Source organism: Condylostylus longicornis, unplaced genomic scaffold (genome assembly GCF_029603195.1).
Source record: "Condylostylus longicornis isolate FDR11 unplaced genomic scaffold, ASM2960319v2 ptg000160l, whole genome shotgun sequence".
NCBI lineage: Eukaryota > Metazoa > Arthropoda > Insecta > Diptera > Dolichopodidae > Condylostylus > Condylostylus longicornis.
This window is the reverse complement of record NW_026578128.1, coordinates 28736-100824: the sequence shown is the minus strand read 5'-3', so window position 1 is coordinate 100824 and position 72089 is coordinate 28736. Positions and strand designations below refer to the sequence as shown.

Genomic DNA, 72089 nt, shown 5'->3' with positions numbered 1-72089 from the left:
TAGAATTTATATTTGTCGTACATACAGCTGACGTACATACATACAATTTATTACAGAAATATGATTTAATAATAAAGTTATAGACTTACATTGGATATTTTAGAAAATTTTGATAAAATTTTTGTCACTTGCATTCTTTGTCATATTCACACATTTTAATGTCAGTTTTAAAATAATGTTATTTTTTAAAGGATTTTTTTTTTGTATTATTATTATAGGACTATTCACATATAATCACAGTTCTTACATACAAAAAACATATTTTTATAAATCAATTTCTATATATTTTTAATCCTTATAGGATTATGTTACTGAAGGATATATGAAATTTGCAATTTGATACACTTAAGTCCAGTTTATATTCTAAATTTATTTTTTGAGTTTTTTTTTCTCCGAAAAATTTTAAATCAAATTACCGATGATGAAGCATTTATTATTAAATGGCATTTAATTAAAAAAAAGTTCTTGATTTATAAAATTACAATTATATTTTTAGTGAAGATTCTAGCTTAACTCAAATTTAAATTGTGTGGGAATTCAACGAAAGCTTGGATAACTTAAATTTTTGACTAATTTTAGTTAATAATGGAAATAAAGTGCAAACTATTGAATCTGTATTCTATCAAAACCAAGAGGTTGAAGTGCTACTATTGATGGCATAATATGAAAGACTCTTGTTCAAAATTTTTAAATTGAGATACTAAAAAAGTGGAAATTTCGCTTATATCATATTTTAGGAGATTTCCAGCAAATTATAATCAAATACTGCCGGTTATTATTACAAATAAACTATGGGCAAATTCCGGTTGTTTCCAATTTAATTACCATCAATAAAAATACATCATGAAATTTTAAATAAAACCCGGAATCGGTTTCTTCGTTGGAACATGAAAATTTAACCGTCTTGGTTAGATCTTACAAAGCAACTCATTTGCCACTGCTGAAGTGTAACTACTTGAGAATAAGAGGGCAAGAATCACCAGACCTAGAGGGTTTTGAACTTGTTTAAAAGCAGCTCTATGACGGAACATTCTTAGATTTAGATCTGTCTCGACCTTATTATTGTTTCTGAATCTTCTAGATGAACTTGTGAATGGCAGCATCCACCTACATTTCGAGTTGATCGATCGTACTCAGTTTCCTCACCATGACAAGATGGAGTTCCCCAAAGGAAGTATTATCGATTATTTAATGAAATTTTTAGATTATTATTATATGGATATGTAAATTTCGAAAAATTTGGCTTAACTTCAATATAGAAATGCGTATTTGATTTTAATGAAATTAAAGCTTTTTAACTCAAATAAACCGGGCCATTATTACAAATAGACCTTAAGTATGTTTTAATACAAGCGATAGTTTGTAATATAATCAATATCTACTATATCCGGACATTGACCAATATTCTGTTGGTTTTGATTCTTTTATTTTGTATAATCAAATGTAAAATTTTTATATTCCTTGTTCAACTTTCATTATTTATGTATGTATATAAATTTGTATATGGTTGGAAAATTGAAAATATTAGACAATAAAAAATTGTGTAAAATTCAAAAGAAATATCCCTAGTCTAAATTTTCAATCCAATTTTCACATATTTTCCATCATATACATATGTAATATGAATAGACGTATATACTGTACTTATATGCACTAGTGTGTGCTTATCCATCATAATCCCCTTGTGCGATAGAACTTAATAATTCTTTTACATAAATTTTTGGAAAAGCTAAAAATATGACATTGACAGGAGTATATAACAATAATGGAGAAGGCATATAAATTTCATGTGATTAAAATAGTCATAAAAAAAAAAGAAAGAAAAATTGAGGATTTCTAAAATTGATTTGAATTTTTCCTATTGCATTGCAGCTACGCATAGTTATTGTTTCTTATTTAGTCGATTTTGAATTCGATATTGAGTATAAGTATAATGAATTATGTTAATCCTTGATTGTGTGAAAAAAACATATTTTCTAGCGAAAAGTAGACAAATTTTCTATTTTACATAACAGTTTTGATCAGTTTGTTGTAATTCCGTTCCTTCAAATTTTCGCTCGGAAATCTCGGATATTTAAGAAAATTGAAAAAAAATTCAAATATGACTGTGCCACTATAATTTTTACTGGGATTGAAAACAACATTTCATATTCGTATTGAATAAGCTAAGAGGACCATGACCCACATAATTTTTTGCCCAATATTTTTTTTTTGAAAAACTCAAATGACATTCAATAAATAACGTTTTTGTTTCGGAAAAATATTGTACTATAAAGTTTTAATCGGAAAATTTTTATTTGTCAAGTTGAAGTTTCACTTTTCAAATGCACAAAAATTCTTGTAATACTTTCAATTCCTAAAATATTTTTTGTTTCATTTAAAATAAGAACGAACGCCTGCTTGTCTCTACATGACTTTTATTGCAAAAAAATCGTATCTTAAATTATCGATTATGCACACCAAAAATTAGGTCGAAATATTTAGTTGGCAATTGAATGTATTCTTCCGCACAAAAACTTTACACGTTCACTATAAAAACTTGATATTTTCCGGCAAAAACCTTGCAATTTTTTTCAAATTTTTTACTAGGGGGAAGTTATAAAAGCTGATAAGTAGAAAACATGTCTTAAAATTTTTTAAATATATAAAAAAATTGAAAATATGGCTGATATTAACTACTTGATCAATTGCCAGATTCTGTCAATATAGAAAGAATTACGATATAAATTTAATAAGTTCACTTTTTTAAAATATAAAACATTGAAATTGCATAATGGAAGTAGTTTTATAAAAAAAAAAATTTGTTATAAATATAAAATCATAAATTTTAGAAATTCGAAATCTTTAAATCCTAATAATGTGTAAAATATCCTTTTAAATTTAAAGGACATTATATTTAACCTTTAAACTTAATATACAGCAATTTTACCCCTAAATCTTTTATATAATTTCATCGAGAATATATAAGATATTAAATATCGTCTTTGATATACTTAAACTTAAAATCTTGTCATCGTCTTGATTAATGACCAAATAGAAGACTTCCTATTGTTCTTCAATATAAATCATTTTATGATTGATTATTTCGATTTTGAACTTTTATGTTTTATAATATGACAATATGACAGTCAAAAATTCTATACATACTATATTGAATGTACTATAGCTTCTTAATGCTCTTATAAAATAAACATAAAGTTAATAATCTTAAAAGGAAATTTATATATATATATGACTTAGAGTTCTTTTCGTCTTTAGTTAAAATTCTCAAAACATATATTAGGGTTCAATCATGATTTTCTAGTAAGAAATGCTCGGTTTTTTTTGATTAAACATAGTAATTATTATAAAAACTATTTATAAAGTTTTCTAAAATCTTAAAAAAATTTTGGGGTGAATATACTTTGAAAGCTAAATATAAAATATTTTTGAATTGAATGATGCCTATCATGACTTGTAACCTACATTTAATAAAGCATATTTAAAATATTGCAATTCTGAAAAACCTGATTATTCATTGATGACAATTCATTCAAAATTTTTGGGAAATATAATGTGTTTTTATTGAATCTTTTTCAAAAACTTGTGGCTAAAAATATTCTAAATCGACCAGCCTTAATAACTTAGTAATTTTATAAATCTTATCAGTAATGATAGTTCTATATCAGGAGCCAATTTTCAGCAATATTATTGTTTGCCTAAAAATTTTCTTTCCGTTTTACCATTCGTTTCCGTAAATGTTTACTGTACAATTCACGGGGAGAGATGTGAGTTGATATTTTTGAATTTTGTTACATTGTTGTACTATTTTGGTCACATTGCTATCGAACATCAGTTTGTTGAATGAATGATCTTTTTATTAAGTTTTGTAATAAAATTTAATACCAAAATGTCAATAAAAGTTGTCGTTTTCGCTATAATGTAACTGCCTTGCAGAAATATTGTTTTTGTATGTAGTTCACAATCATACATGTACGATAAGAAGAAAGCAAACAACAAAACATGTTTAAAAGCAAGATAGCAAGATATTAAAGCTTAGGCACACATGCAATTTTCAATTTTGCAATTACTGCTTGATTGTAAAATCGTTTCGCGCGATTACAATCAGTTTGTTTAAAATTATGATCTATTTGTTTGCTACCTACATTGCATGCTATCATACAGTTGCATGTATGCGCCCTTGAATGTAAACGTACGGAAAAAAATAAGCAATCAAACAGTTCCAAAACTGCTAAAAAAATTCTTCTAGTCAAATCATTTGAGGTAATAAGATATTATGCAGAAGTATTTTGGTTTTCGGCGTAGATCTAATATGTAAATGTAATAACTCATCAGGTCAAGTGGATTAACGGGAAATGGTTGAAAATATTCTCGTTCTTTACGTATGTCTTAAATTGCACATAATATGAAAATATTTGATTAAAATTTCAAAAAACCATATTTGAGAAAAAAAAATGCCAAATTCTGATTACATAAACAGGATTTTCATTTAGAAATTATATAACTTTAATATTATAACAGTTATATGACAACATAATAGAAATATGCCAAAAAATTTAACAAAATAATTTCCTCGAAAATTTTTATTTCTATTATAACAAAACCATAAAACATAACTTTAATATTATTATTATTTAATATAACAAAAACACAAAATTATAATAATAAATAATAATAACAAAACTATTATATTATAAAAAAACAAACCTGTATACAAGGTGATTAAAGTTTTATGAGTTTTGATATTGTAATTATGTTCAAAAAGTTTTACATTTGAATTTATTATCGCGTGAAACACGTCGTAACATAATTAAAAACTTTTCTTAGAGAGATTGACTTTCAAACTTTAATAAATATACCTACTTTTATATACGATATCCTACTATACTATTATATAAAAACATAAGGAAACTTAAATGAAAATAAAAAAAAAGTGGCAAGAAAATAGTGGCCGGAAAGAAAGTCTATAGAAAATAGTGTAAAAAAAAAGGGGGGGGGGGGGGAGGAATTATAACGGAATTGTTCTATTTTCGTTATAAACAAATAAGTTATTTCATCAATTTTCTTCCTTCTTGTTTTATTCCTTATACTCTTATAAACTTCTTATATAATAATTATACCGAAAGGAAAATTTTTATATTATTTTAGCCCTTCAGAAAATTGTAAAAATTATCAAAATAATAGAAAATCTAAATTTATGAAATGGAGAGAAAATCATGAATAATTACAACAGGAACAAAAAATTTAAGGAAATTTGAATTCTAATCAGTTGTTTTCAAAGCTCACTTAACCGTAAAAGTGTATAACAAAAAAAAAAAAACAAAAAGCGAAAGAAGAAATGAGAACAACATAAAATAAGTATGAAAATTATAACTTTATTTTGATTTAAATCTTATTTACAGGTGTAAATGTACACCTATTTGTACAAGATGTCCCGTGCTCTAAAAAAATTTGGAGCTCCAATTCCGAATTTGACTCAAGTTTTTATTTCAAATTTTAATTTATGCTCTGGACTTCTATTTCTGTTATACAAAATTTAAATGAAATATATACATATGTATGTATTTTTTACCCGGGCTTTTACTATTCCGTACCTAACACACCAATTGCAGACAAGTAAAAATGAAATTGAATAGGGTCGTTATTCCATAGGGTCAAACATTATATTTTCAAATTAAAATTAAATTACATTTTCAAATACGAAAATTTAAATTTAAATAATAATATAATTTCTGTGTATAATTATTTTTTTCAGTGTTCAATTTAAATTGCACTGTGTAATTGACTGCAAAATAGCTTTAATATAACAAATAACATTAACAAATAGCTTTGTGAATTGCACATATACGTTAGTACAAAAAATTTATTAAATTAGAAAGCAGAAATTTCAAGCAAAGCTAAGTTGCTCTAACAAAGAGTACAAATTATTTTCTCTAATAGTAAAATTAATAAAAACACCATGAGTTTTCAAAACGCTTCTAGATGCACTTGTATAATTCACTATTAACAGCATTATTTATTTTTTAATTTCTTATATTTTAGTACAGTTATAGCATAATTTTAGTGTTATACAGCCATTAGTTTTGATACACTCTATTCTTATATGAAATTTTTAATAAGTTTCAAATTTTTTGCAACATTTAAAACATAAACTATAGCTCTGTCGGTCATTTTTTGTTTGCTTAACTTAACTTTTGGTATATTCTATGTATATATATATATGTGTATATTATATGTATATTATAAGTATATGTGATGTGTATACTCAATATATAGATTTAGTGCAGACGGTCTTGATAAGAGCAGTTAAAGGAAAACTTTTGCCATAAAATTGTCACGAATATTTTATTGCTGGGCAACAAAATTACTTGAAAGTTTTTCTTTAAGTTTTATTATAGTTTTTTTTTTAATCGTTTTTTATTTCCTGAAATATGTTTTTTTTTTTAATAACAAAGTTTTACAAATTATTAACAATGCTGAAATTATTTACTATACATAGGTGGTAGGTGGTATATAAAAAAAAACAATCATTTATTTTGAGTGCTTCTAAATTTTGCACTATTTCAAAAATAATGGCAAAAGTCTAGGAATTGGTAAAATAGTTTGCAACAAGAAAAAATTATTTTATTTTTGACTGCGATCGTATGTCGTTATATTTGGCTACATATCTGGAATTTATTATAAAATTGTCCGATCTAATTCTGATTCTTAAAAAGTATACAAGAGATCCTCCAGAATCTCTACAAGAGATAGATGAGAAAATCTAAATCAAATATTGTAATATATTCTAAAATACATAAATTTTTTAATGAGGCATGGATATATAAATAATGGTATAGGTACCAGAATTGCTACTCCATTACATTTCGGAAAATTGTGACAGTGAACGGCACAAGTATTTAAATGTTGTATGTACTTCAAATTTACTTAATTGTCCAGCATATACGAGTACATACTTGTTCTTCTAGCTACTAATTTCACTTGTGCACTTCAATTAAGTACACAAACCCCATCTCGTTCTAAAATTAAGTTGATAATTATTCAAAATATTTAATATATTTCAAATAATGTTAAGAGTAGCTTGGCCACAATCAAAACTATAATTTCTACATATTATTTCAATTATATTTCTCTTGTATTCATACAATAATAATAATAATATTTTGCATGACACAATTAATTTTATCATAAAGTTATTTAGAGCGTATAACATTATTATTATTATCGTATAATTATTTTTAATCTCGCACATTCCCAAAATAACTTTAAAATGTTTAACGAGTCGTAAATTTTCTTTTTAATCGTACAAAAAAAAAATATATAGAATTTTGATTTATTGAAATTCAAGTATAACATAATTATTAATATTCATTTATTATTCTAAATTTAGGACTTTTCTGATTTAATTTTTAGGTGTTATATTATATACGAATATTATTATGGAAAAATTATTACGATAATTATTTAACAATCGCTAAATATAAATTTCTACCGAAATATATAATGAATATTATGAAGGATAATATGGTAACAATGTTATTATTTTTGACTACTTAAATACATACTACTACTGAAATAATATTGTACTAAATATTATTAAATAGTAATACATATTTACTACTGAAATACTATATTTAATACGTTTATTAGATTTGAATATTAAGGCAAATCCGAAATTGTATTAAAATGTTAATATTTTTCATAATAATATTTTTGCATATATTTAGGCGAAATGTTTTCACGTAAATGTTGAACAACATTAAAATATGGCATAAACATTAGGCTAATTATTGCTTATTGCGGTTAAAAGTTTTTATGTATGAACTTCTATTTGTATGATGCTGTAAAAGACGATGTTCCAAGTGATATAGACCAAATTAAGCTCTAATATTGTTGCTGTAACGAACTTAAACTTTTATGATTGAAATCAAAAATTATTGTTTAAATATGTTGAATTTATTATTGAGAGGAAAAATTTTGTTGAAAATATTGAATTCAAATTTTAAGTAGCGCACTACTCAGCTAAATTATACGCTAAATTATGCTGAGTCTGAGTATTTTTCATTGTAGATTAGAGATAAGGCGATGTTATGGCTTTATAATATTAAAAATGGTAGCAAAAAATTGACTATACTCTTAAAATTTATTAAATTTTTAATAAATATTTATTTTTATTTCTAAATTAAATTTATATTTTGTATTTATATACATATATATGAATGTATGTACATACTTATATACTAAAAATATTTTATTATTCCAGTCTATGGAGAAGCTTTTTTAAATCCCATAATTAAACATTTATGTTAAATTTTTGATTCATTGATTATAAACTTAAGTACCTATACCAAAATATTAAAAAAAAAATTTTTTTTTGAAATAATTTTATTTTTAATCTAAATTTCATTATAAACTTTATTTAAATGGGGGAAAAAAAAATGAAAAGTTTCTAATCTGACTACAAAAATATTTTATTTACCCATTAAGGGATTAAAAACTTTTTAATGTAAATTAGAAAAATTTAAAAAATTTTGTTTTTTTTTTTTTTTTTTAATGCACTTATAAAAGTTTTCCTTATATATAGGATGAATTCATTTCAGGGCTAAAATTTTAAGTCAGAATCAACAGATATTTCAGTTTTATGTAGAATTAGTATATAAAAATTTAGTAACTATTATTAAAATTTATAGATTTTATTCTATATTTTCTTCTTTATATATAAAGAGGCTATTTAAATAATTGGATATAATCTGATTCTATCACACTGAATTAAGGTTTATTTTTGTATACACCTAAAATAATAATGATAAAGTTCGATTTCCAAAATTGTATATTGGGTTTGATACTATAAAATCTTGTTAATGTTTTGAAATGCAGTGCATCCTATTTAAAGATGAGGCGATTTTGTTACCAAATATTATTCAATTTATTGAAAGACATGGCATACTTTTCAGTAACTTTAATAATAACGAGAAAAAATAAAGTTGACCTTGTCAATTCTGTGATACCCGTACGAATTTGTTATGTGCGAATAAATATGCCATAACAGTAATATGGAACAGACTATGACTTTAAGCTACCGTATTACCATATTAATTTATGCAAAATTTTAGTACTGTGTTTTTCAAAATATTGTGTGTGCCAAACTACCGTTGAAGTTTTACGACAGCTACCAGAAGGAGCCAAGCAATTTCAACGTCTTTTATGAGACACATTGGTCCTAGTAATATATTCGCTTGTGTGAAATTTTAATAGCATAGCTTTTATAGTTTCTGATGAGATATAGCCAAATAAATTTTGAAGTTGTATGTCCAATTTAAATAGGGTTCTGGCACTTATTACAATAAATCATTTGTAAAAATTTGGTGAACTTAGCTCAATTAGTTTTTGAGTTATCGCTGGGACGGACAGACAAAGCTAAATCAACTCAGAATTTGACGCTGATCAAAAACATACACTTGAGTCTATATCTAAGATCGTTATTTCTTAGCGTTATAAACGGTAAGGCAAATTTAGTATATCATTCGAACATACATTTGTACGGTTATAAAAATTATTACCAACTTATTAGAAATGAGAGTAATAAATGCGAAAATTTTTATTTAAACGTCAAAAAATTTCTTAAAAAAAATATTATTTTGTGTTTTTGAGTTCTATAGTCTTTTGTCTAATAATTTGTGATTGTTTGCCGTCTATATAACAATGAAAGAGCATGAAATATCTCAAATGGGTTGTGGAATAAGAGTTAATTTAACGTTCTGTTTTATTTGAAATCCGTATTGTTAAAATACACGAATGAAAAGGCGGGATGAAATATTAAACTGGAATTTGTACGGAGCAACAATTCGATATGCCGTCCTTACAGTTTGCACATACACAACAATCGAATATGAACTAAAATTTTTTTCGGCCAATATCGCATAGTGAAAAATTGACATGAAATTTTCAATAAATTCAATGATAATTTCCTCCGTGTCCTCTTAATATTGCACCCAATCTAATTTATCGATCTCTATGATGATAAAAAAATTTTTTACACTACTTATATATCGGAAAAAAGTTTTATTGCAAAGTGTCACTAAAAAAAAAACTGAGTTCATTTAAAGTTTTTCATTTTTTTTTTTACTCATTCATGTTTTTAAAATTTGGCGGCCAATTTTGACACCGTTAACTATCATCACATGTATTATATGATAACTTTGATCGTTAAAAACTTTTAATTTTTTTAATATTTCTATTTCCTTTTCTAAAAATTTTCTATAACTACACATACAAAACTATTCAACTCATAAAAATTATTAACCTTCATATAACATAATCGTTGAATATACTCACATACATACACTCTCATATTAAAGTTCTCATCATTTAGCATCAGTTGTTAAAAAAAAAAACGGGGAAAAAAAAATTTAAAGTGTAAGAAAACGGAAATGAAAAAAAAATTGCAAGTTTTCACTAACGAGGACACATACAACTTTTATATATACATATAACAATTTTGTAAAATATTTTTTCAATATTAGTGTAGTATACACATACATTAAATGTATATTAAAATAATATACACTTGAAGGCGACATACATCTCTAGAGCTTTATTTTTTTTCGAAAGACATGTGTTCCAAAAATATACATACAATTCTATTATATAATATTAAAGTAACCAAAATTGCTACATAGTATATCGAAATGTCATTGGAAATGCTCCAAATTTCACTGCGATTTCTTTAATATCAAAAATTTCCACATCTTCGTTTCTTATTCAATCACTCCACACAATATTATGTAATGAACATAATTGTTATAGTTACATGTATGATATTATTGCAAGAGTATTACGAGTTGCGATGCAACGAACAATAACAAGTTCTATTTAAAATTTTTTCTTTTTGCTTAAATAAGAAAGAAAGAAAACAAATTCAGGTCACATTGCAGCAGCAGCAGCACAATATATTATAAATTCCATATAGATAGACGTGAATTACATGGAATATGTAAGTGGTTTACATTGCGAATGAATGGAGGAAAAATTGACTTCTGTATATGTTTTTACTTTGATTTTTTTTCATTGCATTGCATTATTATCCTTGCATTTTTGAGAAAAAAAAATAATCATTTTTTTCAAATATGTAATAAAATATATAAGGCTATTGAGAAGAAGAAGAAAGAAAAAAAAAATGCATGTATAACAATTTTCCACATATACTACGCACACACAAATACACACTTAATGCAGTTTAATTGGAGTACTCATACCACATTCAAACACATACTTTTTCATATTGAACGAAATAATATGTAGATACTCATACTCTTAGAATACTCTTAAAAATGTGGAGAGAAAATTTTATGTTATGAGCGTGTATAACAGTGGAAGTAGTTAGTAGGAAAGTAATGATGAGAAAAGTTTAATTTTTTATATTTTTATTGTTACTGTTCATACCGGGTTTTTATTTTATTTTTTTCTTTATTTTTTTATTATTTTCATTTCTCGTTGTTATTGTCATTTATTGAAACTAGTAATAAAAATGAATATCAAAATTATAACGGGAATTACAGTTATTTAAGCATATAGGTATAATATATTATACATATTTCAAAATACAGTGAAACTTATGTATATGGGAAGGCTTATACAGCAAATTTTTGGTGGGTTTCTTTCTGGTCAATTATGTTTTAATAATTAAATAAACATGTGCTCCATATAACTATGTGTATAACACTTGTAACTACCACAACTCATAATAATCGTATATGCTTAACGACGGTAATGGTAGCAATACAACATTTGTGTTAATTGGAGTGTGATGTATCTGCTCTACTGGTCGAGTCAACCAACCAACACCTCATGATAAAGTAACTCCTTATAGAATAGTTGACTTTATATCTTAATCCATATTATTATCATTTATGATATTTAAAAGTATAGGTTAAATTTTATCTTTATATAACAGTATACAACACAATTACAACTACGTATAAGAGAATCTTCATTCGGAAGAGTGTTAAATTCTAACAAAATTCTAACAATATCTCTCAAATTAGCTTTTTCTATAAATGAAACGCGAAAACTATCAGATAAATTTTTCAGAAACTTATAAATTTTAGGGATTAACAATTCTACACTCTTTTATAGAGTAAGAAATACTCTTTTATTGATTAAGATATTCTCTACTCTTGAGTTCTAATAAAAACATATAAATATATGTCACGTAAATTTGAGTTGCACTGTTCAATTCGTAAATAATATACGCATATGAATATGTCAATATATTATAACATATGTTATAAACTGTTATACTAAGAGCTTTTTCAATATACTCACGTATTTGTATATTCTCTTCACTACAATTGAAAGTTAACATTTTTATTACACCCAATAGATATGACTAGTAACAGCCCAGTCTTCCCAAAGGATAATAAACATTTTTCATTATTATAAATGATGAAGGTAGAATAATGGTATTGAAAAATAAAAATCATAATAAAAAAAAGGACCATGTATTATATGAAATATCTACATATACACGTATGAAAACCCACATATGTACATGAATGTACGACGCTTATATTTACGTCGTTGTCGATTTCAGGCTTATTTTTTCTCTCAATATTTTATGTGGAATGCAATCAACTTCCAAAAAAGTATTAAATTAAAGTAGAATAAAATGACGCATGCAAAAAATAATAAATATTTTTTTTTTCATATTTATTTTTTAACTTACATTGTTAAGATGAAATTTTTTAGGTATGTACACACGTATAATATTTTATTAAAGCCTAATCTACTTCACAGTTAATAAAGCAATGTTTTTAAAAAAAAAAAAGAGAATATTTGTTAAGCTATTTTAAAAAATAATTTATTAATTTAATTTATAGAGGTTTAGAATTTACAGCTGAATCAGTTTTCTATTGAATTATACAATACAAAATATTTATGATAATTATAAATTTATAGTTTTAAGACAGAAAAAAGATTTTCAAAAATTATAAAATGAAAATTATTTGCGACTTCCCTTATATATGGAAGTCAAGTACCAATTATTAAAGAAAATGTTTGAAAAATACTTAAAATTTCGTTGAAGATTAAGGTAAGCAAACTTAATGTTCTTTGCACAAATTATGTAGTTTCAACCTAAAATAGGGTAAACAGTTCAAATATATTAATCAAGGAAACATTTAAGGGTCGGCGAAGTGCATTTTTCAATTAATTGTTCTTAATTTGCCGACTAGGCAAATGAATTAGGATTCTTCGCCGAATGATGGAGAATACGTACCCTTATGATTTTATATTAATCATATTGGCCTCATTAATATTCCATAATTGCTATATACATGCGATTGTATTAAAAATTATTTTTCAAAATTTAATGATTCTTTTTTTGTTTTATCAGAATTTTTAAGATTATATTACGAAAGCTCGAGAATTCTTTAAGGTCCATTACTTTGAGATTGCAGCAAAACTTTATTACTTGCCTAAATATTTTCGGATTCTCTATTTTATTTAATTTTTTAAAGATACCGCCTTCTACTATCTAGACTATGCCATTTAAAATACACTGTTCTATAAGAAATCTATACAACAATTAACGCACTTATATAAATATGTCAAATTATTTATACAAAATACACTAAGTTCTCGAGATACGATATCTTCTAATACGACATTTTGAGTTACGACATGACATAAATTTGGATCATTTTTATTCGGCTTGCGACATTAATCCTGATACGACATTAAAAATTTAAAAATCCTTTTTTTTTTTGTTTTTGACAGATTTTACTGTTTTTTGAATAAAAATCTATACCGAATTTAATTATAAGACAAGCTTAAAGCACATACTTCTGTATTGAACTCTTTCTAGTTAAAAATTCTAGTCAGTAATTAAAAATACGAATTGAAGTGATTAATATCAACTTAATCAGATTTTATTTTATTTATTTTTGTTACAACATTACAAAAAAAATAGGTCAATTATATTATTATAAAATAGTTTGTCTAATTCATTTTTTGTTTCCATGGATTTTTTTTTCCTTCACAAACGACAATTCGAGTTACGACATATATTTCTGGAACTAAAAATCTCGAGGACTTAATGCATTGTATAACACTACTGTAATTTTGAACTTAATCAAATTTCTATTCCAATTTCATAAATCGTGTCACTTACACGATTTGTATCTTAAGTATCTTTCTACCCACATTCCAATTTCAAATCATTTTGTCATTAACATAATAAGTACCAAATTAAGGATAATTGTTCATTGCTCTCTATTTAGGAAAAATTTGTCGTACCTACATGTTTTCAATATTAATCTTATGAAATTTCTCTTTCAAAATCAAAATTGTAATCGTACAATTGATATTGAATTACTATCGATTTTTTTTTTGTCCTAGGATACAACAATTTCCTTCATGTGCCTATAATGGCAATAAAAAAAACAAAATTCTTTGTTTTGTTTTACTTATTTTTCAATATCTCAGTATATAATTTTGAGATGTCACTTATGCTTTCATATCAAAAGATTTCACCTATAATATTGAATTGATATAAAATATCATTTTGTATATGATGATAAGGTTAAAGAACTTTCATAATCAGTTCCTTTTTTTTTGTTTTTTTTTTATTATTGTAAAGTTCTTCACAAGTATACTCTATTGCTACATTATAGCCCTCTTTTTATAGTTGCTTACGAAAAATTTTTCTTTTCCATAGAATTGAATACTTTAAATAACATCTATACGGAATTCTCAATGATAATTCAATGTGTCATGAAACATGGTGTCATACTTTCATCATAAGGACATTATTATTTCCTTTGTTTTTTTGTTTCTGTTTGAGTTCAAATAGAAAAATTTATTTGATATTTTATAATATTGTATTGATCAAAGAGAGTAAGTATCAAATAGTAAAGGCATGTATGTATGTATATATAAAAAGTGTTATTATTGAAATAATTGAAAATTGAAATTTTAAATATTAATCTATATGTAAAATAGAAAATCCTTTGAATATTATCAAGCTTTTAAGTAATAGTATTGAATTTTATTATGAATATTGTCAATATTCAGAGAGTAAATCTATATGATTCAAATTAGCTATTACTTAACTTGAAATATTTATTAATAGGAATTTTGAAATTGGATCTTGTAAATGAAAGGGAATTTTGAATGATGTTTCGAATATTTATAGTCAAAAATGGTATTGTTGGTAAAACAAGCATGTAATGGTTTTGGATGTCAAGCTCAGATGAAACGAACATGTAAAGAAGAAAAAAATTGAATTTTAAAACAAATATAGAGAAAACTATTACGACGTATAGGCTCCTAGGTCGTATAGGTCTAGATAAGCAATATACATCAAGGTGTAGATATTTTTATAACTAAATAATAAAGTCTTTGGGGTTGTGCCAAGCAAATACACTTCAAACAAATGCAAAATTTCCAGAACAAGGTCCTTCGTAATATGGTGGGTGCTCCCTGATTATGAGGTGTTGAGTTTCTTCCAAGTAAATAAGAAAATAAGGAATTGTTCCATGAAACATAGGGCGGTTTTTGAAACAGCATCCAAATTTACAGGGAAGAAAATTAGAACAAAAAGAGTGAAGCGAACGAAAACTCTCGATTTAGTTTAAAGTGCTGAGACAGTACTTGCGTGTCTTCTTTCACGGAATGTGGACATAAAAATATGATAGAACAAAACTAATAATTAGTCAATTTGAATAGTTTTGGGAGTTTATGACCATCCAGGTGCGTTTTAATTTGGATCCTATACTCTTGATTAATCTGTCGACAGTTTGAGTCTTCCATTTTTAACTCTCAATAATTTTCAACATATGCACTGAAAGAAAATAATTTATCAAGGTGACGCACATATATTCTTTATTGTAACGTCAACAACGCTGGTAAGAGCCGATGAAGCTGTAAATATATAACGCATTACTTTTCTTAGGAGTGAAAGGTTTACAATTTCCCAATAGTTATATTGAGAGTTTCACTACATTATTGAAAACATTTACAAAAACCGTCGTTTATTATGAAGGTAATCATAATTGTTAATGTTCTCTCACTTGGGTATAATCCGACAAGGCATCGTTGATGGTTTCTACCAAATCTTTCCCAATCCAATAGTTTTTTTTTTTACTTTTCTAGTCATAATTAGCCCGAAAACTCTGGTCATAATTAGATTGAGAATCAGTTTGTCGAGGTCTTAAGATCATACTGCATTTTCATACTGCACTATTGAAATTCAAATTTCATACTTGCTTAATCTTGCCGCTAGATCCAAAAGAAGCAAAATTTAAAGCAAAATTTTCTCAAAAAAAAAAAAGAAACATTTATATTTTATTTCTTATTTCCTAGAAATTGTAATTAATTTGCTAATTAATATAAATAATGACGAAACTTTATAAACTGAATAGAAAAACTGATAAAGGACAATCAGTGTAATATAGCGACTAGGTTTATAATGAAAAAGCGTTGTATTTTAATTAGAAAAATTCTAAAATAAATGATTTTGTGATTTCTAAAATCTAATAACAAAACAATCCCAATTTATATTATTCTTTTATCATAAAACTTTAATAAAAACATTTAATGGACTGAATCCAAAGAGAAACACAAAGAAAAGAAGCTCTAAAAGCGGAAAAACGGGGTACAGAATTTAAAATTTATAAAACTTTTCGAATCATTTAGTAAACGTATTTTTTCTCTATTCAACTTTTTAATTCGGAAATAAGAAAAAATATTTTAATAATTTCCTTTTTCTCCTTTTGAAATAAAAAAACAAATTTAAAGTTAAACAAACTTGTAATAGGATTCTTTACTTAAATGTAATCAATTCAAGATGATTAGAAATTGGAAACGATTTATTATAAGACATTTTGGGTTAAGGAGTTCATTCTATATTTAAATTCTGTCATTAATTATTTAAATTTTTATCGTTTCGTTAATTTCTATTTCATTCAAATGTTGTGATTTTAATATTTGCAACAAGGATACAGTAGCACCGACCTGTCTATCTACGAATTGTGGCATGAATGGGAATGAAAACGAGGCGAAGAACAAAGCTGTACTAAGTTGGTGCAGGAATACGCTCCAAATCACTTAAGAACGTAAAAGAAATCTCTCGACGGGGATAGATGACTTGCAGTGCATTTATAAAGTAAAAAGACGAGCACTTCCTTCAATATCTTCTATAGTAAATATTAAATAATCGGAGCATAAGTAATTAAAATTGAACTTGCAGATAACAACATTTTATAGAAATTGTTTGGTCTCAAGCCATTTCAAAAAATCTGTTGTGTCACTATCCGGAACATACCGATTAGCAGGGAAGAGGTTCTTGACACATTAATATTAACATTAAACTATACAAACAGGATGCAATACTCACACTATATACGTACCGCAATTTGCCTCTTAGACTACATTATGAGAATTGCCATTACTATTACCCATCTATTACTATTAGCTATCGAATTTACTTGTGGTCTATGAGAACTAATGTTATGGAGTTCATGACGGAGTTGATGATATTTGTTCTTGTCATATTAAGAACTTAAATTAAAAATTTGGCCCTCTTTATAATTTTAAATTACTTTTTCCGCAGAAATTGCATTTTATTAGAACGGGGGCGGGGGAAAGGCAGAATATAATGATAATTTAAAGGTATCTTAGGTATCATTTTATGCGATTTTAATAGATCTAAAGTGGAAATAAAAAAAAGGTAATCGTATTGGGTTCGATAGTCTACAATAATAATTTTTTTTTTGTCATTTTATTAAAAATAATAATAATTATATGTATTTACTCTCATTAAAACGCACAAACATTTTACGAATATATATAGGAATTCAAATAAAGCCTAGACGATAATAAGATTGAATTCCATGACTTCACTTTCATTCATCGTATCAATATTTTTCATCCTTTTTTAAAGTTGAACTTTTTTGTGTGTGTTTGTGACAAAAATGAATTCTGCTGCCTTCCTTATTACCTTTTTTACTTTTATATCTTGGGTGCTTTTGCCCATCTTGTCTCTCCTTCTTCCCCGCTTCCTTCATCTTCCCATCTCGTAATATCAAAAATGAACTTAATGATGTTGAAGTAATTGTATTTCGATATTTTTCTCATCCCTATTCCGTACTATATTATAATTTTAGGACTCTTAAGAATAAAAAATGAAAAAAAAAAAAATTATTTTTATAAGCGTTTGATGGCGAAAGGAACATTTTTAGTAATACAAGAATAAAATAACAAAAAAGGAAAAAAAAACAAGGAAAATTTCTTTATTAAAATCAAGGAAGAAAAAAAAAATATAAAAATGCAATGTAGTAGACCCCATAATAGAGTAATAAATATATTTTAAGAATTATTTTGCCTTTAAAATCCAAGAAAAAAAATATGGGAACAAAAACTCCTGAATTTGTTTTTTCTTATTTTTTTTCATACACTGACATTGTAGAACAATGAAATCATAAAATCTCATAAAATTTTTTATACAATTTACGAAAAATAATAAATATAAATATATAAATATCTGATTTGTATTTTACGATGGCAATGACGATGACGATAAATGCGACGACGATGACGACAACAAAAAAAATAAACGAACAACAAAAAAATTGGAAATGGAAATATAAATTTACTTCCGGCGGATTTGAACAAAAAAAAAACATTAAAAATAAATTGAGAGGGATAAGAAAACAAAAAATTAAGCAAGGACACGACTGACACATTATACAATTTTCTCGACAAGTTATAAATTTTCTTCTTATAATTCAAGTTAATTTCCATATTCATTCACTTGTTCCTCATTAATTCTCTCACTATTCTCTCAGTTCTTTTATTATTACTCTCAAATTCCTGCTCTGAAATCTTAACTGTAAAAGCAGAACCAAAGCGGTGAACGGCAACGGCAGTTGATTTTCGTTATTTTTCCAGAATAAGAACGGAACGACAGAATCAGCTGCACAATATTTTGCATATAATGTTACAAACGCATGGAAATAAATAATGTAAAAAAAAACCGCCAGCGGTAAAATAGAGGTTAAATAGGCTATTTAAATTCGCGGTGGTAATTTCGCTTAGTTCTGGGCAATTCCGTTTAAATATGTGTATTCTATATGAATTTTGACATTTCACTGCAGAAAGTTGCTTTTGTTCTGTTTTCAACTTAATTTTTCAATTTTGTCATTTTTGTCATTTGGAAGCGAGAGCATTCTGTCAAATCCAGCCCGTATTTAATTCTCTTATTAATTTAATTTACTTTTTTTTTATGGCTTAGTGTTCTCATTTCATTCTGCAATCATAACTATTAATTTAAATTCTATAATAAAGTTAAGGCTTTTAAGTCTAATTGATCGGAAAAATATTATTTCTGTTTCGATTCTTTCTTGCACTGGCCGGGAATCTAAAGAAAAATTAAAACACAACTTCTTTTTTGTCCTTGTTTCTGTTTCTCTTATTTTTCGAAATTCATTTCATATTAAGGAAAATTTGCTAACAGCTAACAAAAGCCAACAGCTTGAAGACCAATCAACCATCAAGTTTTGGTATATCAATAGTGGAAAAAGGCATTCAATCAAAACATATTTTTCTTTTTTAATTTTTTTTTATTGGAAGGTCCTTTTTTTTGGTATAGAAAACAACAATAAGTTTAGTAGAAAATATTGATGGCCAAATTTATTTTATTGAACAATAAAAATATTGTACGTATTTTTTATATAAGAAAAAAAAAAAAATGAGAATTAAGTAAAGAAATTTTTCGTCCTTTTTGTTTCTTAACAAAGTTGAAAATTTTATGGAAGGGCTTTTATAATAAGCATAATTGAAATAGACAAAAAAGGAAAAGAAAAGGAGTTTTTTATTCTCTCTCCTTTTTTTTCAGTACCCTCTTTTTAAATTGAGGGGCGATTGCGATTAAATCTTTAAGAATGAGTGTGTGTGTGTTGGTATTTTCAATTGTTTACATAAAAATGGATTTTTTTTTTGTTTTGGGGTCAGATCCTAAAACTTAATTTTATGGTAAAATAATTTTTAAGTATATAAAATGTCTGGCAAAGTGCATTTTTATTAAAAGATATTAAAAAGCTAAGAAGTAGAAAAAAAAAATTGTAACAATAATATTTGTTGCTTTTTTTTTTCGCTACAAGCGTTATTAATTTTTTGCGTAATGTTATAGAAAGGATAATGCTATGGAATATTATTTAAAGAATGTAATCAACATAAAGATACTAAAATAAGATAACGAACAAAGTATTAAATATGAAATTAATTTAAAAATTTAATGAGAAGAACAGCTGTGTGTAAAATGAAATCGAAATTTGAATTTTTTACAATTCGAATTGGTTATAGATGATATGAAGAGACCGGAAACATATTCTTCATTTATTTTGTAATAATGATCTTTCATTTCCGGTATTTGGATACTGAATTTAATATTCATACTTTAGCGGTACTCTTAGTTATAACATAAACTGTACGATTAATCTTAATTATATTTGTTACTTAAGACAATCTATGAAATCAAAATATTTAAGGTGTCACCCGATATCGGAAATATTCACAAAATTTTAAAATGTTTAATTGTAATTAAATTTTGTTGCCAATATGTGAATTCAAAAAAGAAATTACAATTATTGGAATTTAACCGAGCAATTATAAAACTTTATTAAAGAAAAGTATTTGGTGACTTAGAAATTTTTAGGTTGTTTAGAACAATAAAAATTGTTATTTTTATTGTTCTTTGCTATGGATTGCTCGTGGGTCGCTCAATGCTTCTTCTCTCACTTTAATACCTGTGTTACAATTGTTTCAGGTTGTCGTTGCAATGTGTGGCCTTTCAATCCCTTTCTAATTAGGCTCTTGGTGTGTTAAAGTCAAGAGGACTGTGTAAATTATTCGTCTGGGCCAGAATACTTGGCAGATGATTTTTAGACTTCTAGTGTACTTTTATTTTGTTTATGTATTCAATTTTGGTTTGCCATGTTTTGGAGCCATGTAGCAGGACTAATTTCATAAATGTGTTGAATATTCTTAATTTTGTATTTCTGAAAAAGTGTGAAGATTTCCAGCTGGTATGCCAAATAGCGCTTTAGCCAGACTTTAACCTATTTTTTATATCTTATTTGACCACTCCAATTGTCGACATTATACTGCCGAAATAATTGAATTTTTCGATCTGAATAATTGAATTGGTCTGAATTTATGACGAAATGCGAAGTGTTTGCTGTGTTTAATCAGAGTGATTTGGTTGGTCTTGTATTAATTTTCAAAACGATTTCAGCTACCATTATATGCAGCTCATTCGGCTTTGCCTGCATATCTAGATGCGTGTGGACTAACAGAGCTATGTCATCTACGAATTCCAAATCTTGGAATTTACGAATTGGAATCAATTACGAATTTGGAATCAATTGGAATTCCAAATCCAAATCTCTAGGCAGCTTGTTGAGATCCATTGTATGCCTCTTGCAGTGGTTATTAATTTCCGCATTGTTTCGTCTATGGTTATATTGGGCAACTGCGGGGAGTCTGGGGCACGCCTGCTTTACACCATTTTCGATGCGTAGTGATTCCCTCAGCCTAACTTTAGCATCTTTGTATAAATTCTTGAATGAGCTTCGTTAATTTTTGTGCTGTTGCTCCATTATTTAGTGCCCTCAATAAGACTTCGCGTTTTACTGTGTCGAACGCTCTTGCAAAGTCGGTCTATATGTATCATCTTTGTTTTCTGATTCCGGCTTGTTCTTCTCTCATTGTAAATCTATTTTTAAATAAAAGCAACTTTTCTATTTAAATTCTATTAGATTCAATTTTCTTACAGATGCTCTTAAAGAAACCATCTTTTTACCAACACCTCACACCAGTTCCATTTAAATTGAATATTTGTACAAAAATAAATGAATTTCTCCTTAGTTTTATTTTAAAGGATTAAAACTATAAAAACAAAAATTATTTAAATCCTTTCCGCCTTTTTTTAATTGAAATTATTTTTATTTTTTTTAAATTTTCATCTCAATAAAACCAAAAAGTTAAAATTTCAAATAAAATAAAAAATAGAAAATTTTTACGAAAAAAAAACATTTTTATATTGGATTTTCTCTTCAAAATCTATAATGAGTGAATGGAATTTATTTCCAGGTGATTTCATTATTTAAAAAAAAAAAAACAAAAAAGAAAACAATCAAAAATCAATTTTCAGATCCTTCTTTCGAAGCCCCAACTGTATAGAATGTAGGAAAAATAACAAAACAAATTATTGAAAAAAAAAAAATATAAAAAATAAAAAATTAATCAAAATTATTCCTTTGTTCGTTTTCCTTTTTCTTCTTTATTTTCTTTATTTTATCCTTTTATTGTAATTCTGATCAGAAATTCATCTAGAATTTCAAAATTAAAGCAACAAAATTCAGTGAAAATTGAATGCTACCATGTACATACATTGAAGTCCACACAACAAAAAAATATTTTCCTTCCGGTCCAAATGCTTTTTATTTGACTGCATTTAATTTCTCTCTAGCATAACAAAGCAGATCATCCTTTAATGCCATCACCACGAGTCACCACCACCATCCACCACCAACCAAATAACCATCGACCACCAACCATCAATATCAACAGCGACGACTAAAATAAACAACGATTGCAAAAACAATAGAAAAACAAAAATATAAAAAGTAAAGCTGTTGTTTCTCATTTTGGAAAAATAGTATGGAAACGGTCAGTCCTCAGTAAAGAAACTTGAACTGAAATACAAAAATTGAAAATAACAAAGGAATTCTTCTTTTTTGTTTTACCGCACACTAGTAGAAGTAAAAAAAACCCTGAAGAGTGAAGAGTAAAATATGTAATCAAATAGGTTTTTTTTCGATCTATTTTTTTTGTGGAAAATTTTTTATTCTATATATTATTTGACGTTTAAAGATTTTGTACAGAAAATAGATTTGATTTTCCACTGAGATTTAGATTTTTTCCTTATTCTACTTTTTTTTTTAATTTTGGTCTTACTACAAATTAGAAAGAAATCAAAATGCAACTCCTATAATATTTTTTAACCCTTTCTCTCTATATTCTATATCAATTAGAATTTAAGGCCAATAAAAAGTAAGAGAATATTCAATTGATCCTAGGTACATTCTTCGTTTACTCTATTATAGGATATCTAGATTACTTAAGACTTTGTTGTCATAAGGTGGAAATTGTGAGAACAATACAGTAAGTAACAATAAATATTTGTCAGAAAATTTTGAAAAATTTTTCCGAGTATGTTCGTGTTCCTAGTATCCGGGGAAATTTCCATTTGAAATTCCACATATTGGGTGCATTGGCACAAAAATCTATAGTTTTTTATGGAAAATTTTGTTAGTCAAAAAAGTTGTAAAATAAACTTTAAAGATCATAGGTTAAGAAATCAAAATAGGTTCTTGCTCTACATTTTCCAGGAGAATATAGGAAATATATTTATGAATTTAAATAGATTCGACTTAAATATAAAAACTTCAAAATCTAAATCGGAACTCATGTATCTATGTAAAGGGCTTAAAAACATCATAACCAGTAACCAAAGATTTTGAAAACAACTTTGGTTGGTAGTTTTCAACGTCTCGGCACCAACTTAATAATGGCAGTATTAAAAATATTAGAGTAATTTGCTTTTGCTCACGGCATTAACTGCAACATAAGTAAAATACTCCGTGATTTGGAACCATACTAAATGTATATTATGAGTCTCGAAATGGTGTTTTTTTGATTTGTTTCAATATATTTTGGAATCAAAAGGCAAAAAAAATCTTCAATTCTGGGATACCTTACATTATCCATACAGTTTTCCTGTGTACACAAAATTTTTTACATATAAATCGTGTCGTAACTTTGATTTCTTACTATATGGGGAATCCATCTCTTACCTTCTTCACTTGTACGAAAATTTTATAGAAGAAAGGATTTTTAATTTTTTTTTTGTTACGGTTTAACTTTGGGAAAAAAAATTTCTTGAAAAAAAGTGGTTTTGGAAGATACCATTTGGTTTTTTTCTTTTCACATTTCCTATATCAGACATTTCCCATGTCCTCGTACCAATAGATTAGTTACAGATCAGTAACTTTGAAAACCAATTTATACTGTCAGAGAAAAAAATGTACGTGCAACCATCGCAAAATTTATTTCATCTTGTTGTTTTATCCCTGTTTCCTTTCATTATGTGAACTCCACTGAAATCTTATAATCTCGATATGCTGAATAAGCGTATGAATTATAAAAAAAAAAAAAAACAACAAACTTTTGCATTTTCTAAATTCATTGATAGAGAGACAAAAAAAAAAAAGTCTTTTCTTTTTGTTTTTATTCTTTTTTCGGTATAAAACGGAATAGAGTTATCAATGTATGTAAAGTAGATAATGTACACATACAATTAAAGTAATCGACAGTTACAATCAAATTAGTTTTGTTATTTTTATGATAATTTCATTAACTTATTGTTTCCTCGTTTTCTACAAAATTTGTAGTGTATGATACGAAAAATATACGAGTTTGAATGTGCCTGTATGATAGTCTGTGTATTATAGTATTTTAGTCAATAAAATTAATTGTATGATAGGATCACTCCAAAACTTTTGACTAAGAAGTAAAATATCAGTGTCGAGCAGTGTCGAGTAAAATATGATCTAAAAAGGCTTGGAAAATAGGATTCCCTCTTATGCATATATTCCTTCATATTCTGTATAAGGACAGTGAAAAAAACCATAATACACATCTTTTCCAGCTTCCCTTTGTTGGCTGTTCGGCGTCGCAATTGTTTCAAATAGTGTATTTCTCAGTATTCGGGAACTACCATCGAATTCTTTTGGGGATATTTCCAGTTTTATACTTAAACAGGGTTACTATAAACATGAACATTGAAGGCTGCAATAAATTGCGAATGGCTGCGGTGACCCAGATGTCTTTTTGCCACTATTCGATTCCCAATTGAAATTTGCAATTTACCTGGCAACCAACTACTTTATCTATCTCTAGAAAGTGGAATTTTAATTTGTCAACAGAACTACACAAAATAGCCGATTTTTGTAATACGATCCAGAATTGAATGAAGGAATAATAAGGAATAATATATTTTTTTTTTGCAAATTGCAATTAGCTAATGTTCAAGCTCTCTGCGTTTGAGCTGTGAGTGGTTATTCCCTGTCGTACATAATCATTAAACTGTGTTAGCAATAATTTCTATAATTAAATTATATTGGACCTGTTATTTTATTTCTTAGATGTCTGCTACTAATATAAGCTCAGATTCATTTGAAAACTCATATTCAAAAATTGTTTCATGTTAAAAGGTTCGGAATATTACATTGCATTTGAAATCTCTATTGTATAATTTTATACAAATAATTAGTAATTCTTCTATTATTGTATATACAATTTATCTTAATTCAAATTCATTATTTAAAACTATATTCTTGAAATAATAAGAAAATAGAGAATTTTAAAATTCACTTAAAAAATAATAAAATATTCAAAACAATTTTCAATTCAACTTTCTTTTGTATATATATACATACAATTTAATGACCCATTTAGTTTTTTAATATTATTTTTTAACAAAAAAATATTTAGTATGCAAAAAATATGCAAATTTTCCAGGATAATATAATTTTATTTTAAAAATTTCTGAACTAGAAATTATTACAATAACGTAATCTTCCCTTAAATCACAATTTCATTTTCTATGCTTGTCCTTTTACATAAATATTATTTTGTTGTTGTTTTGCTTTTTACTTCTTACACAGGACACATCATCATCTTGATTTATTTTAAGTGAGAAAATATAGAAAATGGAAAAGTATATATTCCCTTAAAAAAAAACAAAGTTCTCTAGAACTTACCTTAAGTACCAAAAATAAAAAAAACAAAAAAAAGAAATGAAAAATAAAACAGTCAAAATTCATTTAAATTTATGCCTCTCCGGCTAAAAGAAATAAAAGTCCATTCTGTCAGGGCCCCAAAAATTATATTTACAAGTATATACATAAGCTAAAAGCAAAAAAAAAACTGAAAATAATATACAAGAACTTAAGTTTATAGGTTCTTATGTACATTTTATTCATGTGCGTATATGCGTAACTTTATGGGACTCTATAGAGTTTCTTTTAATAAAGAACAATCCATAAAGTATATTGTATTTTTATAGCTTTACTTTATATTATCTATATCATTTGTATATTTTTCAAAGTTTTACATTCCCGATCATATAAATGATAATATAAAATTTAGAGAGCAAACACTCTTTTCGTATGAGAAGAGTTTTGTATGAAAACTTTGTATTGAAAGGTTTCATACAAGCTATTAAGAAACATAAAAAGAGAAGGCGAATTAAATATTAAAGCAGCTATTTCGCGAAAGGAATGGTCTTAAAGTTCTTAAATCACCATGACTTTTCTTCTGCACCTTCTTATCTCTGGACGTTTCAAACATTTTAAAAATTTTTCAATTCAAACATTGTTGCATATACTTTTGTTTGATGAAAATTTTGAGAATCAAACACGTATTTACTAACAAGTTTCTGTGGAATTCACGTTTCATTAAGGAAAATCTGAGCAAATAAGAAAAATCTTAATATTTTCGACTTAATAAACACTAAAGACTAACTGGATAAGTTACGCAACATAGTTATTGGTTGTTTTAATACAAGTATAAGCAACAATTTTATATTAAAAGTCCATTTAGAACTTAGACATGCTTAACATCTTCTATTCTGTTCATTCAGTTTTTTTCTCTCTTTCTTATGATATTCTTGTTTTTTATTCTTTTTCACTTTAGTGGAACGAAATAAATTCGGACAGAATTTCTAAAAAGTTGAATTGAAAAAAAAAGTTTTTGTTTTTATTTTTTTAATATTCTCATACATTTTATGTAGTCTAACATAGAGTGACTAAAAGTTGAAAAAATATGTAGATCTAAATGTATAAGTGATTAATGTATATAATAAGTTGCATGCATGTATGATTATGTATAGTAGAGCATAAAATTATGAGAGACTCTTACAAAAGTCATAGAATAAAATTCATTTTAACACTTCTATCCATCTCTACCTGATAAAAATAACAACACAACAGCAACAATGAGAGCAAAATAAAAAGAGAGCACGAAAAAATTAGAAGAAAATTTTTTTTTGCTTTTATATGGACATTTAACTGATGAACAAAGAAAGTTACTTACATTTTTATTATTATTGTATACAAGTAAGAATATAAGTGTATGGATATACTCGTAATAGGTGATAATACAGTATGTAGTAAAAATATGTATACATATAGGTTCTATTTGATAAATGAAGAGGATGAGAATTATAATAAAAAAGTAGAAAAGTTCTATATTATTATTTTAGTATAAGGTGAATTTAATTTGATTATAGGTTCCTTCCATTTATTGTAACTTACGTAGAAGTAGGTCATACACATGTATATGTATAAAGTAGTGTACAAATTATAAGTAAACATTTTTTCTTGTGCAATGTGGCCCGTTAAAAGTTGCTCTGTATTGGAAAATGTTTGCATACAACACGATGTTTTATTTGATTTGTATGATTTGTGTGTTTTATGTATTAACATGTTTGATTACAATTTTGAAGTTTTAAATTTTGACATATTTTATTTTCAAATAGAATTAATTGAATCATTGATAAGAGCACTATTAAAATATTTTTAAATTTTCTAAAAGATTCTTGACGAATGAGAAAATTTTTTTGTCATTCACGAGAATCATGAAATTTGCTTTTTGTTTGATGTAATGCTTACATAGTTATTTCATTTGGTTGAAGCATTGATTGTGGTGTAGATATCAAAATATTGACCAGTATATAAAGTTTAAAATTAAAGTTTTACGAATTTTTAAAAGAAATATACTTCGAAAGATCTTTAAAGCGAAAAAACTTGCAAACTATTGAATATGAAAGACGAAGTAACAGTGAACTTAAGCAGCTGCTAGGAGGGTAAGATATAGTCAAATTTATTAAGTTACAAAGGTTAAATGACGCACAAATTTTTGGGGTTCCAAATTGGAGAACACTAGATCAAAATAGATCTACATGGAGGGGCATTGCGACGGGGACCAAGGCTCACCTGGGGCTGTAGCACCAAATTATGATGAAGATATAAAATTTAGAACTATAAATTCTTTTATGTAAGTTGTACAACTTTATCGAAGCTGAAAATTTTGCCTTGATGTTACCAAGCACATTTTTTTCGAGAAATAACCGTACTGTTATATCTGTTCGTCAAAATTTTGTCAGAAATTCGTCAAAATTGTATTTAAGTGGTTTATTTTTCCAATTTGGAAAAAACTTCTTTTTAGAAACCCTAACAAACGTAATAATCATTATTTTTTCCTTTTTGTTATAAAAGATTGTAAATAAGCAACAATAAGTATAGTGAGTAAAGTAGTCAACTTATACTTGATTAACGCCGTTACCAGCAAATTTTATAAAAATGTGTTGATCCATTTTTGACACGTAGAAAGCCCTTAAACTAAGCACACTTGTGTAATAATGTTTCAATTTGGCAATTTTTTTTGACAACATAATCATCTCAAACTTGTCGCTATACACCTCAAATATGGTCGAAAATTTCTTGTCAGGTAATATTGGCTGACTTAGATCAGAGTTTTGCTGACATGACACGCTTAGTCTGGAACTTTTAAGGAAAATTTGTTTACATATTTCAAAATTTACTTAAACTTTGAGATTTTTTTGAATGTTTTTGTTAAAATTAGTAAAAAAACAATTACTTTAAGATTCTGGCTTTGGAATACCCTGTATACTCTATATAATGTTATATATATTTAAACAAGTACAACATAAATGTTGTAATAACATAATAATATAGATTATCATAAATATAGAAAAAAATAAAAACAACTTCCAGGATCACTTGTACTCATTGAGAGTATTAATTGGAGACACTTTTTAGCACACTAATTCAGGACATTTTCTGGATAAAAATTTTCCATTTTGTTGTTTTTTTTTTTTTTTGGTAGAGAACACAAAATTTTTCTATAATTCATACAAACACATACATACGTATATTATGTTGTCTTATATACAAATAATAAATATAAATGAAAGGCACAGAAAAAAAAATTTTTTTTTTAAGGATTATAAAAAAAAAAAAAACAAAAATAATAATGGCAAATTTTTGTTGCTTTTCAATATAATTTTTACTTAAAATATAATGAAGAACACGTTCGGAACGTGATTTGAATTCTAAAAATTTGTTTTTTTTTGGAAAATTTTCATTCCTGTTCTTATACATTTTCTCTATTACTACCAACAATTATTATAATTTTTATAATACACACCTATACATTTATAATGTATATAATTATAATATCCTTGTAATGATGCCAAGAGTCCTTGAAAGAGGTTTTAATCTACTTTTATACAATATAAATTCGTAATATACGAAATGTATTTATATATATGTATATATATACATAAATTGTATATATGCATATAAGTTGAACTATTTTTAGATTATAATTGTAAGGATAAAATTTATTTACATTTATGTAAGTAAAGTAGTAAAAATTAAAGTAGAAAACGAACAAAAATTATTTTGTTTTTTTTTTTTATGATAACGGAAGTTTTCCAATCAATGTTGTTTAGATCCGTTATGCTTCGTAAATAAAAATGATGGGCACTCTGTTATTAAAAATAATAAAGTTTTTTTTTTTTGATAAAAATTAAGTTTCATGTTATATAGAAGACTCTAGATTCTATCTAGGATGCGACATTCTCTTTTATAATTAAGAATAACAAAGAGAAAATTGATAAAAATTTATAAACAAGATAGAAATTTAAATTTTAAGAAAAAGAATGTAAAAGGAAAGACTATTTCGGAACTAATAATTTCAAGAACTACTGTAAAAAAAAAAATTCTAAATTTCCTTATCATGGTCACTTAAATTTGTAATATAATTTTGTTTGAATTAGTTTTGAACTGACAGTGATTTCAGAGTAAAATTCAAAAATAAGTGAATTAAGAATCCCTAAAATGAATTTTTATTTTAGCAATTTAACTAACATCGCGGTATAAATCCTATTATCAACAGTTTGACCATATTTGAACCTCTAGGACCGGTTCTATTTTGCTCGACGCCCCACTTTTTTTTTCAAAGAATGCCCCCAACCCGCCACTTTTTTGATCCACCCCACTCTAAGAGCAATGAACAATATGCAATATACATTAAACATGGCGCATCATAAATAATTTTTTTGTTAACTTTATCCTGCTAAATGCAAGATTATTTAATAAATTCAAAAAATCCTAGCACTAAGCACGTTAATTAACAATCCTAAAGCTTGTCATTAATAATTACTTATATACAAGGCCCGGAATTACTCAATTAACGGGACATACTATAGAATATGTGAAAATAATGAAAGGAAATTTTTAAAATTTTAATTGTATATAAAGAAAAAGGGATTTCTGTAAAATTTTCAATTAATTTACCACTTTCATTATTGTAAACATTAAGCTGTCAATCATATTATTATATGTAGTCAAAAAAATTAATAAGGTACCTCATAGTCTTTAAATATTATTGATGTACTTTACAAAATTTATTTGACATTTCGTTCAATGGGTTGATTAATTGAAATTACAAATTTTTTATTAACAACTTATAAGTGTTTCTTGTTAACAGACGAATAAAAGTCAAAACAAATTAAATATTTTGCAAGTTTAAAAGTTTTCCATTTTGAATAAAAGTAAGCCAAAGAAAAGCCTCTATTAAAAAATTCAAAGAGGATTTATAAGTATAGTACAGCCCTTCATTTACACTATAAATACCCATACTTATTTAAATATTAAAATGAGGTCTTAATAATTTTGATTGATAGCCTTTGCTAAAGTTAAGATTATTATAGTTTTTTAAAAGAAGTTATGAATTATAAAGAAAATTTCAATATAACACTAATTTTTACTACCGCGATACTAGACATTCATTGTATATTGAATATCATTGTATGCACAATATTGAATATATTTTGTAAGTAGTGATTCGGACATGGGTTGTTTTCGAGAAGTTATAATTATGCGGCGCCATTAAACAGAGATTCAATATTTTAGTATTAGTATGCCAATATAAGAGACATGATCAACTTGTTTAATATGGTAACTTCATACATTAAGCAGACTCTGGTTACAGGAAGCCTCAACTATCTCGAAAAATTAACATATAAATCATAAAACTATTAAAAAAACTTTTATAAATTACAATAACGAAATTTAATTTTTTAAAGAAAAATCAAGAGCTTTTAAAACTTTTTAAATAAAGTCGATATAAAACGAAAAGTAAATAATAATAATTTATAATTGAGTCGAAAAACAAAAAAAAAGTAAAATAAAACTTATTGAAATTTCCATTTCATCCTCTTCCAACTCACAAATTAACTTTTTTTTAAGATAAAAATTAAAAGAAAACTTTCCGAAAAGCCATATGGTCTCGTATAACAGGTTCTATCAATAAAATAATAAAAAAAAATTTTTACATCGATATTCAAATAAAATTATTTTTCCTCTTCTTTTTTTTTAATCAAAAATAGCTTAAAAGGAACTTCAATTTTGTACACATAAAGCCTACAAACTCAATCACTCCCCCTATACTCCCCCACTCCCCAAAAAAAAAAATTATGAATAAATAATTTGACCCACTTAGGTAAACTGAAATTACGTAAAAAATTTTGTTCAAGATGTCAAAAATTAAAGTTGCAATGGAATACAAATTAATTTTTCTTAACTCCGATTATGAAAAAAAAAATATAAAAGTCAAGCGGAGAGGAAGGAATATCGATTGAGAAAAAACTGAATGAGAAAAGGGAAATAGGAGAAAAGAAGTAAGAGAAAGAGAGAGAGAGAGTGAAGTGAGAAACCAAAATTCAATAAGTTAGCAAATTAAAAAGTTTTAATTTTTATTTTTGTCTGATTTTTTTTTTTCTTTCACTCACTCGTTATTGTAACCACAAAGCGAGAAATGAAAAAAAAAAACAAATTTTTTTTTTCGCCCAAAATCCTTAAAACATTTATTTTAACATTTTCTGCTCCTTCTCCATTCTCTCTATATAAAAAAATCAACTCATCTTTCAAAAATGTCTTACTTAAAGATCTACTCCAACTTTGTACTCATTTTTTGATTATTTATTAAAAAAAAAATGAAAAAAAAAAAATGGCTTCTTGTTTTTTGGCCGAATGAACTTTATTTTTTTTTTTGTGATATTTTTCTAATACAAATTGAGGAAAAAGAAAGTCTAAAAATACATGTAAAATTATTACAGCTCACTTTAAAGGTGTTAAAACGCTTTAAAAGAAAAGTTTTAGTCCCTTTAATTCTATTTTGGTTACTTTTTCTTTTTTTTACTTTATTCTTATTCTTTCATACAAAGTTGGCCCTCTTTTCGCGGAAACTTTCTAACTTTAAAACGAAGAAAAAAAATATAATCATAAATGATTTTATAATATAGAGAGGAAGGAGAATGAGAAAGAAAAAAAAATATAGTAGGCCATAATGTGATGGTGCTCGTAACGCTACCACTGGAAAAATTTTTTTAATTTTTTTTCCCGTTTCACCAAATTTTTTGCTTTTTCTTTGGTGTTTTTGTCAACATTTAATATTATTTTTATTTTATCCAGAAAAATTATTACAAATGTATGACAGATTCACCTTGCAAGTTTATAAGGTGGATTTAAAATGAGAAAAAACTAAAAAGGCGACTGCATTTTGAAAGAAAATTAAATTTTTTTCACAATTTGTTTTTGTTTTTTTTTTAACAGAAATTAATCAGCAAATTACAGTCAAGTCGAAATCGATTTAGCCAGTGGTAACGCCAAAACAAAAACATACATTATAAAATTTGATATTATCAGCACATAGCCAACCGCAAGGTGTATGCTCCACTTAAACGAAAATGTTCGACAAGATTTTGAAAATATCTTTTAAGTACTTCCTTAAAATTATAGGGACGCTAAGAAGCTTTTACTTGCCATGTCTAGAATATTTGCCTTTTAGAAGAAATTCACTTTATTCGATCCGCATTCTCTGGAAAAATTCGTCAGTTATTTCCAGTAGCAAACAGAATTCAAATAATAAAGTTCAAAAAATTTCATCAAATAGTTCCTTAGACATAGTACAAATTATAAAATTGGCCCCTAGTTCAGTTTCCGACCTGTGATATTCCTACATAAGTTATAAAATTTCGTTATTTTAATTACATACATTCCGAATTTATAATATTAAATTTTTAGAAAATTGGTTGATTATTCTTCTTTATTTACACAAAACATTTGGTATGAACCTTCCTTATTGTATACAATGCGTTGGGTAATAAAGAACAAGTGAAACCAATGGAAAACCAGTAGCCGTTTTCACTAAACCATAGGGGTCAAATCTTTTAGATGCTCGTAGAATCAAAATTATGAAACTTTTGTGGTTCGTTAGGTGATTACAATAGGCTAAAAATCGTTAATTATCATTAAAATTAACGAAAATTTTTTCCCAAAACCTTTGTCCGACTGCTAAACTAATCAACAGTTTTTGCTTTTATCGATCTTCATTAAAATGGTAAAAAGCCCAACAAACTCACCTCTATAATTTGAACCAAACAAACTTCATAGCTTAATTGTTTGATATTTTGTAAGTATCCCAAAGTAGACTAGGACATTTTTTTTTGTTTATTTTCATTATCCTTATTATTTTTTCAGTATTTTTAAATTTTTAACATATTATGCTGTTATTCTATTGTTGTTGTAATTTTTTTCCTGTTGTTGTTTTATACACCATATATGAGCCGCTGTTTTTAATAACGAGAACTTGTTATTCCGTTATTTTGAGAATTTTTTTTTCTTTTTTTCTTTCATATTATTCAACTTTTCCATTGTTTTGTATTTTATTTACTGTTTATATAACGGGTTTTTTTGCACATTTTTATTATTTTCCTTAAAACTGTTTTATTATATTTTTCTTGCTCTTAAGGGAAAAACAATATTAAGGCGTTTCCTTTGTGATTTGTTTAAAAAAAAATAAAAATATAAAAAAGTTTTTTTTTTATTTTTTTATGATATTTTTTTTATTTTTATTTCTCACTCTTTTGGCTTTTCTTTTTCTTCTTATATTATTCCATTTTGTTGCCGCTCTCTTTTACATAATGATTATTCTGGGGTAAAAATTTAATTTGTTACATTTTCTTCTTGTTCAACGTCAGTTACGTCTTGACTATGCACATGTGTTTTCATTACTCAAGAAGCCTATTAACATTGCACTAAATATTTAATAAAAATTTAAGGAACAATTTCATATGTAGGAGTATTTTATTTTATCATAGCATTTTACAAGCATATTTTATAATTTTTATCATCGTGTACATGAAAATGAAAAAAAATTTAAATAAAAGATAAAAATTTATTCCTTGTATTTTCCAAACCATGTACTTGTAATTTAAAATAATGATTGATTTAAAATGATTTCAACAATTTTACAAATTTTACATCGGATATATAAGAAAATTGTAAAAAGAATTATATAATTACGGCGTACAAATGTACTGTCCAATTTCATAAGAGAAAAAATTTAAAGAGAGACATCCTTAATCCAGTCAAACAAAAACTCTCTTTATACCCGTACGAAGGTATGTTCGAAGGGTATACTTAATTTGCCTTACCATATGTAACGCTAAGAAAATAACGGTCTTAGATATAGACTCAAGTGTATGTTTTTGATCAGCGTCAAATTCTGAGTTGATTAAGCTTTGTCTGTCCGTCCGTCCGCCCGTCCCAACGATAACTCAAAAACTAATTGAGCTAAGTTCACCAAATTTTCAAAAATGATTTATTGTAGTAAGTGCCAGAACCCTATTTAAATTGGACATGATCGGGATACCTTTTCGGGTAGCTGCCATGCAACTTCAAAATTTATTTGGCTATATCTTAGAAACTATAAAAGCTATGGGATTGAAATTTCACACAAACGAATATATTAGTAGGGCCAATGTGTTTCATAAAAGTCGTTGAAATTACATGGCTCCTTCTGGTACCTGTTATACAACTTCAAAAGTTATTTGGCCATATCCTAGAAAATATTGAAAATACAGTACCGAAATTTTGCATAAATTAATATGTTAATATGGCAACTTAATATCTTCATATGGCATATTTATTCGCACATAGGACAACAAATTCGTACGGGTATCACAGAGTTGACAAAGTCAACTTTATTTTTTCTTGTCTTTTCAATAAAATTAAGAGATTCTTGTAATATTTAAATTTTATAATTAGCCTATAACTAAACATATATCTGTTTGATTATAAGGCTATAGTCATAGCAAACAACGAAAGCCATTAATTAAACTAAGTTTCATGTTATTAAATTTAAAATTTCATTCATAATTTTCAAAAATTTCTCTTAAATAATCCCTTCTATTGCAAGACGTAAGATCAATGACATTTCCATATACAAAAAGTGTTATTGACATTCTACATTGCATAATATCTACCTCAATTAGAGTACGTATAATATTTGAAACGAATATAGTTTTAAAGTAAGGCCAAAGGCATTCATTTCTTTGACCTATAAAGCAAAAAAAAAAATTATAATTATTTTATTCAGCTAAATAATTATTAATAATAAGATAGTATGTTTTAATGTAAAAAATTATGAAGTAAATTTTTAACCTGTACCCAAAATCAATTATCAATATTAAATTACCATAAAAGTGTTATCTCCATGCAAGCCATTTCTCAAAATAATTTCTGTCTTTTTAGTAGTGAAATTTATTTAATGTAGATTGTTCATAATTTATTGTTGTCCTCACTCAATGTTATCGAATTTATTAAAAATTTCCTATTCAGTTAAAAATTATCTCATTTTAATAATCTTCTGTATTTCTTATAACCCTCATAACTTTTTTTAACATAAAATTTTTCAACATTTTACTAGTGATAATTTAACTATAATATACATATATGAAAAACAACAGAAATATTACAGAAATAAACTGTATTTGAATTATAGTTCTCCTCTCGTTCTATGTTTATTAAATTTACTAAAATGGAATAGTAATATACATATTATTATAGCATATACTGTTATGAAGGTGGAATTGATGAATATTCACGCATATAAATGAAAAAAAGCAACAATAATGACATAAAAAGAGAAAAACACAATATGAGTACTGTACTGACAAATACAATAAAGTGAAATATAATAGTGGAATCAGTGAAAGCCAGTCTTAACACAACACCATTATTATAAGAATAATAATAATAATAGTAACGGCAACAGTAAAAAAAAATGACAACAATATGATGACGACAACATCAAAATGTGTAGAAAGTATAACAAAAGCAAAAAGAAAAAAAAATGATGTCCTTTTGTAAAAATTAAAAAAAAAATGAAACACAAGGATATAATAACGGTTTCTTTCTGCTTCTTTTCATTTCTTCTTTTTAATAAATTCCAACATTATTTAAGTATTTACCTTCAGGAGTGGTTTTTTTTAATATATATATATGTATATAACATTATTTTCTTTTATACACAAAATATAAGAGTCACCGTCCTCAACTTGTACTTGTATAATATTAAAGTTATTTTTATACATATTGTAATTTGAAACGTTCTATGTACAAGGAGTTCATTTGTATACAAACACATTTTACTTTTATGCCTACAAAATTTAAGTTAAAATTTATTATACAGTCTATTAAAAATTCCCGAACAGAGGGGAAAAGAGAGGCTGTAAGGTGGAAAAAAGGTATAAACTTCATTCATTGTTGTATATTATAATTCTTGTAGGCCTCAGTTTTCTTTCTTTCCTTTTTTACCTATATATAGGTATCCGACATTTATTCAGGTGATCTTTGGTAGGTGATGGGGTTTTTTCTTTTATTTTGTTTACTGTAGTTATGTGCTTTTTATAATAGTTAAAGAAATTGTAGGTGCAATGGTGGTTGAGGATTCTGGACATTTTTTTTTCCTTTTCTTTTTAATAATATGAAATGAAATGGAATTATGGTTTTTGTGGATATTTCATTTTGCGGTTTTTAATATACTATTCAAGTATTAAAGAATAAAATGAAAGAAGACAGAATAATTCTCAGATTTTCTTTTTTTTTACTTCTTTTACATTGAAATGAAGAAAAAAAAAAGAGAAAAACAAAATTTTGTTTTGTTACCTATCTTCTGATTCTTCCTTCTTTCAATGAGATTAAAAGAGCAAATGAAATTAAATGGCTTAGCTTCCCTTTTACTTTATTTATATTGACAGAATTAGAGAAAAATATATAAGAAAGAGAGAATAGCAACAGTTAAAACGATAAAATTTATAAAGTTATACTCTTTATTTAAGTATAACAAAAGTTATATTGTTGCCTCTTATTTGTTCTATAAATACAAATAGGCTTTTTTTTTTGTAGGAAAAATTTAATTAAAAAGTTTTAAGAAATTATTAAAAATATTGAATTTTTTTTAAATTATAAAATTATATTCTCCTCATAATGTGTATATATGTATATACGAAAATCAAAATTACAAATTGAAGATTTAAGAAGTTTAATGTTGCCATCATATATTTAAGTTTGCTGATGCAGATGGGTGTCATTTGATTTTTGGTTAAGGTATCAAATGCGAATTTATGTATGGTTTTTTATTAGAATTGAATGAAAGAATCGGGAAGGAGGCTTCCCTCCCGCAATAGGCAGTTAGCTTCTCTATTTACCCTGATGGTTCTAAGACACTACCGCAATGGACTGGTCGGTTCTTCCACCCTTGGGAGAGTTGAAGAGCATTATAGATAAGCAAAGTAGAAAGCGGGCAACTTGCTTTGGGATGGTAAGCAAATTTGTGCAATTGAAAGAGTTCCGTGACCGAAGGCGAAATGTAGAAGAACAAGAGAACAGCTAGGTTTCAGCAGGGGGGTTTAGTACAGAGCGATGTATTGTATTGGAATTTTTATGGGACACTGTTTATTAAGAAAGATATTTAGGAGGCTTAGACATAAGGGTGATGGGAGAGGTGTGTTGTGGAAGAATACCAATGGGCCTTCGACTGGCATAGTACTGGAAGGCAGCATTGAGATTGTCTCCTCCGCTCTCTAACTGATTATCTTATTAATCCCCAGTTCTGTTATAATTCGTAATTAACTATATATTAGATTCATTATTTAGTATTAATACCATTGAACTATAGAAAATTCAAAAAAAAAATGTCAAAGTATCCACGGTACGGATTACATTTAATTCAGCTAATAATAATAATTAGATATAGAATAGTAATAATTTTTTAATGAAGGTGCAAATTTTTTTATAATAAAGTAATTATGTTAATTTTTCAAATTTAAATAATTTTTGTAATTTTTTTAATTTATAATTTTCTATAATTTGTAAATTATTCCTTAAATTCTTTTAAACGTTCAATGACGAAGCAGAAAATAATGTAGCAAATATTATTCCCAAATAATGTGGGAAACTATATTGAAAAATATAATACAATTGTTAGTGAAATCTAATTCTGGTAGCAATTCATTATTGTAAAAATATGTGAGCTTTATCAGCATTTTTTCTTGTTCGCAGTATGACAATGTCTTAACTTTTTATCATTGTTAATTCAAGCTCATATTGGAAATGAAATTTCAATTAAAAAAACATTTTCAACTCTTAAAATATTACAATATCGTCAATATACCGTGAAAACTTTAATAATTTTTCTATCATGTCAAAATTACGGTAAATATAACAAGAAACTTCGCTAACCTTCGTAAAAACCCATCAAATTTTTAACGATTCCACAATCCATTCATAACATTTTCGGACTATATACGATCTGATTTTTATAATAATAATTTCGAGGCCATTATACTTTTTTCTAAAATTTTAATATATCTAACCTATATAAAAAATAATTATGATAATCAAACAATAATTATTATTATTAAAAAATGAGTAAAATAAAAGCAAAAAATGTTAAGCAAAGTTTCCCTTTCACTCAAATTCAAATGTCCAAAATATCTAAATTAATTCAACCAAAACTAATCAGTCTGTTACCCAAACAAATGAAAACCCTTTTTATGGAAATTATTGCAATTATTAGTATTAATAAATTTTCAACATAATTTCTATTGCGTTCCCTTAATTATAGTAACCCAATTTTATGTTGGAAGCTTTTTTCTAAAATAGTCATACGCATAGTAAATAAAAAAAAACAGAACAGAAATCACAAAATTATTAGAGATAGATTTGCAATAATAAAAGAAAAATTTAAAATCATCAATTTTTTTTTTTCATATTTAATTCTAAATTTATTATGTAGACCTCAATTAAATTACAAAAACTATGGAAAATCTAAAATAACCTACAGTACTAACATTGTTGCCGCTCTCTTTTATATGAAGAGTAACATAAAATTTACGTATGTATTTGTGTTGATGTGTACAAGAACAATAGGGAGATGTGATTCCAATCGTGCTTTGTGATGAGGCTACATGTTATACATATACTTACAGATATAGTTATGTATGAACGTTTAAACCCAACTTTCACAATATATTCTTTTTAGGAGTGAATGAATACCTTTTATATTTTAATTCATTTCATCTAAACAATAAATAATATTTATTTTAGTAAAAGTTTAATCGAAATTTTAATTTCATACAATTTTTTTTGCATTATAAAATTCATTCACATTTAAATATTTCATTCCAGTTAGTTGTAGGATACCTAAACGAAAAATTCTTTTTGGTGTTGAATTCTTCTAGGTTTCTTTATTGGTATATTTATGATGTTAGATTAACTTACATACAGTAAAAATGCACCCCCTCCCTTCCACCTACCACTCCTAAAGGGATCGCACGAGAACTTCTAATAAATTAAAGTATCTTGTGAGAGTCAATTTTTCGCAACTGTATTACTGCGATTACGTAACAACCCCGAGACTCCCTTCTTCTCTGGATCAACGCTGCACTTTCACTGAGAATGTGCATTGAAGTCTCCTTTCAAGTCCGATCTCTTTGTATGACTCCTAAATTGGCAGTATCCCGTTAAGACTGCCATAAGCATTTTCACCTGGTTTCTATCCCTTACTATTATTTTACTATATCACTTCTAGTCATAATCGGCACAAGCTCTTTGATTTACCGCAGTCTAAAACGGTCCCTTTATAACCCCGATCTCGCATTTATGATGTTATGTTTATTTATATAAAAAAAGCATACATATAAAGAGCCCATAAAGTTTAGAATCCATAAATAGGGATTTTCGATATATTTCAATTCAGGAAGCTCTCATAGGCATTTATCCCCTTCATTCTCAAAAAAAATTTGCTTTAGCTAAATTTGACTTCTCTTATAACCGTCAAATATGACAAAGAACCTACTTTTTCAAAACAACTAATTTATTCTCTTAAAATTATTCTGTGAGACAAGACCTACAAAATTGAAATATTTAAAATTCTTAATAGTTATTGAATTACATAATACCTTTCCATTTATTGCAACAATTAATGTAAACACCAAAAAAGAAAATAATAAGAATAACAAAAAAAAAATTATTTACAACTCAATTAATTCGTTAATCGTCAGTTCGAATCTCATACGGAAGTGTGGAAAAAACAAAAAAAAAAATTATATTATATTTTTCCATTTCAAAACAATTACAGAAAATGGGGGTTTGACGACAAGAATAATAAAAGTTTATAAAATTAGGTTGCTTCGGACAATCTGTCATCTGTTGAATTTTAGTTCTCGAGTTGTCAAGTAACAATTTAATATTTTCATCTAAAAATCGTAGTGTGTATTACCGACTCTAAGCTAATTATACACAGTTAAAAAAAAAAATTGGATATGACTATAAAAATAATTTTGCTAATAAACTTTTTGTTTATAATAGATTTGGTAATAACAATATTTTTTTTTCAATAATTTTAAAATTTAAAAAAAAATTAATTAACTATATGTTTTAGATACAAAATACTTTAGGAGCAAGTTCAGAATGCTCATCACCTCCTCCTATGGTTGTAAGTATAGTGAAATTTTTCTTTTTTAAAACAAAAATTTTTTCAATTTTTAATTTTTCTCATTGTTTTTTTTCTGTAAGGATCCACATGCATGTTGTCTAGATCCAGGTCCAAATGCTATTGCAAAATCATGTGCAAAATTATATGGTTTACCAGTACCAGGTGAAGCACCAAATTTAAATGCACCACCACCAAGTATTGATTCAACAGTGGTAAATGAATTTATTTTCAATTTGTTTCTCTTTAATATTTTTATTAAATAATGATTTTTGGAGTAGTTTCTGGAGTATTTTCTAATATAGAATGGATAAATTTTAATATTACGTAAGACAAATGGAAAAATTTTGGAATAAGATTTTCCAGTAAGGTTTGAAAACTCCATTTAATGCATTACACTTTTAAGTTAAACTCAGAAATTCGTGTGTAAAATTAATTCAACAATTTATGTTGTTTCTTCATCGGATCTAAAAACAATGTTGATATCTAATTATTTTGGGCTACTTGAATATTTTTCTCATTAATTTGAACAATTTTGAACTAATATGTAATTGAAATATTGAAACTCACTCTGAATTAGAAGGGATTGTTATCTTCGGTAATAATTGTAAATTACAGAAAACATGTTTGTTTACTTAATACACATTGTTCCGTAAAATGGTAGCAACAATATAATTAGTTTATTATCTACTTGAAGTATAATATAAAATCTAATCTAATTTCAAATGAAAATTACTATTTTAACTTGTTGCACTCCTCTATATATACTTAGAAATTATATTTACATCAAATTAATTATGAATATTATTTTCGACCTAAATATTTTAATTAAACTTTTGTTTACTCATATTGTAAACAAAATTTTTGAAAAAATTTTCAATTGTAAACAAATTATTAATTATTGTTACAATAATAAAATGTTTACGAATTAAATAGTCCAGCTATAGTGTAATATTACAGACAATAGTCTTTAATAATAATAATATTATTGTCGTGTCACCTCACATTTTTTTATAATTACAAATTTAATTTGTATATTGTCACATAAGCAACACGCAATAATTTATACAAAATGGATAACCTTTTATATTAAGAATAATTTGATAATGTGAAGGAAGAGGAGGGGGGGGGGGGACAGGAGGGCAGGCACATTTCAATAAAATTTCCATAGAAAATGTATAATTTTTCCATAGAATGTAAATCTAAATTAAATTATATATTAAGATTGTTATACCAGTAAATTATAATTAGAGGAACAAATGAGAAGACATTATAAATAATTAGTATTTGATATTATAATCGTATTTTAATTAAAAGAACAAATAGACCTCTTTAATCTAGTACAAATTAATGATTTAATCAAGTAAATTAATAGAAATATTTCACCTTGAATTGAATTATTTACTTATATTGAAGGTTGACGAAGCCTCTTATTAAATTTAAATGTGCTTGGAATACAATACTAGCTATTTCAACACTTTGAGCTTGTTTAAGATTTTACTAAAACTCTTCTTAAAAAATTTTTCCAAATTAATTATTTCTTTCTCTAATTTTTTCCAAATCTTGATAGAACTACTTTAGAATTGTTCCTATATAATAGTCGCTTAAAACAATGCTGTAAATATAGGTTTTGAAATCAGTAAGGGCCCTGGTATTTTGTGCTTATATTGTATTTATTATATTTTTTATATTTTAAATTAATGTTTGTAAATAAATGTTTGAATAACAGAATTCTAATCTTATTATTATTTTTATAGTGCTTTGCCGAATGTATAATGAAAGAATCGAAATTCTTAAAAAATGGTGTATTTGATGTTAATGCAATGACAACATCTATAAAGAATGAATTCAAAAATGATACAAATTATGCTAATGTTATGATTAAAGCATTTACAGTATGCTCAGAAACAGGTAATTAATTTCACTTCTACTTAAAAGTAAAATGTACTAATGGAATTTTAATAAAAAAAAAATTTTTTTAGCTAGTAAAAAATTTGAAGCACTTAAAAAATTGCCAATTGCTGAAAATATTATGAAATCACGTTGTGATCCTATACCCGGTGTTATTTTAGGTTGCACATATACAGAATATTTTAAAAATTGTCCAAGTGATAGATGGGTTTTACATCCAATGTGTGAAGCAGCTAAAAAATATGTAAGAAATTGTGTCCAATAAAAAATTTATAATAATTTTTTAAAATTCATTTTAAATTTAAGTTTTTTTTGTAATAAAATTAAAAATTTCGATTATTGTTTTTAAAATTAAAACTTATGATAATTGTAAATTCCTAAAAGCAAAGAGTTCTATACTAAATATAAGGGAATAAGTTCCACAATAGAAAAAAAACAAACAAACATTTTATTTATAATTTCTGATTCTCGAAGATTTTTTAATTAAATAAATTAATATAAGCAATTTTAAATAATTTCATAAATTTTTATTTTATATCATAATAATTAATGTCATATTATTCAATCAAATTTAAATCTAATCCTTTAATATAGTTTTAAAATCTCGTAAATCGATTTTGTAATGCATAAAATTTCATTGTTTCACATTCTGCTGTTGGTGTCCAATATTTATCGGGGCAATTAATAAAATATTCCATTGCAGCACAATCTGTAACAATTTGGGCCATTGGTGAACATTTTGCTTGAAAAAGATATCTAGCATTTGGATTTCGTCTAAGTGTATCCATAATGTTATTGCCTATAAAATAATAAATAGATATTAAAAATTTAATTTGAAAAATATTACAAAGGATTGGTACACAGAATATTTCGAAATTAGCTATTAAACTTGTTACAAAAAAAAAAAATTCAAAACCCATTAAATTATACTAAATCGACTGAAGACATTTCCTGACTTACTTCTAAGCTATTTAAATTAAACTAACTTGCTAATTGCTAAATATCCAGTTACATCAAATTTTCTAATTTCTAATACTTTGAAAGCTTTTTTGCATAATATGTTTTTTTTTCCTTTTTTACTCCTAGTGAGGAGCATAGGGCTAGTCACTAGTGCATGATACTATGCTCTAGTTTCATTGCGTCATAGTTGTAAATTTAAATCTTCTCTTTCAAATATTATTCTAATTAACGAGAAAAAGAATAACATTATATAGATGAACTTTCTAGCAAATATTTGTTGTAATTCAATTAAATAGCGATCTTATATAATCTTCATTGAAATAAAATTTTTAAGAAAACCCAAAATAGATTCCTCAAGAGAACCGGGTAGCTTAAATATGCTACCTGTACTTAAGCTCAATGACTGCCTGGTTCATGTGGAGAACTTATTATATTGTAGTGGTAGGAAAACGGCACATTTGTGCTAATTGGGTTTTCCAACCAACCCAAAAAACCCAAAATTAATAATTTATTGAAACACATTATTGAACCGGACGAAAATTTACCATTAATTGAACAAACTGTTGACCGCATATTTTTTGCATACTTTTAGGAGAGTCAAATTTATTTCGTTAAGTTTTTTAATTCGTTAAATTTTTCCCAAATTTCGTTAAGTTAATAACACAATTTTTGTTGTAATTATTACAATATTAGAATAATTTTTTAATCACAAGCATTAGGCTTCTTATTTTTATAAAATATTATAAAACTTACTTAATCGACTGCATATTTCCATTGATTCAATCATAATATTAACTAAGTCAGTATTATTTTCAGTTAAATTTAATAGATCTACTTTAACATTTTCCATATTTATAGAATTATTAATTAATAGTTGATTTTCCGTAAAAATACAATCCATGAAACACTAAAAATTTCGAAATTTCGAAATTAAAATTTTAGAAATTTGAAATAATATCAACTTACTAAATAACTCTCAAAATTAAGTTGTTCCGAATCATTATATTTTAAATCGATTCCATATTTTTCTGAACAATTTTTAGCAATTTCATCATCATCTTGAAATGCAAACATCGATTCATTACAACATTCAGCATTCTAAAATCCAATAAAAGAATAAAATTTTGATCAATATTAGAGGTCAATGCTTCGTCCTTAGTACAGTCCTAATATAATTATAATTTACTTACAACAAGTAAGGGTCCGTCTTCATAATTAGAATGAACCATAATCTAAAAAAAAAATTAAATTTTTGTTTTTTATTACAAAAAATAATATAATATCGTAAATTTACAAGTTTTACCGTAAATAATCCTAATAAAATCAAATTTATTACAACATTTTGCTTAATACTCATTATAATTTGTTCTATTTTTTTTTAAATTATTCACTTGACTTATACACCTTTAGGTATTTTTTTGAACTAATTTTATCACAACAGAATAATATTTTCAATACCGCTCTTAATAATAATTGTTTTAATAATTACCTCATGACTATTATAAATTCATTGACACAATGTTATAAAAATTATAGGGTAATATATACTAGATTAGTAGGGTTCATGAAACAAAATCAAATGAAATAAAGATTAAAACAATAATTTCAATGAAATTAATTGTTTCTGGTTTTAATTTGTATCCAATTTTTAATTGGTATTATTAAGAGAAGGAATAATTCGATAGAAATTCATGATATTCAGCCTTTCTTAAAGAGAAATTGCTTATAATTTTGCTGAAAGAGAGTTGGAATTTTGTTTATAAATTCTAATTACTAAATAATTAGTAGTTTAAATTTTAAATGTTTGAGTACTAAATACAATTATATTTTGCCCCTCCCTCCAGAGAGATGTTGGAAAAAATTAAATTTGAAATTAACCAGAAAAATAAGTCAAACGAAATTTTTCGACGCTGATAATGCAATTAAATTGGAAATTGGGCAGTAATTTCGGAATTAATTCGGAATTAAGAAGTTCGGAATCAATCAGACAAAGTCGAAGATTTCGAGTAATTAATCATTTTTTAAAAAATTTTATTAAAATTTTTGATTTGACAAAAGTTCTTGTCAAATATTTTCAATCAAATTTTCAAAATTTTCCCTATTTCAATTTCAAATAGAGCACAAATAAAATTAAACTGCACACTCGATAATATACACATGGGCTTCATCTTGAACATAATAACTGTAATCAAATTAATTATATATTTTACCACTATAATTAATATACTCTTTTTTTTAATTTAATGAGAAAAAAAATAAATAAATAAATAATAATGAATCATTACGATAAATTATTTGACAGAAAATTATTCGTTTTTTTTTCCAAGTTTGAAAATGAAACAACAAGAGTGCGATGACAATATTTTTAATGATGTTACCTTGACCGTGAATTATAAATTATTTCAAATGACCACCTAATATGAAATTATATAAAATAAAAAATTCAATTGGAATTTATAAAATAAATAAATTGGCAATAATCGTATAACAATAAATCTAAGCCTGTCACATATAATATTACTGAATATTGAAATAACAGAGAAAATTTTGTACAATAAATTTTGCATACCATCAGGCTGAAAAATTTCAATTTTCGCTATAATAGTAAATTGAGTAAATTGGTTGAAGATTTTTGTGTTTCTAATTGAATATTAAGGGTTCTTTTTGCCAATTTATTTAATAGAATCCCACTTTACTTTAATTGTTGGAGTGTTTAGAATGTATTTGACTGTTGAAAGAAATGTAATGTAAACAGAAAATGGCGGGAATGAATGTATTAAGGGGTATGGGTACATTGTAACTATTTGGTATTCCAAGAAAACTTGCTGGTTTACTCCATACTAAATTCAATAGTAAATTAAAACGTTTTTAGCCCCATATTTTTTTTTTTGTAATTCTTTAATGTTAAGTTTTAAAAATCAAAATATTTTTTAATTTTAACACAATTATTATTGAATTATTTTCAAAAATTCCTTTTATTTATTTTTTTTTTTATAATTTATTAAATTTTAAATAAAGCATACACGCAATAATTCACATCATGCATCATGACATTTTTTTTATAATATTTTATTTAAGTAATTTACATTTGGCAGCATATGCTTTAACATCATCACATTCTGGTACATTTGGTGTCCAATATTTTGCTGGACAATTTGCAAAATATTCAATATCAGTACAATCATCAATTAATTGTGCAGTTGGTGAACATTTTCCTTTCAAATATTTATCAGAATTTGGATATGGTTTAATTGTTTCAGCTATTTTATCAGCTAAAAAAAAACGAAATTTTATTAGTAACTCAAATATTTTGGATTATTTTCTTCAAATAAGCAAAATTCTCGTAAATATTTTGAACAAAGTTTTCAACTCAAATTACAATATTAGAAAATTTTTGTAAATTTTACTTGATTTTGAACATTTTTCCATTGCATTATAATAAATAGTTCCCAATTCAGTGAAATTTTTTGCACGAGCAGCAACATCAGTTTTTATAAAATTTAAATCTAATGCACCATTATTGATATATTTGTCAGCAACATAAAGACAATCAGTAAAACACTAAAATTGAAATGAAATTAAAGAGAAGAAATCACATTTTAAAATTGCACTATTGCTGACAATATAGCTGAATCATTTTGATTATTACTCTAGTAATTTTAATAATTTAATAACATACCACATAACTTTCTAAATTAGCTACAGTTGGTATAACATCATTATTAGCATTAAGTGTTAAAGAAAATTTTTGAGCACAAGTTTTAATTGTTGGAACATCATCCTCAAATATACCTTCTTTACAACAATCTCCATCCTAATCCGAAGAAAAATAAAATGAAAAAATTTTTTTTTAATTATCTGAGCAATTAAAATAATATTCATTTCTAAATCCCTAGAAATTGCTACTTACATAAAACGGTGGATTCAAACAATTTCCATCCCATTTGGCCCCTTGACCAATACACTGTAATGAAAGAAATAATTGTATAAAATATGAATAACTTGCTACAATGAAGCAACAAAAGTATTTGATTTTGTAATATAAATTCTATATAACAAGATTATTTGTTATAGTAGTTCAAAAGTTTTAATAGATAATCTGTATTGAATTGAATTAGAAACTTGATTCCGGATAATTAATAAACACGTTGCTCGTAGGGAATTCGAGCGTAAATTTTTCAATGCTCACGTAGAATAAATTCGTGAAACAATTCATGAAACTGATTTAAAAACTTCAGGACAAATACCACAGTAGTATGCATGCAAGTATCACAGCTATTAAATGTAAAATTTTCTATAATGTGCGGATTATTATGGGACCCAAATTTGTGATGAACATAGCTAGTATGAAGAGAGAAAATAAATTTTATTTAAAATTCTTTAATAAAAGAATTAAAATTAAGTAATTTCCTAAAAGTCTTCATTTAAATTGTTAAAAATATGTTATTAAAATTAAAATCTTGGTGAAAAATATATGAAAATATTCGAGTTGTAATCCCATTGAATTCAAATTCTTTGATTAACAAATTTTAGAGACCTTTATGATTTTGAATTTTAGAGACGTTTTTGATTGATTTTAGAAAATAATTTTTCACACAATTTTTATTCAAGCAATTCACAATTTTCTCAAAATATTTACAAAATTCATTGATCACAAATATCCAAAAATGTCCTTTAATCTTTAATTCTTACCACTAATCCAGAAACAAAAATGAATACACAAATATTTTTCATTATTTTAATATTCTTTAATTTTTTTTTAAATATTTAATTTCTAATATTTTATTGTATGTAATTTGGATGTAATTTTTATATAACACTTAATCCAACAACTTTTATTTTTTAATAAAAATAAAAATTTTCACAAATTTTTACCGATGTGACCGATAGTTCAATGAATAAAATTGAAATTTTTCATCTAAAGAATTTCCTATAAATACTTTTAAATTTTAATATAAAATTCTATAGATATTGTAATGCAAAAAATAGAAAAAACAAAAATAATTATATAATTAATTTGTGTGTAAAATGCCATATAATTTGTTTAATGATCGAGAACAAAAGTTTACAAGTTAAATGAAAAAATTAAAGTGTTGACGGCAAAGCATTTTCCAAAAATTATATGAAAATTTTTTTTAATGTAAAATTGTTAACAAGACCAGATGATTTAAATTGGGAATTCGGAAAATATTAGTCTGAGAGGAATTAAATTGGAATATTGTTGGGTTTGAAATTGTATTACTCAATATGTAACAATCCGGGAGTAATTGTGCTATTATGCCAGAAAATTCGAAATCGCCCAAATTAAGAGTCTTTCATTGGAAATCTTAAAATATTTTATTGAATGAAATTAGAAATTAACAAACTAAATTAGAGTACCATTCTTATTTCAAGAATGTATGTGAAAAATATTTAATATAAATAATTGCAAATCCTATATAATTTGAAATTTTGATTGTATATATATCGATTGGATTCTTGACCATTGCATTAACTTGGACAACAAAATGTTAAAATATTCAAACTGCTTCTTCACACAGTGGTGAAGTTTCACATCTAGAACTTTCACATTCACAACTTTCACATTGCTGTTATCGATATGTTCTAAAAGTGGAACAGATGTAAAAATTCATGTAAGCATATTCTGTAGAAAAATTAATATTTAAACAAAATTTGTAATTCATTACCCTGCGCGTGAATCATTATCATTACCTATATTTTTTTTCCTTTCAATTTTAACCATTTAATGGAAAATATTATTATTATCGTTAATATAAACATAATTTAATTTTGTTTTTTAATGTAGCCTATTCCACATGTATTAAACTTTTTTACAGACAAGTGCAGATTGAATTAATGTAAAAATTTTCGGACTTTAAAATTTGAGTGGCAGAAATGATATAGAATTCCGAAATTATTAAAAAACCTACTTGCTCCATCATAAGGCTCCACAATATAAAAATTAGTTTTCTTGTTTATGCATAATTTTTATACATAATAAAAATAAAATCAACTCACTATAAAGTCACAATTAAGGGGATGACATTTGAATGATACGCACATCATGCCCCGAAAAGTATGTAAAATTTCCAAATTTTTAATAAATAAAAAATAGTTAAAATAGTTATAAGCGACTGCATTCCATTTGGGAGTAAATCATGGTATATACTCTGGAGCAGTTGTAAATACCTAATAATTTGAATTGGTCTGTTTGAAATTATAGTATAGCCATTTTGTAATAATTGAAGTAATTGTGTCGAATAAAATTCGAAATGGCACATATTTAAAGTGCTATATTGAAAATTTTTTAATAATATTCGGTAAAATCGATTATAAATCTTTTTGATTTTCTTATTATTTTAATAATAATTGTAAAATAATACAATAATTTTTTTAATAATTATTGTTAAACACCTATAATTTACAATATTCTATTTAGTTATCTATTAGACCGTAATATAATTATAATATATAAAAGAAAACAAAATTAATTATAATAATTAAATTAAAATTTTTTTTTTAATGCTTAATAATTTTTTTCGAAAAGAAAATAAAAATTTTGTTTTCCCAAATATAAATTAGTGTCCAATAAAAATTAATAATTATTTTTTTTTTTCTTCTTTAAGTATATAATTTGTAAATTGTATAATTATATTTAAATATATTCCTATAATATTTATTTAATTCTTAATAAATTTATTTTAATTTAATTTTTCAAAAAAACAATTTCAAAATTACAAGGAAATAAAGTTAAAATGCTTGTAATTCAACAATAATTTTGTTTACATTTCTCGCATTCATAAATAACAAAATTATTATGGAATTAGTTCTGTTTACAAGTTTCTAGCTCTATAAAAATGAAGGACTTTAAAGGTTGTAAAAATACATTTTTTTTTTTTTAATTTAATATTAATGTTTTATTACATAACATAAAAAATAATAAAAGTATTGTGAATCATTCAAATTAATTTATTTAAAATTAATAATTGAAATTGAATGATTAAAGTGAAACTGTTCAAATATGGTTCAGTATAGCTTAGAAATATTCTCTATAAAGCTATTTAAATGTTTGATTTGAATTTCTACATGTTTGATTTGAATTTCAACATGTTTGATTTGAATTTCAACATGTATGATTAGCTATGATTTGAATTTAATTAAATTATAATTGAAAAATTTTCAAATACGGAAAGTGATTTATTAAAAACTTAGAGTTCGAATTCATACCTATACCTGAGATAAAGGCGATTATGTAAAACTATACCTGATTTCTGCATATGCACAAGAATTTGGAATAATTTTTTAAATAAAGTCAGATAAGTAGCTACCTGTTTTTTTTTATATTTAATATTGTTAATTTATTTTTTTTTTTTGTAATAGTTTGAAGACGTTTCCCGAAAAGGATAAATTAGTTGTTGTTTTATCACCAAATTTCAGAACTAATAATTTATAACAGGCAAGACGTTAGGAATTGGGAAAATTCTAGGAAACAAATCACAGTAATTTTTATCTGTTTGTGATCTACATTCTATGAATATATGTACGTGTAATATTGTAGCACTCAACAATTTTTTTTAAAAAAATTTATATGAAAATTTTGATCCATTTTAATTTGAACAATTTCGGATATGGTTCAAATTGCATTGCAAATCGAATTATAAGTAGAGATGGATCAAAACGACATCTGCTTATCTATATAAAACTAAATGGAATATTGAAAAACTGATTACATATTATATGGAAATATTATCCTCGAAAACCTTTAAAAGTGGATCTTAAGTTAAAAATCGTGAAACTGGCGTACAGATCAAAATTTTTCGGATCATTAAGCCGACGATTTGTATAGATTATAGATTATTGAAGAAAAAAATATTGACAAAGAAATATTTTCAATTTGATCGTTGCAGCCTGCCATGGCTTATTGTAATTCTCCCATACTCAACTTATACCATAGTGGTCTCAAGTAAAATATAAATAAAACCTTATTACATAAGCGAATTTAAAAAATTAAATAAAATAATTTAGGGAACAAAAAAATTCTTAAATAGCTTTACTATAAACGAAATCAAACTTTCTTGTAAGTAATTAACAAAAAAGAAATATATAGATTAAAATTGAATTCAAATACATTCTACATAATTTCCATAATTAAATAATTTATTCAATTTAAGTTCCTGTTAAATAGTTCATACATAAATATTATTATTTTATTTCATAAATTCTAATATATTCAATTAAAAATGAACACAAAATTTTTGAATAAATTCTGCTAGTATTACAGTCATTATATTAACAAAATATTCACAATATAACCCAATGTTAATAGACCGTCAAATAAAAATAAAATTAGACCATATTCGTAAAACTGATACTAATGACTATTAACATGCCCGAATATTATTTCAATATACACTCTAGGTATATGTGTCTACATAGGAAAATAGCAAACCATCTAAATGCAATTGCTATTGATTAATACTTAAAATTTCTGATTCCAAAATTTCTATACAAAAAAAATATAATTAAAATATTATCGATAAAACTTTGGTTTAACATCTAAAAATAGTGATTGTTATAGTTATTAAGGACTTGATTTTCAAAAATATTCAAAAAAATTTCAATTCAACGCATATATAGGTATACAAATAATCATCATTAATTCATGTATATTATATTATAAACGGTTTATAATAAAATTTTATTTTGCAATTCTATAACTTTACGAATTATAGGTATGAGCCAACTTATTCCAACTGAATTCAAATTGTTAATTTCAAAAATTATTCCAAATAAAAGTTTTAAAAACTTAAAATAGTTATTCTAAATACAAAAAAAAAAAATGGAGGAAATCAATGCTATTGCTTTTGTATGTTTAATTTACCATGTTGTGTTCTAAATGGTCTAACGAGTCATAAAATTAACCTCATTAAATGCAAAAATAAAAATATTTAGTATGAAAGTACATAGTTGCAATCATAATAGAAAAATTTCCATTTAAATTCGCCAAAAAAAAAAAAAATTTATATTTATTGTACCCAGATATTCCTGGTACATATTTACATATACACACAAGTACTTACGTATATTATCAAATTGAGTAGAAAATTTAGAATTCTTCGAATAAAATATTTTTTTGCATTCAAATGCATTTTTGCATTAAGGACCTTATGTTATTTATTTCGTACTATTATTTTTATTATTATTACAATTTTTATGGTAATGTTTTTTTTTTGTTTTGTTTCCTTTTTGGTTACAATTTGGTTATTATTTTTATTGAAATTTTTATTTTCGAAAATTTCGAAAAATTTTAATATTTTTTATGAAGACGAGGAAATAATAATATGGTTTTTGAATTTTATTTTATAATATTCTAAATTGGTAACAAGTGAAAATTTTCTTTACATTACAATGTTGTTTTAAAGTTATGAAAATCACGCCATTGATTATTTTAAAATGTAAATAAGTCCTTTTTTTAACACTCTTTATATAACAATGGGAAATACTTGATTAGAAATCTCTTTTTTAGGTGGGAGATTCTTGAAATTGAACATTTACTACGATATTGAAGATGTTAATATTAGAGCCTTGTTTGCTTGTGCTTAGTTACATTAAGGGTAGTACAATGGAACTTCTATATTTTGAACCGTCTTCAATTATTGGCAAAAATGAAGAAAGAATGATGAAGAAATTTGGAGTTAGAGGGACTTAAATGAAATTTAAAAATGATAAGTAAACAGTAACAATTCGAATTAAAGAAAAGTTCGCCATATAGACAGTTCGAGATACAGAAGTTTGACTGTATATGAGTATGTTTATAATGAGAATTAAGAACGATAGTAGTGAGTGCCGATATTATAGTAATCTAGGCCGATATTATGGTAATGAGTGCCTGCTAAAGTTGGAATAGAAGATAACCTGCTGAATTAATATATTAGAAAAGAGAGAGACCTTAACTAACATATTTTGTTTTTTGGTCATATGTGACTTTTGATATTTGTGTGATATTATAACAAAACGTCTCATAGGAATTAAGAAAAAGAGATTGAAACAATTAAATTGCAATTTAAAAAAACCAAGAACTTTACATTTGTATTCTTCAAAGAGAAGAGAATACTTTTGGCTACCGCTTTTCCTGATCCTAAAAAGAAGAAAATGGCATTCCCAGGCAACTAAGCCCTAACATTATGTTCAATCATGTTTGCAATTGATCTTTAAAAAAATACTAGAATCAGTTGGGAGGATAAGTGCAATAGATTTGTTTCTTGGGTCGCCGTGAATCTTTATACCTATAATTGTCTCATTTCATATTATATTTGTATATAAAACCAAAAGTGCTTCATTAATTTAAAATGGTATCGATTATTGAATCTTTATTATGTCTTCCACGTGTTTTCCATTCCAATTGTACAATTGTACAATTGAATTAAAATATTCAACTCGCTCTTTGTACCCATAATTTAATTGAATTGGTATAGTACAGTTGCTCTTTTAGTTCGAATATCTTAAGAAAATCTTTATTATTTTTCTTCAGAAATCTTGTTGCAGTGGCGGTAAAAAAAAAAATCTTATTGAATTGCACTTACAATATATTTTCAAAATGATCACAAGTAAATAAAAAAATTGTTAAATTAAGGTATAGACGATTTGATTATAATTTTTTCTCTACTTCTTATTTTCTCTATTTTTTTTTTGTACTTCAAAATACAAATTGTTTAGCAGTTTTTTCAATTTTTAAGTTTAAAATGACTTTAACTCTTTCACAAAATGAAAAAGAGGAAGAAACTATTTTATTCTTTTCATTGTTGTGTAGTTTTTTTTCTATTTCCGTTCTCTCCCCCCCTCAATATCTCGGTGTCTCTCTGTCTCTTTGTATATTATAAATTTTATTGTGATTTTAACATCGTATATACTCGTACTATTCTATTATCTTTATACTTGAGTAAATATTTTGAATCTTTGCAATTCGCTAAATAATTTCATAGAGTAAACGTGTTGACACGAACCCAAAGAGCATATTACGTGCATTGAATTTACATTTTTATCTTTACCTATACATATACATATATCCATAAATAACAATTTTTATAACGACGAAATGGCAAATATATATATAAGGAAAACGAGACAAAACAAATTGCTGGTTTATATCCATTTTCTACTAGACTTCAATTTATAATAACATCAACATCATTGAAAAATAAGAATCTAAAAGATGAAAGAAAAGAACATCAAGAACACAAGAATTTTCATTCTTATACGACGAAAATCTTTATATCAAGCCCTATTTTGTACAATGTACAATACAAGGAATATATCGGAAAATTGAAGCATAGAGAAAACAATTTTCTATATTTCTTAGTTTTTTTTTTCTTCTTCTTCTTCTTCTTCTTATTCTTCTTGCAACACAAATTTTTTTTAAAGTAGCATGTTAAGTTCATCACTCTCACAATAGTTTTTCGATCATATAAAGATATGTTAGCAAATAATAACAGAATGAAGATCCTTAATATATTATATGAATTCTTAACAGTTAAAGGATATAAAATAAAAAAAAAAATATAGTGAATCCTTGTAAAAGACAAGAGATTTACTAAATTTTTCTCTTTTTTTTTTTTTTGAATTTCTTCAGAATTATTTATTAATATTTTAAGGTATGATGAAAATCAAAATTTATTTTTAATAGATTCGAAATAAAATTATTGGAAATTTCAAGAGATTTTTTGTGATTCTTCTATAATACAATGACTCCAAGTGAATTTTAGAATCATTGCTATAAATGGACGGTAATTTATAAATTTAATTCAAAATTCAAATTAATATTAATATTGCTTTTTTAATTCACGAAAATTACGAGTTACTCTATTTAGAATTTTCATAGGTATTAATTTTCAAGATCATTTGGTCAAATACTGAGGAATAACTATAAAATTCTTGAAACATAATTGTCTCAACTAATTATAGAGTTGAGACAAGAGATAATTATAGATAGGTTTACCCATCTGAAAAATGGAAGGTTGCTAGTCCAGTTCACAGCAAAATTCTTTTTTAATATTTTTTCCCTCAAGATTGTGATTTACATTCTAGTCTACGTCATCCTATGCATTCATTTGTTGCAGTTGTATGAAGAATTTATCTTTATATCGTTTGAATTACAGAACCATTTCACTTAACATTTAAGCTTCAAGTTCGAGTTTTCATTGAATGACAGAAAAAGCAATGAAAAAATTCTAAGGTGTTATTATTGCTCAAGCTTTCATTGGGCAGTCTTGTTGACCAAGACCCCATGGATATTCATATTTTGTTAACAAATTTGGTTCTTATTTTATATTAAAGAACAGACGGAAAAAATTTAAATTAATTTTGTCTGTACACCATAATATACAGATCAACCCTTTCAGTTTCCCACTCGAATCCAAGAGAAGAACAGTAAAAAAAAATAGTTTATAATATTTTTATTTCTTTCAGATTTTTCAATAAAAGTTAGTAACAAAAATTTGCATAAAATTTTTACAAAAAAAAAAAAAAACAAAGTTTAAACGAAAATCTAAATCTTAAATTGAATTTTTCTTAAAGAGAAAAGAGGAACGCCTCTGTAATATTTCAAGTTGATAAATCAGTTTCTCATTTTACTTATTTGGTTTCACGTGATTCTTTGTTGAACTATCTTTTCAATGTTGATCATGTTTTTTTTTTTTTTGTTAAAAATGTAAACTGTGAATATTTTTGTTTTTTTTTTTGCAGTTTTCCTATGTCATTCGTAAGTAAGCCTTTTACAAACAAACGAGCACGTTTTCAATTCAAATAATTTCGAATTATTTGCGTATAATAGGATGAATTAAGGGGAAATCATTTAAAATTTCAATGAATAATTTTAATGAGACATGTACAAGATGGATAAGAGTTAAGGAGTAGGTTTATTTTTACTATAATTGTATTCCAACATTTTGTAGGAGTACAATGCACTCAAATCGTCCTTTTATTTTGCTTATTTCTAACAATTTTAAAAGTTTTTCATTAAGTTCTTAAATAAATCTCTTTTTTTTGTTTAATGCATTTCTATTTTCTAATTATTGTTCGCTGGTGCTCTGATTATGTAGAATATCTACTTACACAAAAAGTCTCTAAATTTCTAAATTCGCATCTAGAAGTTTTTGGTGAAGAAAATTCCACGTATATAGGAGCTTCAAAGCTTTACATTAAAGTTTAATTAAACTCATAGCACTAATATTTTTAATTTGCCTAAAATTATGCAATTATTTTGCTTTTAATTATATTTTAAAATCATTCTGAAAAAATTTTTTTGGTATAAAATAAAAGCCTTATTTTACACTACTTTCCCTAAGAATAGCTCCTCGGTCTTGATTTTTAAGCAAATTTTTCTTTTTAATCCAAAATAGTTGGTATTAAATTTATTCTGGGAATTTCCCAGAATTCTCAATTCAGCTATTAAAATTCTCATTTTTTTCTCTATTCATTATAAATTTAAAATAATTTTCTTTTTATAATAATTTTCATATAAAACGATTATTTTAAAGAATAGAAAATCGATGTTCAATTTATTCTCTTTATGTATTCCGTTTTAATGCAAAACAAAGAAAAAAAAAAAACCCCAGTACCTATACATAATTCGAATAATTTCACTTCATTTAAAAAACCTTTCCACACAATTTCATTTCATTTATTTCTATGACACTTTTGTCATCTTCTCCCACTCTCTGTCTCATTCACACTATAATATTCTCTTAGTGTCTTCTACACAATACTATACACTAATCACTATAGAAATAGGAAGAAAAATATGAAGAGAAAAATTCAATTTCATCAAATTATTGTTGATCATTTTTCTTTTTTTTTTCCTATTTATATTTGTTTTCTTCTCACATTTTCTCTTTTCTACGTTTAACTTCATTTAATCAAAAAAAAAATAATAATAATAATATCTGCCACTTTTGTTGTAAAAGAATAGGACAACAACAAAAATAATAATGAAAAACCACCGTATAAGAAAATGTCAAATGTACTGCAATTGACAGTAAAATTTAGTTGTCCTCATGCTTTTTCTCTTTCTATCCTTCTTTTTTGTTTGCATTTTTCATTTTCTCTTTTTAAAAGTGGAACATACCAATACAGTTGTTTTCGTTTTTTCTACTAAATGATTCAACAAAATCGAAAAAAATATTCTAGCTCTTGCATCTATCCTGATTAAATTACATACATATATAAATATAAAATATATACATACACACTTATAATAGATAAATCAGCTTATACATGTACGCGTGTTTATATATTAAATAATATTACCCATACACACAATATACAATTACAAATTCATTACAATAAATTGAAAATGAATTGTGCCAGGCTTTATTACTAGAATCATTTCAAACAAGGAAACAAAAACAACAAAAATTCAATAAAGCAAATTGAATGAACTCGATCGACCAACTTGTATAATATACTCGTTATTATTAAATGTATATGAATTAAACAACAATAACAAAAAGAAAATTGAAGAAAGATTAAAATATTGGAGGAATCCACATAAAATTTGTATAAGAACCTTGTATTAAAGCACTTATCTTATTGATACTATGGCCGAAATGACCAAATCTAAAAATTTATCACACTTTTATTTTTAATTTTTATTTTTATGATTCGGTGGCACCATTTAAAAATTCTCATTCTATTAAAAGTTCTTTTAAATTACCGCGCTCTTGAATTAATAAACACTATACATAGAGTGAAGAGTCAAGTGCACTAATTTACCGCTCCTGAAAATACCGCACCAGAGAGCATTGCACCCACACAATTCAATTTTTTTCATCATTTTCTCTCTAATTAATTTCACATTAATTTTTTTTAATATGTTCAAATAAAAAATTTAATTAAATTTCATAATACACAATTAAAAAAAAAATCGTATTCGATAATGTTTACAGTTTTATAATGACATACACGTATAATAAATGTCATAAAATATGTATAAGAGATAATCAAAATTTAGCACAGAGTATTCAAAACGAAATCATCAATAAGCATGAAGAAATTATAAAAAATTTTAATTTACATAAATCTTTAACAAAATTTAAATAAATTTTATGTTAATTTTATATTGACTAAAAAAAAATCGTGAATTGCATACATTCAAAATCCATTAAGTAAAAATTCCAAAAAAATTTTAGTTAGTCGCGCTTATGTAAATTGGTTTTTTTTGGATTTTTGTAATCGCGCCTATACAGTTTAAAAGAGTAACAGCACTAAACTAATTGTTTATATTTGGTATATCTAAATAAATAAAAAAAATAATAATAAAGATCAGTTTGCTCTGATCAATTTCGATTTATTTTGATGCTTGATTTCAATTCTCTCCCATTCTTATAAATATTGATTTAAAAAATTTGCAAGGTTTTTTGAATCTTAATAATTTGATATATAAATAAAATATGAAAATATTAAATTTTTATTATTTTATTTCTTAATATTGAAAATAACTATAATAAAATGTATTATAATTTACCCTATTTATGAATTTATAGTGTAAACACTACATAAAATCAATAAAATGTTAAAGAAATTATTAAATTAAAGGTTAATATCTTCATTAATATTAATTTATCAGATTACCTATTGATTTCTTTATTGGAACACATGCCCCCCCCCTTCAAGTAATGTTAAAACTCGAAAAAGTACAGTGGGGTGACGCTTGAAAGCCCACTGTTAATAATAACGTTAAATTAATAATTATGAAAAAATTTTTAGTGTTAGTATCTTACCAACTGTTCTAAATCTGTGAAAAAAGGCAATTCGTATAACTTCCGCATACTCTTTCGTTTTGCGGCTTCTACACTTTGTATTATTTACTAAATTAGAAAAAAAATTTCTAAAAAATAGATTACATTTTCTCCGAGGCTCTATGATTCATCAAGCTTACCTACCTACATCATCTTGTTTTATATAACAAATATGTAAAAATGCTGCTTTTCGTAAGTCCCAAAAATAACATGTACGGCCGTTATTTCAACGGTTGTTTCCACGTCCAGTCAGTTTTTTGTCCTCTTATGCTATCTATTCCTCTGTAAGTAAAATTTAAGAACTACATAACGAAATCTCATATTAGATTTACGTCTTATCCACAGTAGTAAATTTTATTGTGGTCGATATCGATACCCTTGGGCTCATTTCAAAATAAAATTATAGAACTCGACCAACAATAATATGAATGTTTAAAACGTTTCTTACCTTATATAGAAATTAGCATTTTGTATATTAAACCGTTTAAAAGAACAAATTATTCTTTCAGAAATCAAAATATTTTCAATCCTACAGTTTTATTCTTGTTAATTTTTTTTTGTGTTCCAATTTCTCTTAAATTATATTATAAGCAGTATAATCGCATTATATACTAAATTAAAGCAATAGTCATACCTCTTTCTTTGAATCAAAAATTTTAACTATAAGCACGAATTAAATAAATAAAATGATATACAAAATCAAAAAACAAAACATAAGACTCTCTAATTAAATTATCGATTGAGATTTTTATTATTTTAATATTTTAATTTGGAATACATACAAACACACATATATATTAGGCATACAGACTGCATATTATTATTGCCTACATATTTGACCAAAAAAAATTTTGTGTTTAATAATTTTTTAACCTTGACTTTATTCAAAAAAATGATGATGAAGATTAATAAATTCACACTTGGCGTTGCCCCATAGTAATATACTCGTATAGTGTGTTGTAATATATAATTGACATTATAAAACAAAACAAATAAAATTTTAAAATTTATGATTATTTTAGTAGGTTAAAAATAAATTTAAAAAAACAATATAAAACTGAAATTAATTAATTAAAATTTAAAATTTTAATTTAATTGCATATTTTGAAATAATAATTACCCAAAGTATAAAATATGTCATCAAAAAAGCAATAAAATATGTCATGCAAGTCATTAAAATGTCATTAGATCTTAACGGTAAATTCTTTGGCAAAGACATTTTGACATTTTTAAGAGAAAGATTTCGAAATTAATATTGTTAAAAGAGAAATAAAAACTTTAATTTTGATTTTTTTTTTTTTGTTTTGTTTTTTAATAGTTAGAGCTTGTCATCATCATTTACATTACAAAAATTTCTTTTCTTATTATTTACAAAAATAAAAAAAAAAATTTGAAATTTTTTTAAATAATTAAAAAAAAAATTTTTTATTTTGTATAACAGTTTTTTTTTTCAATTATACATACATTTTTTTTTGCTTTTATATACAAAAACAATAAGAATATTTACAAATTTACAAAATTATAAAAAAAAAATAGAATTTAAGAAAAGCAATAGAATTTAAAAGAGAGAGACAAAAATATTACGAGTATAAAATTTAGGCGCACACTTGTTATTATTATTCGTATAACAGTTAATTAATAAAAAAAAATATAAAAAATTGTGAATATTATAAGTAAATATTGGCAGTGTTACCAGTGTTTTTTTTTTCAATCTGGTTTCTTGTTTGTTGTGCTTGTTCTTTTGTTGTTTTGGTTGTTGTTTTTATACAAAATGTTTAGAAATTGTTTTTAAGATGTTAAAAAAAAAAAAAAAAAAAACAATTTTTTTTTTTTTTTTTGAAAAATTTTTAAAACAGATTTTCTTTTATTTTTATTTATTTTTTATTTTTTTTCTCATTTTTTGTTTATTTTTTTTTTTTCAAATTTTTTTTTGACTAGAAAACTATTTTAAAAAATTATTTAAGCTTGTGGAATATGAGCACCGGATGGTTGGAAACCATTTTCATCAGCAGTATATGTTACTTCATATACTTGACCATCATCACCAGTATATCTGAATGATCCGGTAACTGTGATTGGTGTATCATCTGGTCCTAAATTTTTAACTTTACCACTTTCTTGATGTGATTTACCATCACTGGTTTCAACTCTGTATGAACGAATTTTAAAAATTTCAAATTAATTGATTGATTGATTAAAATAAAATTTCCTTAAATTAAATTTTTTAATAAAAACTTACGCGAAATTGTATCCATCAACACCAATGTTATCATTGTCATAACGGAGTACTTGAGCATTAGCTGGATCATCGAGTGGAGCAGCTAAAGCAACAGCAAAGAGAGCAGCAAATACAATAGCGTATTTCATTTTGATTATTTTTTTATTTTTAATTTTAAATTTTAACTAAGAAAAAAAAAATTGTAGTTATCACAATGAGAACTGTTTGTTGAATACGTCAAAATAAATTCTGTTAGTTGAATTTATAGTAAAAATCAATTTCGCATAATTGTATTAAATTTTGAATAATTTTGTAAATCTTTAAAAGATTTGATTGATTTTTTCTCGTATATTTAAGAAATAATACATGTACCAAAAATTTATTATTATATAATACACTATATGCATGTATACTAGTGTAGGTATATATAGTGTACAAACATTGAAAAATATTTTAATATTGTTTACGAGTATGCTTAAAAAAATTTTATTGCATTTACTTACACACATACGCACGTATCTGTTGTATATCTTCTAATACATAAAATTTTATGAAGTAGGTATTTGTATTGTGTGGTTGTGTTTATTATGTATTTTGAATTTTTGGTTGGTGAATGCGAAGCAAATTTTTGTTTAATAATTTTTTTTTGCTCTTCTTTTTATTAAACAAGTACCGAATCACCTAATAAAAATTTACGATAATAATGAGTATATGCATAAGATAAAGATCAGCGAATGTATGTATGTACATAATATGGATAGATTATAATCTAAAACACTAATTTAAAACTTTCATTAAAAAAATAAATTTTAATGTATAAGTGAGGGACAGAGATAAGGTAGACATGTGTAATTAAATAAAAATATTTAAAAAGATTTCTATATTTCAATTGATTTCGGTTTTGAGAAATATCAAGTTTTCAAGTAATTATTGGCTCCTTAAACCAAACTTATCGAGGGTTTTATTTTTAAAATCGATAATTACAATTCAAAAATAATCAAATAATTTAAATACTCTTGAGGGCTTTATGAACTACAATAAGCAAACATCAATTGTTATTCAAGAGCATACACAAGCCGGTTTAGTTAGTTCGAAATTCTTGTCCAAAGATCTAAAAAATCAAAATGCATAAGACATTATAATCATTTACTGTGATTTTACTTTAAAATCTACAGAACATTTAAAACACAATCCATGCATAGGAAGAGCTTCCTTATGAAGTATTTTGGAATAAGGCAACATAAATGCTGAAACTAAAATATTATGGGAAAGTAAAGTTCGGTTCAATTCATGCAATGCGCCATACATAATAGTATATCGTGAATAGAATTGTGGAAAATATCATTTAATATTATTTTATATTGAATAACTTTTATAATTGAAAGAAACAGAAAAATTTATCGGTAGCGTGATGGGCCATCGTAGTTACCCACAGATTTATTTTTGACTGACATGAAAACTGTTGTAAACTGATGGTGCGGGTGGCAATATTCTACTAAAGACTCTCTATATATAGCATTTACAATGTAACTATCTTTTGGTGTAAAAGACACAAGTTTTACCATTCATCCATTATGAATTAGACAACTACATTTACTTTTTAGTAAAAGTTTTTAAACAATAGATAAGCTTAAACTTAAGGAAAATCAAGGAATGTGACGGAAAATAAAACCTTTGTTAGTGTAAATATTATAAAAGAAATTTTGTATAATTTTTATAACAAATAAGGGTGTAAGCTTAGGTTTAATTTTATTTTTTACAGTTTAACTCTCACGCCTCTCACAATCATTGCATCTAGGCCGCAATGTAAACACAGCTAAGGCTGTCATTACTTCACACTTTAACAACACGTCTACTCTTTTTTTTTCCCCAATTTGACCCAGTCGAAAAAGCACCTTGAATAATAGACAAGGAAATGTGCTTTCAACAAAATACTGGTTTAAGAACAACTTTGTAATTTTTTTTTCCTCACTCTTAGGTTTAATTTATATTTTTAATTCAGTGGTTTTAGTCATTAATGACAACTTCGATTTGTCAAGTGGGTATACCAGAATCAAATTTTTGATGATAAATTTGAAAACAAAAACAACCAAGAAAAAAAACAACCAAAACTGTTATTTGTTTTTTTTCTCTCTTTCTTAAAATCTTTCTTTACTTTCTTATCTAGGTATAACTTCTTTCTTCCACAATGGAAAAAAAAATCATCATTTTTTTTTTTTTCACTTTCGATTTCGATAATTTTTTGTTGTCAAGTTGCAATAAATTATCTTCGAATTTTTGATTTTTTTTCTTTTAACCAATTTAAGTCTCTAGGTAATTTGGTAAGATCTTGTAACAGAGTGTTCATTATTACCATAATCTCATAATAATAAGTATTATATATGAAGATGTTACCGATATTCAGTTAATTTTGATCGTAAATTAATGGGTTTTTTAGCTCATCGATAATAAAGAAAAAAAAAATGGAAAGAAAAAAAAAACACGCGCAATCGAAAATTTTTTTTTAAATAGTAAAAAAGGAAAGATGGTAATTGAATGAATGAAAAAAAAAAGTTGACACCATGACACCTTTAACACTCTCTTTCAATTTTTTTTTTTTGGTTTTTTTGTCTTTTCATAATGTGCACGACACTAATTTCTAATTGTGATGCAAATGTTATGCGAAAATTTTTGCAGTCTGTAGGTGGCATTTTTTTTTTCTTTTTCGGGTTTTTTTTTTGATAAATTTTTTTCTTTTTGGATAAATTATTTAAGTTTTATTACTATTGAATTATTATTATTTACCAATTTCTTAGAAAAACGAAAAATACAAAATAATAGGAATTATGAGTAACACAATTAATGTGATTAAATAGATGCATGAAGAAAGGTCAATCCAAATTTTTCTAACACAATAGATGTGAACGGAATAAGGTTATAATAGGAAGCAATATAGGTGGACCAGTAACAATTTAAAGCAATAATATATAAGAGTGAAGTGGAACTATGCAAGAATATTTGGGAGTTATTTTAGAATACATGACAGGGTATGTTTGGTCAGCACAATTGATGATATTGTGACGAGCGATTTCAATATAGTGTACCGCGGAAATTATAAAACTCTAATTCACGATAGTTCAAATTTCTAAAATTGATATTCAATTTTTTATTTTCATTCCGTTTTCCAATTACCTAGCCTTCATATAGTGTGTTCGGTTTGATTATAAATATAAAACGGTAAGTTCAAAGTGAATTGTCCATATTAAGACTGGTGTAGAGAAAAGAATGATAAGAAAGGTAGGGTAGAATGTTAGGGAAAAAAGTTATTTATAATCGAATTTATTAGTATCGAATTACAAAATTGTGAAGAATTTTTTGAATAATTCCGTCACAATATTGTTGAAAACGTGTGTTACATACAATCATACAAGTATATCATACAATTTTCAAATCTCTACAATTATAACAATTTCACTTATACTTTTGGATTGCCCTTCTCGAAATAAATCTAAATTTGGAAGAAAAAAATTAACACTTACAAGTTTTTTGCCCTTGAGAAATAAAACTTTTATATATATATATATGTATACGCATATGTGTGATGAAGATTCACATAATAAAAGGTTAAGAAAAAATGCTTGTTTCTTCTTCATTTTTATTATATTTTTGTATTTTATTACCATCAATTGAAAGTTACCTTATCATGATGATACCATTTTAAAAAGTAAAATGAAGGTCACAAGATGACGATAAAAATTATTGTAACTTAAACGGTTAGAATTAAAAAATTTAATGACACTTTTAGTAAACAAACTGTTATAAAATAAATAAAATTTCTATATTTAAATTAGATGATCATAGATAACCCTGTAAGAATAATATTTTATTATATTGCTGTAAATGGGAAGCTTTTTTTTTTGCCCCAAAACTGTTTGTTTCCAATTTAGAATCAAGCATTGATAATTTAAAATCTAAAATATTTTTTAATAAAATATCAAATTATTGGCTATAAAATAAAATAATATGAAAGAGAATTGTTTGTTTATATCTTCTATTAATTAAAATTAAAATGTATGTGACTATTAATGTAGATTTGAATAATTTTTGGAGAAAAATAATTTTGTTGAAATTTGAATTCAAGTTTTACTGATCATAACCTAAGACAACTCAAACAAATGATTATTGAAAATTTGTACACAAAAAATTAATGTTTAAACGGCATTTAACTACTATTATGGAACTCCTTGAGCTGGCCAACTCGTCAGCATTTCATCTCAAGAATTGTCAGCATTTCATTTTATTCGCTAATCTTTGCACACAATAACAAAATTTCAAAGTTCACCACATTTCTTGGCCAAATTTTTCTATCTTCTTTTTCTTCTGCTACGTATCCATTCTTGTATTTCTTCAGTACATTGCCTGATGTTTTTGAACCAAGACATCTGCTCTGTTCCCACACGCCTTCTTCCTTCAGTTTTCTCTTGTAAAATCAGCTGTAGTATGAAGTATTTTTCGGGCTTTTTCGATAATTCAGTTCTAACTTAGTTCTGAATGTAAAGCACGTTCGATAAATCGAATCTGCAAAATCTGTAAAAGTAGCATGTTCGATAATGTTCTCGTGCAAAAAAAGCTTGTTCGAAAATACGATTGAGCTTTAAGTTCTTAGGCAATTTTAAAGATTTTTTTTTAATACTGCAATAAAAGTGAAAATTAGAAAAATAGAAAAATGTCGGATATTGAAGAATTAATGGGGTAAATTTATGCAATTTTTGTTTTGTACATTTAATAATTTATATTTTTCTTTCATAGAAAGCTAGAAAAAAAAAATTTACTACAAAACAAACTTACTACAAAACAATCGCGCTCCATCCTGAAATGTTCAAAAAATATGGTATCCGGCATCAAATTGGTTGTTTCTAAGTAATTCGGTACCTTAGGTACAAGGTTCTTTTCGTTTTTTTTAATGTATGTTAGTAACAAATGCTTTCGTCTTCTTTTATTTTTCAGATAAAAACGTATATTACTTTTTTCAATTTTTTCATTAAGTAGATCAATTATCTGATCTGTAACATATTTGCTTAGAATTTTTTTTGTTCTTCAGACATCTTCCTTTTTTTATTTTTATAAAATTGACAATTTGCAAACAACAAAAAAAAAGCTTGTTAATAAAAATTATAGACATTTCAGACATGCAAAGATATGGCATTCAGATTGTAGAAGTTTGTAAGTATGCGTAAAAAGCTTTTACAAACCTAAGTTAGATCTTTCAGTACAGAACTGAATTATCGAAAAAGCCCTTCGTTACGCATCGAATGATCGAAAAATATTGCTTTTCTGTGTTTTATTTTTGATAATAATTCTCAGTCATTATTTATTCTTCTTAAAACCTCTTCTAATTTTTCTGTCCTTTTACTAAATTTTTTGGCTAATTTGCTACACGTATAATAAAACTATAATTTATTACCGACCGCATTACATACATAAGGGAGATTATGTATGTTACCATCAAATATCGGATGTTAAGTTTTCGGTGGAAACGCACTTCTCAATGATAGGGAGATGGTTTCCATTGGAATATATCAGGTTCCGAGGAATGGAACTTTCCCTGAGTGGAATTTATATTTTTGCTCACGTAAAGAGAAAAAAATTAACCAATTTCCTTGAAATATGATATTAAAACTCGGGATGTTAAGACAATAAAACTAAAAGTTCTTTGGAAAGACAAGGTTTCGAAAACCAAACTATAGATCGATTTTTTACCGGTATATTTTTTACCGCATCTATGGAAGTAACTGATGAAATTTCTAGAAATATAATATTTGGGCTTTAATTTTTACTCAAACTGGCGCGCATTTCAGGGAATTCTGATGACACAAAGCGAAACTCTACTAAGAGCCAAATTAAATTTTTCTAGGCATGTTATTTAAAAGCTTGCTAAAGTCCTTGAGAGTGGAAATATGCGTTTTAAAGGTATTTTCATAATATTCTACAACACTTTCATTAAACTAAACAATACACATGCGGTCGATTATGTGCTGACCACATCAGATTATTTTTCATATATGGTATACTTTTATTATTTGAAAACGAAATCAAATAAAAATATTTTACTGTAATTTTCTATTCGGTTAACATCAAAAAGGTTCTTTCCGATTATTTATGAAACAATTGAAGGCATATCAATAAGTTCTTAATTAATTCATCTACATTAACAATTATAGAAAGGCAAAATTCACAATAATATTTTTCAATATTTCATTAAATCTACTGTAAAACTATGGTACATTAAAGTTTTAACCCCAATAAATAAAAATTTAATATTCTAATCTTATGCCTGTTTCAAGTGCAAAAAATAACAAAAAAAGAAATTAGAAAAAGACAAATTATATTGAATTGATTTGTTTCCTTTTGATTTATTAAATCCTATTGGAAAAAATTACATGACTTTCATAGCAGAGGCCTAAAAAAACCAAAATGAAAAAAAGAAACACTAATGTTTACTTTTAAAATAAAACAGAAATATTTTATTCATAATGCAAAAAAAGAACCCCCCCCTCCCCTTCTTAACTTCACAATTTGTTTTAACATAATGTACAATGAAACCGAAAATAACTTTTGGGCTGAGAATTTAGGGTATAAAAATAAATGATACCAAACTGCAGAAAAAAAGCAGAACAAAACCAAAAAAACAAATTCCATCTCCTTTTTATTTATTTTTATTTTCACAGCTTAATATTTTATTTAAGTATTAGGGAAATCGCTATTCATATATGAAACGAAGATGGAGGAGAAGATGCCATATAGAACTCAAATATGGAAAAAAAAAACTAATCATATTTTATATGAATATTTATGATCTTTGAATGGTTTAAGGCGGAAGCAAATATGTACACTTATTTTTATAGAAAGTTTAAAAAAGAAATTTATATAGACGTTCATATATGGAGTTTTACCGCACAATTGAATATCAAAGGATATTCACAGCTTACTAAAGCTAAATAGTAAATATTAATTTTCTTGCTTAAAATTTCATGTCATATTATTAGAAAAATTGAATCTTCGATAAACTTTAAGCGCACATCAATTAATTTAATCTAATATGTGTAAAATAAATTCGAAAGGGGCATGAATGTCTTTGTTTAGCATATTCTGTCCGATATGCAAATCAGGCCCAAAAACAAAATTTTGGTTTTAATTAATTTTTTTAAATTTTTTGATATTCCTCTTCTTTTTTAGCTGCCTTTAGGATGCAAGGGAATCAAATTGGTGGATCACTGCAAATTTTCGATTACGTTGTGTTCTTCTCTGTTAGATGCTTTCCAAATTTGATATTAAATCGATTTATTCCTGTATCGGCAAGGCAATCCTACTTAACCTAAAATTTATGGAGGATTTATTTGCCGATAGGAGGATTTTTTGTTATCAGCTATATTCAATGGAGATATAGAAATTATCAACGAATTATTGAAGTCATAATGTTAAAATGAAAATAATAATAATAATGTCTTACACCAGAAACGATTATAACTTCTACCGCAATATATTGATGATGCCTATTTTAAGTTACACAAAAAAAAAAAAAAATAGAAAAAAAAAATCTCCCTTCAACTAAAAATTTACTCACCCATTCTCCATTTTCCTTGTTTTTTTTTTCCATACTTACAAAATATTTTCATCAAACGCCCCAAAATTTTATATCTTTTAACTTTGAAACCATGTGTGTTTTTCTTTTTGCCGATTTTCGAATTGAAAATGAATATATGTCGGAAATGGGGTGGAAAACCAAAAATAAAAACAAATAGAATAGAAAAAAAAATTATATTATTTCTACTAACCCAGATATAGGGTGAAGAAAGGCAATAAATCAAATTTTCTAAATGATTGGAAACTCAAAGAAAAACCAATAATATAAAAAAGTAAAAAAGCAAGAAAAAAAAAAGTGAAAAAAGAATCACATTTAATATATACTGAAAATATAATGAAAGTGTCTATATACGGACAATATTGAACCTGGGAAAATGTAATTTATTAAGCACATATTTAAACAAATACAAAATTGAATGAGAATAACATCTGAAAATTTTTATTGCTATGTATGTATAGAAAAATCGTATAAAACATAAGCAATTTAATAAAATTATTTTTTATGTTTTAGAGTTAAAATATTTGAGAATCTCAATTTTTATAATTGATCTAGCAAAAAGATTGAACAGCATATGGATAAGAGTAAATTAACAACGTGTTGGTTATAGCTGATAAATTTCCCAATGAAATCAAAGAAAGAAAGATGTTCATTGTTATAAAAGATAACAATCAACGTAAAATCACAGATTAAGGCGCTGCCATCAAAAAGTTATAAAGGGAGCATCAAAATCACAAATAATCTAAATATTAGAATAATGTAAAAGAAGTTTCAATGGGAAGGTTTCTAAATTTGCTATGGAAATAACTAATACAATTCTGATAGCTTCATATTCTTTTTGCAGCTGGAGTCATATCTCATGAATATAGTGTTCAGTATTCGTTTTGAATTAGTAAATTAGTCTGGCTTTTTGTTATCAATAATTTTAAATAATTCTTCGGGAAATAAGTAGATTTAATGAGTATTAGAGTGATTATTTGAGAATTTATTTTCATAAATAACTTCCCAATAATCAAAGTCTTGTGTGTAGACTCGATTTTCGGCAACCTTGTCATGTAGTAATCGACAATCAAAATAATATACACACATACATTTTCGTACAATAAAATATAAAAACCAACATAAAATAACAAAATTGCGTTGTGATTTCCAATTTTTCAACATAATAAAATTTTTGATTCTTCCTACCGCATTTACTTCATGTACAATACTATAAAAAATAATTTCAATATCAATATAAAACACATACTAACAATAAGTAACTAAACTAGTATATGCAAAAATAAAATTAATTAAATTTTTTTTTTTTTATTTCGTTTTTGTTTTTAATTACTTGTTTATTTGTCAGTTTCCCTTTTAACAACTAATTAAAAGGTTTGCTATCTCTATTTTGTCTTAACATTGTCAAATAAACAAGTTGCAGTAAATCTTTAACGAGCAATAATCATTAAAATTTATTATTATAATAAAAGTAAATCATTATAAATTTTATTTCTAACTTAACAGCTATACATATACACACATATGATCATGTTTTAATTTAACTGGTTTCAATATAGTCTAAGTGTTATTGATATGGTCTAACTTTAGTATAACATACACATTAAATAATATTGTATAACATTCACATCACAATTTTTGAATTAGTTCTTTTAACACCTTAAATGTGACCATGTGTGTATAAAGACACATTAATATGATGTTCTCCGTATATTATAAATGAATGTATAAAAATAATGCATACCAGAAAAAAATGGAAAGAATATGTTCAAAGATTCAATTAATAAATTCTTATTATAATTAGTTAAACCAGAAGTTTTAGTCCAGGATTTAAATTTAAAAAAAAAATTGTAAATCAACAGCTTTATATAATAACTATGTGCAAGAATATCGGTGTTACGTCCAACTTAATAATTTAAATACAATATTAATTAATTTTATGATATTTTAATTAAAATATCATTTAAAATTTACATTCAAAATAGAAAATTCAAGTAGTTTCTCAGATGAGGGTGGTCAACTCTGTAAATCTAAATACAAATATATAGCAAAATATTTAATATCGGTATCGATTGAAAATAATATGCACTATTGATGGCTAAATGTATTAAAATATCGGCATTCAAACCGTAGAAATAGTTCATACGAGTATAATAAAATATTGCGGAGTATTGTTGTGTAAAGAGTAATTTATTAAATAAGAGTTTAATTTATGAAATAATATGAGATAGTTGACAGTTGACATTTGAAACTTGAGAATTGACAATTAACGGCTGACAGAGGGCAGGTGACAATTGAAATTTGACAGTTTACAGATGACAGGTGACAGTTGAAATTTGACAGGTGACAGTTGACATTTCACAAATGATAGTTGACTGATGACAGTTGACACTTAACATTTGAAAGGTGACAGTTGACAGATGACACATTACAGTTGATATTTGATAGATGGCAGTTGATACTCGACAAGTGACGGTTAACATTTGACGGAATTTTCAGGAGTAAATATAATAATGCGAATGCATCGGTGAAT

General features: G+C 25.5%; 4 protein-coding genes across 4 annotated transcripts; 1 reads left to right on the top strand and 3 right to left on the bottom strand.

Moving 5' to 3' along the window:
* The first annotated feature begins 40872 nt into the window (after window positions 1-40872).
* On the top strand, window positions 40873-43311 carry LOC129616043 (general odorant-binding protein 66-like). The gene is made up of 5 exons (XM_055531488.1): window positions 40873-40933; window positions 41002-41055; window positions 41136-41267; window positions 42810-42963; window positions 43035-43311. The coding sequence occupies exons 1-5, from the start codon at window positions 40883-40885 to the stop codon at window positions 43226-43228; spliced, it is 585 nt and encodes a 194-aa protein (XP_055387463.1). The 5' UTR covers window positions 40873-40882; the 3' UTR covers window positions 43229-43311.
* Window positions 43312-43518: 207 nt separating this feature from the next.
* On the bottom strand, window positions 43519-45164 carry LOC129616044 (uncharacterized). The gene is made up of 4 exons (XM_055531489.1): window positions 45114-45164; window positions 44890-45021; window positions 44677-44830; window positions 43519-43762 (listed from the first exon to the last, which is right to left on the bottom strand). The coding sequence occupies exons 1-4, from the start codon at window positions 45150-45152 to the stop codon at window positions 43560-43562; spliced, it is 528 nt and encodes a 175-aa protein (XP_055387464.1). The 5' UTR covers window positions 45153-45164; the 3' UTR covers window positions 43519-43559.
* Window positions 45165-46924: 1760 nt separating this feature from the next.
* LOC129616042 (uncharacterized) lies at window positions 46925-48703 on the bottom strand. The gene is made up of 5 exons (XM_055531487.1): window positions 48616-48703; window positions 47834-47887; window positions 47603-47737; window positions 47331-47484; window positions 46925-47195 (listed from the first exon to the last, which is right to left on the bottom strand). Exons 1-5 carry the CDS (start codon window positions 48655-48657, stop codon window positions 46993-46995), a joined length of 588 nt encoding a protein of 195 aa, XP_055387462.1. The 5' UTR covers window positions 48658-48703; the 3' UTR covers window positions 46925-46992.
* A 12973-nt stretch (window positions 48704-61676) lies between these two features.
* LOC129616034 (flexible cuticle protein 12-like) lies at window positions 61677-62084 on the bottom strand. The gene is made up of 2 exons (XM_055531469.1): window positions 61957-62084; window positions 61677-61866 (listed from the first exon to the last, which is right to left on the bottom strand). The coding sequence occupies exons 1-2, from the start codon at window positions 62082-62084 to the stop codon at window positions 61677-61679; spliced, it is 318 nt and encodes a 105-aa protein (XP_055387444.1).
* Between the last annotated feature and the right edge of the window lie 10005 nt (window positions 62085-72089).

Excerpts from the sequence above, each read along its gene's own strand:
- LOC129616042 (XM_055531487.1), bottom strand. The coding sequence starts at position 48,657 with ATGAAAAATATTTGTGTATTCATTTTTGTTTCTGGATTAGTG. Across the intron at positions 47,888-48,615 it reads TTTTTGTTTCTGGATTAGTG|TGTATTGGTCAAGGGGCCAA; the intron begins GTAAGAATTAAA and ends CTTTCATTACAG. Across the intron at positions 47,196-47,330 it reads GGAAAAATGTTCAAAATCAA|CTGATAAAATAGCTGAAACA; the intron begins GTAAAATTTACA and ends GTTTTTTTTTAG.
- LOC129616044 (XM_055531489.1), bottom strand. The coding sequence starts at position 45,152 with ATGGTTCATTCTAATTATGAAGACGGACCCTTACTTGTT. Across the intron at positions 45,022-45,113 it reads AAGACGGACCCTTACTTGTT|AATGCTGAATGTTGTAATGA; the intron begins GTAAGTAAATTA and ends ATTGGATTTTAG. Across the intron at positions 44,831-44,889 it reads TTAATTTTGAGAGTTATTTA|TGTTTCATGGATTGTATTTT; the intron begins GTAAGTTGATAT and ends CGAAATTTTTAG.
- LOC129616034 (XM_055531469.1), bottom strand. The coding sequence starts at position 62,084 with ATGAAATACGCTATTGTATTTGCTGCTCTCTTTGCTGTTGCTTTAGCT. Across the intron at positions 61,867-61,956 it reads GTTGATGGATACAATTTCGC|AGTTGAAACCAGTGATGGTA; the intron begins GTAAGTTTTTAT and ends TCGTTCATACAG.
- LOC129616043 (XM_055531488.1), top strand. The coding sequence starts at position 40,883 with ATGACTATAAAAATAATTTTGCTAATAAACTTTTTGTTTATAATAGAT. Across the intron at positions 41,056-41,135 it reads CATCACCTCCTCCTATGGTT|GATCCACATGCATGTTGTCT; the intron begins GTAAGTATAGTG and ends TTTTTCTGTAAG. Across the intron at positions 42,964-43,034 it reads TACAGTATGCTCAGAAACAG|CTAGTAAAAAATTTGAAGCA; the intron begins GTAATTAATTTC and ends AAATTTTTTTAG.